The 61,878-nt window shown below is 31.8% G+C and overlaps 1 protein-coding gene across 1 annotated transcript; it reads left to right on the top strand.

The window, feature by feature from the left end:
* Nucleotides 1-1,571: 1,571 nt before the first annotated feature.
* On the top strand, nt 1,572-29,257 carry LOC111623522 (histone-lysine N-methyltransferase EZH2-like). Its single transcript, XM_023366123.1, has 10 exons — nt 1,572-1,705; nt 9,282-9,414; nt 11,219-11,347; nt 15,693-15,752; nt 17,166-17,279; nt 25,346-25,643; nt 26,918-27,020; nt 28,564-28,727; nt 28,819-28,919; nt 29,045-29,257. Exons 1-10 carry the CDS (start codon nt 1,698-1,700, stop codon nt 29,240-29,242), a joined length of 1,308 nt encoding a protein of 435 aa, XP_023221891.1. The 5' UTR covers nt 1,572-1,697; the 3' UTR covers nt 29,243-29,257.
* The last annotated feature ends 32,621 nt before the right edge of the window (nt 29,258-61,878 follow it).

Here is a 61,878-nt window from a genome sequence, read left to right as displayed (position 1 = left end):
TATTGGCAGGAAATAGTAGTTCTTCAAACCATGTTGCAGAAAGTTGGTATCTTGTATGCAAATGGCTCCTTGGACTTCTTGTATAAAATTTGGACCAAAGTTGGCTTTTTGAAGATTAGCTATTTTAAGAATAAATGTTAAATTTTTATTTTAGTAAAATTATTTTATAAAGTTGAAGATAATGTTTTATCCATAATAATTGTTAAAAAACAGATTATCCAATGCTGAAAATATCTGATGATATAAAGCTACCTTAGCATCACTAACTTGCTTACTCGTTGATACACTGGCTTGAAGTATTTGAGTAAAAATAAATGTCATATTAAAAAAAAAAAAAACAAAGTAGTTGTTTGAAAATGGATATCAAGTATATTACCAGAAAAATTTGAAATTAAAAATATTTTATACCATATACCATCCTTAATGTCTTATAGAATGCCAAAATGTTTATGCATTTAATTAAAACCATTTGTAAAAAGATACTTTACTCCAAATAATTTTTTAAATATTTGTTTTATTATTTTTTTGGATTCTATCATTGTTTTTTCAGTTTGGTTTTACTGCATATTGTTTTTTTAACTAATTGGGATTGTTGTAATGGGGGTGGCAAATATTGGCCATGAGACATCGCCAAATTTAATGTAATAAATAAATTAATTAATTAAACAAAGTGCCATATCTTATTTTTAAAGTTGTTTATTATGAATTTGGTTCACATTATTAAAAAAATTACACTGTTTTGTTTTGTGTTATCATTGATTAGTCTTTATTAAAATTTTTCTTATTATTTATAATCATTTAATGAATAGGTAATTATATTAGAAAATTATTATAAATTGAAACAACAATATAGAAAGTGATGCAAAATATGGGAACACCTGAAGGTGGTCAGGACAGAATCCCAGTAATTTTTTGTGAATTTAATTTATAAATTTTGATTGTTAATTTTAAAAAGTTTTATTGAAACTTTCTTAAATTAGCAATAATTATTTGAATACATTATAAAATTTGTGTTTAACCTTAGTTTTTTAATTTTATTAATTTTATATTTTTATAGGTATATTGCTGTTACAAAGGAAAATATTGTATTTGTATATAAAATTCCAACTTCCAACACAAAAGAATATAATCCATTTATTTTAGATAGAGTATTTTCTGCATCTTGTGATGATACAATGTGTTTAGATTGGTCATCAGATTCACAGTAAGCAAAATATGTTTTGAATATATCTTTACAATATTGATAAATTTTTTTTCTAATATTAAAGTTTTGAAAATAATGATTTTGTGCATGCTTATTTCTAATAAATAAAATATATATATATTTTTTTTATTTAAAACAGAACACCTAAGCATACCAGAAATTAAAAAATTGAATTTATTGTTTGTAACAGATTGCTCAAAGGAGAAGTGGAACCCCACTTTGTTTTTGAGCAATCTGTTACAAACTATAAATTCATTTTTTTAATTTCTGGTATGCTTAGGTGTTCTGTTTTAAATAAAAAAAATATATATATATTCCTCCAAATTATTTAAAATTTCCGAAGTGGTAAGCTGGCAACATTGACTTTGTAATTTTTACTTTTAAGATGTGTTGTTTGACAACAAGGAGAGTAGCGCGGATTAATCAAAATTTATAATTTTTTTTAAAAAATAATTTTTCATCTAATCATTTAAAAACCAAAGATACTGGAAAGATGAATAGGTATTTGATTTTCTAAACGTTTAATTAATTATATTATTGACATTTCTTATATGTATTAATCTTGAAACACTGGGTATGTGTATGCAGTGTAAACACAATACAAGTCGACCCCCCTATAACACTGTTGATTTTTCCGTTTTATATAAATTCCATGTTGTACGAGTCACTTATATTTTACAAATACGTGTGCCGGACTGTGAATGGCTCACGTATTTGTAAAATCTAAGTGACTCGTACAACATGGAATTCATATAAAACGGAAAAATCAACAGTGTCATGTACAATATCTCAGGACTGTTATTGGTCCTATAGATGATTCTTTGACAGAAACAGTTTTGCTATACATATAACTCACTTTTACATTTGTCATACAGTGTTGTGACTCATTTATATTTGCACAATAAGATTGCACTTTATTTCAGCTGTTTATATTTTATGGTGTTGATTTTATATAGGTTTTGTGTTTGTTGCTTTAATTTTGGACACCCATGTGTACTTCTGCTTGTGAATGTGAATTATATCAACTGGAATTCAAAATAATTTATAGTTATAAACAACAACATTACAACCCAATACATTATAAACTACGAGCTTATCTAGCCCGATAAGATACGGCATTGGTCAGCTCGTAGAATAAAAGTTATATTTACTGTTTTAGTTTATTTACTTAGGTGAAATTTTTTGTTGAATTAGCAAGACAATTTATTTATTATTGAAAATTTTATAGGCTTATTTTATTCTTTGTGGTTTTCTTATTTATTATTTGATTAAATAATTGCTGACACAAATTTCAATGTCGTAATGATACTATATTTCAATAAGTAAAAGAGAAAAACAGAAATGCTACAAATTTTTAGGAGTTAAAGCTTTATGGGTAAGACATTTTTTCGGGACTTCTCTGTTTTATCATCAGACCCAAATATTAAAAAAAAAATGGAAATTTGAATGAGAATATCTAGTACTTTGTTTAGTGTTTTAAGAAGTTTGAATGTATAGACAATTTTTTCAGAATTAGAACCAAAACAGCTATGTGTAAAGTTAATGGATTTTTAACACATAAATGTAACAATACAACAAAATAAACGTAAAAAATGCTTTTTATTTTCATATTTATTAAAATTTATTTTGTTGTATTTTAAAACTATTTTATTTTTATGTATGTATTTTTTGTTGTTGTTATCATCATTGTGTTTATCCTTGAGTTTACAAAGTTATGTTTACATTTTAAAACTTAGCTTAAAATGTAGTTGTTTTGATTCAAAAAAAAGTTCTGTTTTATTTTTAAAAAAGTGTCCTTGCATTCAAATTTTCTAAAACACTCAATAAAAAAAAAAATACTAGATATTCTCATTTGAATTTTCATTTTTAAAATATTTGGGTCCAATGATGGAATGGAGAAGTTTTGAAAAATGTTTTTTTCCAATAAAGCTTTGACTTCTAAAATTTGTAACATTTGTTNAGAAGAATCAAGAGATTTTTTTAAAATTAAATTTTTACAGTTTCTTAATATAAAAATTAATTTTAATTTTAACGAGTAATTTTCAAATTGCGTGTAGAAATGTATTCAAAACACTAAAAAAAATATGATTCATTTAATCTAAGTATAAAATTGATATGGATAAAACAATTAATTCACTCGAAAGTATTTTCTGTAACATATCATTATATGACGATTAATCGATTCACGATGGGTGTAATCTCATAAATGTAAGTTATTCGACAATTAATAAAAATACAAAGCATGTAGAAAATTAATACACAATAATTAAGATAAAGATCAATTTTCATTTATAACATTTTACAAATGATATCAAAGAGATGAATTTATTATTAACTTGATTAAATTTCTGATGGAGATTGTGGTTAAAAAAAAACATTTGTACCAACAATCCTCGCAACATTTTAAAACATTATTTAATTAAAAATACAGGTAGTTCTCATACAACATGGTTTTGCTCTAACACAGTTTGAGAATTTGGGAAACCCTCCGTATAAAATTTCACAACTTTTAAGTGCTGCAAATTTGTTAAATTTTTTTTTATTCAAATAATCGTGCATGTCATCTCAAATTTGCCCATGGATTTAGATTATTGAAATTTTTAATTTCTTTTATGGCTTTCGTCAGGTTTTCTTTAATGAAAACTGATGGTGCAATTTTTTTTCTCCTTGTCCTAGCTTTCCTATTAACTAAGTGTCGTCGTCGCTTTCAGACTTTAGCCTTTAAGACTGTTACTGTGTTTTGTTTTTATAGATTAATCTTCGTATTTAGTAATATTTATTTGAACAATTTTAGGTAAGTGTTATTAAGCTTTTTTTAAAATAGGTAAGTAATCATTCATAAAAATGATAAACAAAATATATTGGTACTCAAACTGTTCCTAACTCCAACATTTCGGTATTCAATCACAAATTCTACTGAAAATTGCTTGTACTCAACTGAACAAACACTACTTGCTATAACAAATTTTTGATTAATAAATTTTTATTTTTTATGATAAAAATAAAAAAAAATGAATATGTTGCTGATATGTCTGATCAAGATCAACAAAGAAAAGTTCAGAAGATGACAATATTTTGTAAAGAAAACATTTTCATTTAAGTAAAATTAATATTAACGTGTAATACAATACTTTTAATTGTGATTGTTAGTTAATTATTGATTGGAAATAAATTATTGATTACCTGAATAAACATAGTTTTCTTAGTAACGAAAAACAATAGTATACTTTTGCGAACTTTTGGAACCTAACTTCATGTTTTTGCATTAATCCTTTGTTTCATGTAGCATGAATTTGTATAACATGGTACTTTTTTGGAACATAACTACATACCTTTATTATATTTTTTTGACGAAGGTCTTCCTGAATAGACTAATACAATTGTGTAAAATTTATTGTTTTATTTTAATAAAAATAAATTATTTTTATTAGAAAATAACAGAGTTGCAGAATTTATCTGATAGCACAAATGAGGTTTGGGAGCATATTAAGCAGAAAATTAATATTATGGCAATAACAGCATAAATGTTACAAAAAAAAACGAACTAGAGTCTTGGCTAAGCCTATAGACATTAATTGGAAACACAGGGAAATCATGTGTTTTAAAAGTGAATTTGAAACACTGTTATTTTAATTCTGATAGTTCAGTCACTTGTTATATTGCAAATTGCTGTAAGGACAAGTCTGTCTTCCTCATTGCCTTATCAAACCATAGTTTAGATTTTTATGAAAAATCAAACTAAAACAGAGCTTTAAAAAGAACTGAAAAAGAAAATCTGTTTTTATTTTAAAACACTTTTTGAAACTAATGGATGAAATTTTGTATCAGCTTGAATTAAAATGAATAATTCATTCATTTTCCACATAGAAAATTTGCTAGTTAATGTTAAACTACATTTAAAAACTTTGTCTGAATTGTTTTGATTAAATAACTAAATATTAATAGAAGTTTTATCATTATTTTGTAAACATTTTTTTTTTCATATTTTCAGATTATTATAAAATAAATTTTAAAATACTGGGTGATCGTAAGTAAAGTAGATGTGTTTCAATCTTGATTGTACAAAATCTGTTTGGCCAAACTCAACTAAAATTGGTGAACATTCTATTCAGACCATGGGATTTTGATTTCTGTAATAAAAGTTTTTACTTCAGATTTTTGTCATCAGGGGAATGGATATAATATGCATTGTAAGGAACCAAGTCCAAGCATTATTTTTATTTACTTTTATTTTTGCTTTTTATTATATTTTTGTTTGGAGCTTATGTTTTGTTAGGACGAAGGTTTCCTCACCATTCACCTTAGAAACTTAAAAATAGAAGAGAAACCAACTCACCAACAAGAGAAAAGTGCCGTAGAAAAAAACTCACGCACACTTGTGCTCCCGAGCGGAAAAAAGTAAGTCCGCACCGAGAAAAGGGGGGAGACCCCATCAGCACAACTTAGGGACTCACTAAACCTTAAAGAATAAAAACATCCCGAAAATTGTCAAAAAGGATAATGTAAAAGGTTAGCGAGTATTGTCGGAAAATAGGCTGCCAGACAAACAGCAAAAAGTTTGTTAGCAAATAAGTATGTAAATGAGGGAAGTGATCGCATTCAGAATTGTGACATCACCTCACAGTATAAAGACTGAACCTCAAGTGAAGACGAACGAGGTGAGCTTCTGATAGCAACGAGCTTGGTGATCTTCATAGCAGTGAATGAGAGAGGTATCCGATAGGATCAAATAGTTCCAAGGCGATTTTGAAGTTATCTGATTTGTGGATTGACGAATAGAGAAAGTCTTGAGAGTTGAGGAAATAGGTTCCTAGTATATTGAGGTGACGATTAGGATCTTTAATTCATAAGAATTATTATTGTATATAAGTTAAGTCTTTGAATTTTGTCGAATTCCAAAGGGGAATAGATTTAAGTTAGAAACTAGATTGATTTGAGTTTTGTCGGGTTGATTCTTATTGATTTTTCATTGAATAAATTGTTATTTGATTTTTACTAAATTTTGTAAATAGTTTATTACTGGAAATTAATTAAATATTTGATTTATTATTGACAAACTTGGTCATTATTTAATTCGGTGCACGCTTAAAGTCCAGGCCTGGCATGTTAATGCGAATCTGCGTAAAGTACCCGTTAGGTAACGGCTATTTCCGGCACACAGTCGTGTTGATAATCGTTGTAGAGGGCGGAAAAATAATATAGTACTTTACAGCATATTCACACTCACAAACATGAAATTATGCAAATTCCAGTCAACTGACATCATCAGATTTGCATATAAGTGCAACTGGTTTGACATTTATGTTATGGTTACTTAATGCAATGCTCTATTTATGTGATTGTGCTTCATTTGTAAAGCTTTATTACCAAAATAATAGTAATGTTTCTGTTGTACTTTGGTTATTCCAGATAGCAAAGGGTTTATGGAAAGGTTCTCTGACTCTTACTGGTTTGTGGAAAATGATCTCACACCATGAAATTTGAAAAATTTACAAATGCAACCAAGACAAAGGTGTAGATTAATATCAAATGAGGAACATGTTGCAATGCTGTAGTTGAAGGTAATTCTTCACATAGATCTCATGGTGTTTGGACAATATCCAGTTACCTGGATATTGTCCAAACATCATGAGATCTATGGTAACTGGATATGGACAAAGTGGTGAAGTGTTTCTCCCTACAAGATTTGCCACATTCAATAACTGCTTCCAGAAACATGCCTGCATTTTTCCCATGGAGTGATGAAGCATATTTTTATCTAAATGGTATTGTCAATAAACACAATTGTTATGTTTGGGTTACTGAGACCCCTCATGTTTGACCAGATTTCCTTGCATGGAAAGTCACAGTATGGTTTGGCTTTGCTCTCTCAATCATAATTGGTCCATACTTTTTCGAAGAATCCAAACCAACTGGATCAGCGAGTGACTTGTTCTGACACTGCAGTGAGATACCGAGAAATGCTGCTTAACTTCATTATTCTACAAATCCAGCAGCATGGATGTCTCAACTCAAGTTTATGCAGGATGGAGCAGCCCCTTACATTGAATGTGCAGCAACTCCTATGATAGCATTTTGCTGAAGACCAAATAATTAGTCAAGTATTCTCTATGAAATGGCCAGCCCATTCATCTGACCTCACTCCATGTGACTTTTGGTTATGGAGGTATTTAAAAAGCTTGGTTTACCAAAGACATGTGGATAGTTTAGCAACTGTAAAGGACTAAATAATGCTTCACATGTCACAAATTAGTGGAAATATGCTGCTTTTTGCAGTGGTAAATGCATTTCATAGAATCCAGTTTATGGAACATATGCAAGGGCAACATATTGAACCATATTTGTAATTGAGTCAGAATAAAACTATTGTAAACCATTACCTTTGTTTTCTTTACTATGTCTTATTTATTCCAATACAGCACCATTTTCCTCTGATAGCAAAAGACTGTAAAAACTTTTATTACAGAAATTGAAATCACATTGTCTGAATAGTACTGTACATTAATTTTGGTTGAGTTTGGCTGAACAGATTTTTGTACTGTTGAGCTTGAAGCATCTTTACTCTAATTATGACCACTGATATAAATTCATGGGTGGTCATAATTAAAGTAAATGTGTTTCAAGTTCAATAGTACAAAAATCTGTTCAGCCAAACTCAACCAAAATTAATGTACCGTACCTACTATTCAGACCATGAGATTTAAATTTCTGTAATAAAAGTTTTTACATATTATTATTTTGTATTATTGCAAAATGTTTGTGCATTTCTTAAATAATTTTTCAGAAAAAAAAATTGCAAGGCCATTGTCATAAAGAAATTTTGCATTTTTGGACATTAAAAAGTCCATTAATTAGTTTTCAGTGCTAAAAATAGTCATTGTAGTAACGGTGACAACTTCAGTGTTATTTCTATTAATCAATGTATTACATCAAGTTTATAATTGTATAAGCTATCTTATGATGATGACATGTGCTTAAATTAAAGTGTTGTTTTAGGTTAAAAAACTTTTATTGGGCTACAATTTGAAAAAATTGTAGACCAATAAATTTTCACTGTTATACGTCCATCTGTCTGTCTTTCCATAATCTCAAGAATGGAGTTAGACAGATGAAAGCCAAGACCAGATATGGAAAGTTTAGGGCAGGGGGCCCCAATTAATTAATTAATTAATTAATACAAATTTCTGGTTTGGACCGAAAGTCACATTATTTCAATTAAAAAATTTTTCCCTGAAAGGAGTTAAATAGATGACCTGACACTAAACTGCTGCTAGCAGGAAAGTATGATGTACAGGGGCAAGACACTACTAATTTGAGGTGAAGAACAAATATTTTGAATTAACTAAAATAAAAATATGATTAAAAATTGTAACCCAGCATTGACGATCTCACAATAAAATAATTGTTCATTTTAATTTATATTTAGTGTTGAACAGCAAATCCGTATGATTTAATTTCAATTTTTCAAACTACATAGTAGTAATTATTAATTTGTTTGTAAATTATTGTTTTATTTTGTGTGATAATGATTATGGGAGAAATTTTGATCCTAAAAATATTTTGCACCTTTGGAAAGTAATACCATCATATTTTCTATTTAAATATTTGGTTTTAAGCTTTATTTCCATTTTAATTTTTGTATCATCTAATATGCTATATATTTCATTTATTTAAAAATTACATATAGTTGTTATAACATTTATTCAAAATGACTTGATATTTTCACTCAATGAATGAATATTTTTACAGTCTAAATAAGAATAAATTACATATTTGCACGAACGTACTTATGTATCATTTAAATATTGAAACAAACTGCCAAATTTGATAGTTTATAAAAATTCATTAGAGCAGAGGTTGGCAAACTGTGACTAATTGAAAATGTATATGTAACTTTTGCTATAAAAAATATGGAACTATTCCACTCCACAATGTTCTATTAAGCAAATATGGTTTGTTTTTTCATTTTGTTTCATTTTCTTAAATTTTTATTTAATTTATTTAATAAATATTGTTTTGTTCTCGGCAATAATTGTCCTTTTTCATTCACAAATTGAAATCTCTTGTTTTATATTAGATCAAATACTGGTAAAAGTGAGAAAACTTCATCTGAAGTAGTAAAGGTATCTGCAGAATGGAAGAAGCGTGTCAAGTCAGAATACATGAGACTTAGACAATTAAAACGTTTTAGAAGAAATGATGAAGTAAAAGTGAGCACAAAATATTTTAATTATTAATTAGATTATAATTGTCTTAATATCTAATTTATTTAATATAATTTAACTCCAATTATTTTTTGAAGTTTTATTATATGTGAAATTATGACTGCATTGCTAGAAATTTTTTTTTTTTTTTTGACAAATGACAATATTTTTCTGTAAAAGAAATGACTTAATCCTTTAAAAAATTTTTTGAAGATTATGTTGAATGTATTAGAATACATTCAAACATAATACACAGTACAGTAGAGCCTCGAAAACTCGGCAGTCGATAACCCGGCACTCCGGATAACTCGGCCACACCCTGGCAGGGCAAAAAAATCCTTAGTTAATTAATTTTCATGATAAAGACAGCTTTATGCCTCATAAAGTATCAGAAAAATACTTTATGAGGCATAAAGCTGTCTTTATGAGGTCTGTCTTATCAGGTAAATTACTGTACAGTGTATTCATTAATTTTCATTTTCATGTAGTAAAGGCTCTATGCCTTCATAAAAGACGTACTTTTCCGTTGTTTAAGGGTATTTGGGCAGTTTATTCTCTGTTGTATTCTCAAGTAAACAATACATACAAGTACAGTACAGTATTTTCTGAGTAAACACTCGTACTTATTTTTTTAACCCCATTCCCGATAACCCAGCATTTTCACAAACTCGGCCACCCTTCCTTCGGTCCACATTAGGCCGAGTTTTCGAGGCTCTACTGTACTAAGAATTCTGAATTTAATCAAATAATTTTATTTTTCAGGGAGTTATAAATTAATGAAACTTTGCAGATATATATTGATAGATTGAACATTGTTCTTTCGAAGAGTGTTTTTTCAGCTTGTAACAGGCTTCACCAGGGAGAGTAAAACTTCAAACATTTCTTGTTTTGGTTGTTTCACATAGTAAACATGCATGTAAAAATAATGATATAGCTCTTATATAAATTATCACATAGTTTTTATTTGATCACAGATGGCAAGGCTTTTTTGAGATATCCAGGAAAAATCACAGAAATTTTTTGAATTTTTATGCCACAACATATGTGAGTTTAAAGCTTTAATTTGGTGTGCAGTGGTTTGGGGTTAGGGTTGACTCACCAAAAAAATTTTGGCTCTATTAGGGTTTAGGTGGAAACACCATAGACCATAGTAATGCCCTTTTTCTGAATTGTCTTGATTAAATAACTAAATAGAAATTTTATTATCCTTTTATAAACATTCAGTATTTTTCTTTATTTTTCATATTTTTTCACAGATATATTTTGATTTTAATATTTTTTATTTTATAGTAAATTTTAAAACATTTTGAAAATATGACAGCATTTTTGAAAGTAAATAATAATGAAAAGCCAGTTGAAAAGTTAGAAATAGATTTTGCCTATAAAGATATATATATAGATAGATTATTTTGAACAGATTATTAACTGTGATCTCATGTGATTATGTGATCTCATATCATTAAATTATAATATTTCATAACTAAAGTTGTCAAAATAATATTTTTATTAAAAGTTTAATATAACAATTGATGTATACAATTATTAAATCTAAGAGATTTTATGATATGCATTCAGTAGTCATCAGTAATAACAAACTGTTAATTATTTAAGGCACTTATAAGGCATTTAAATTCTATTATATATATCATAGTTTTTTATTTTATTCTTGAGATATGCTATTAATGGGCTTCTTTCTAAGATTTCTTCTTCCATTTGAAAATACAGTTTTTATATGTTATAGATATTATTTTGAAATATTTGTCATTTGAGTTATAAAAATTTTTATAATAAAGTTTTAAATTGTTTTCAGGCTGCTTTTATTAATAACAGACGTCACATAACAGAAACTGCTATAATTTTAGATAAAATTCATCAGGAGAGTAAAGCAATTGCTCTTTTTCCTGCAGAAGTTCCATCTCATTCACCTTTACTGAAAAAGGTATCATTAACTCTATAAAAACTTTAATTGCCGTACTTCCTCAATTAAATCCCTAGGGAGTTTATTTTTAAGAAGTGTTTCTTATATTTTTATCTGAGGCCAGGTTTTATTACCTTGCAATAGGAGACAAGTGGGTAAAAATTGAAAGAACGATTTAAGTACTTGTACATTTTTGGAACTATCAAAACTGTTTATTGACTGGACTTATGGTTACAGCTGCAACACTTGAAATAATTAGTTAACCCAATTTAGTTGTTACATTGGATTAACAATGTAACAACTGAATTGATGTCATTTGTCCTGTTTTTGATGTCATTTTCAAATCTTGACTATCATCTTTTGGTTCAAACTCATCATCTCCAATTTGAGTTTTCATAATTGTTCTTTGGTTGGTAAGCTTTTGATTTATGAGTTTGATCACGACTTTCCTAGGCTCAATATTTGACAGCATTTCAAAAAACGTTTCAGTGAATCTTGGACTAAAAACTGCTGTCCAATTGTAGGCAATTTAAAGAAATAAAATTTTAGTTAAACTCTTTACTTGTCACTAAACTACATTACCCTATACTTTGCAGTATTTCAACATGTTTCTCATGCTTTTCAACTCAGGCTTTGTTTTTAACAGCATCTTGATTTTCCAGGATTTATTTGAATCTTAGATTTAATCAAGGAAATACGGTAATTAAGTTATAATTGAGAACAATTTTTGGTGAAAAATAATTCTAATTAATATTAATTATTTATTCATTTATTTTATTAGTACAAGGTAAATACTTATTTTTACAGGCAAAACAACAACAATAAAAAACAACATATCATACACAACACAAATTGGCAGTGAACTATTGGCATAACATACAACTAAAAATAAAAATAAAACTAAGTCACATTACCTGTAACAGAAAACAAAAATTTGTAATTACTTAAATCGCACCAAAATCACTGACTAAATTCACTGCCAACATTGCCAACAGTGACTGCCACTTTTATAACATTTTAAATTTCCTGGTGGCTAAACAAACAAGAAAAAAAATATATTAGACATTAGCAGTAAAATTATATATACTAATATAATTCTTATTATTACATAACAAGCTTATAAAATCATAATTTGACTAAAATTATTTTTTAAAATGTAAAATCCTTTTGTTTATAAAAGCTTTACACTCAACTATCCATGATAAGCATCAAAGTAACTTCAAAACCACAAAATTCACTATTTTCCATTCTGAGAGAAGTCATATTTTTTAACATATTATACTGTATATGCTATATCACTAAAACTACACTAAACTGTCACAGTTTACACAGAATTTAAGTATGTTGGCATGCCCCAATCAATTATTAAATTAAAATACTACTAATTAAATTTGTACTCTAAAGCTTTGTTTTTAAAACAAGTTAAATAATTAATTGTTAATTGTCTAATCCAATAATTGATTAGACAATTAACAAATCTATAACTTAGACCATAAATGGTGCCATAAAATATCTCTATTCAGAGAATCAAATGCTGATTGTAAATCTACAAAAAAGACAAAACTTTCCCACGTTTTCTCTTCAAACTATAACTGTCTTCAAACTCCTCAAACTGTTGAATATAAATGTACAATACAAAAATATTATTTCCATAGAGAAAACAGAGTGAAAACTAATCTGAAATCTAAAAAACCTCATAATTATTTAGTCACACAACTAATTGCCTTTATAGAATCTTACAGAATATTTTAAAAATAGTAGGTAGTAATGAAATACCTCTGGATGATTTCTAGAACCTTTTTTATATATTGAGATAATTTTACTTTCATGCCAATATGGTGGCATATCTCTCAATTTGTAGATATTAAATGAAGCTAAATAATTAAATAGTGTAGGACAATTTTTATAGAATTCTAAAGAAATGCCATCAATTCTTGGAGCAGTACTGTCTTTTATTGATGACACAGCTGACTACTTCCAAAGAGATACTTTCTACATTCAAAACATCATCTTGCCAATTATAACACAAATCATACAACAAAAGATCTGGCTTGTAACATTCTGAGCCAAATACTTTCACAAAACATTTTACTCAATCCAGATCTGGCTTTTTGCAGAGATTGAATAAAGATATCCAGAAGCCAAGTCTTTATTCGATCTCTGCAAAAATAATTTCTTCTTTGCTCTACATCACGAGTGATATTTTGCTCCTTGACGAAGTTAGATACTGCAATCTGATCTCCAAATTTTGCCCATCTTATTGCATTCAATGCTTGATTTCTTCTTAAAATACTCATTCTACAGTTCAGGTCAAACCAAGAAAATTTAACATTAGGTTTTTTTATTTCAATCAACAAAAATATCTCTTACAACTAGATTAAAAAATCAGCAGTAAACTCTGAATAGCCCTAAATTCTTGACATTAACTCATTATATTTTTGATTTATTACCAGACTGCAATTATATTTTCAAAATAACTTGGAATCTACTGATCTTGGCTTCACTACTTTCTTAGTTAATTTCTCTTCCAAATTACAGTTTAAATTAGCCTAATCAGAAAATGACTATTAGATACTTTATCCAAAACTGCAAAACTTGAATCCAGTGACATAAGACCTAATCTAATTAGAGCCAAATCAATAACTGAACTATCTAATGAAGTTGCATAAGAATAACACCCTTTAGAGGTAAATGGATCTCTTATTCATAATCGGATAGCCAAAATTGTCACAAAACAAAATTGATTTACCTTGTAGATTTACTATCATATTTTGTGATATTTTCTATAACTAACACCAGTCCAACTCACCCAAAATTTCCAGGACCCAATCTTGTGAGTCCTGTATGTGTGTTAAAGTTGCCCATTAGAATGTCAACGTTATAACTTTGAACAACCATAATAATCTCATTCTGAATATCTTCCCAAATAACAGGCCATAGATACAAAAAACAAAAAATAACCAATCTATTACCTAATTTAATTTTGATCATCAAATAAGACCTGGTCTGTACCAAAACTCTTATAAGTTAACAATTTGCTTAACAAAAGCATCCAACCTCCTATATAATGTCCTCTGTCTGTCTCATGAAAACCAGCTTCCTGAATGATCACAAAATTTTGACAATTGCGAAACTCCATAACAGCAGATTTACCATACCAACAAGTTTCCAAGAGAAAGACAACCTGAAAAGATGAAAAAAATTGCCAAAATAAATAAGATTTATTCAGAATTCTCTCACAGTTCCACGACATTATTAAAACATCAGAACAAGATCATGATCCACCTTGCATTTCCATCCTTTTTGAGGAAGTGAAAACCTTGTCTACATTACCATCGTTTATATTAATCTCTGCCCTTTTTCTTTTTTAGCAAGACTCTTACTATTTTCCTAACTTCTCTAGTCAAAGGAGGTAGGTAGTTCATCCATTATATAAATATCAGAACTTTTCAGTTTAAATGACAAACTTTTGATCTTACATTTATCACTATAATCCAAAAATTTACATAAAAATTAATCTCTTCCTTCCAGTTTTATGATATCCTAATCTGTAACATTTTTCTAAGGAAGCTTTATCAACATTCAACTTATTGCAAGAAAAGTTTAACATAGTATCCTTAATTTGGATCTTATCTTCTTGATCTGACTCGGGGAACCCGAAATAACCTTGTTACTGTATCTTATAAAACATTCATAGCACTCCATACGTAAACTAATTTCTGAGATTTGCCATTGCAAATTCACTTGTTCTGCAGTTGAAGCCAAAACCTTCTCTTGCATCAGCTTCTTCTCCAGTAATGCCAATCTAGATTTGAATCTTAAAATTGTCTCATCCAAATTCTCTAGCAACAAGAATATATTCTCTTTGACATATTAAATCAAAATGATTATCTTACCTTAACAGAAAACAAAAATTCAAAATTAGTTAAATTGCACAAAAATTGCCAACAAAATTCACTGCCAAACTGATGCCACCAAGATTCAAAACACCAATCTCAATTAATGTTAGTTATCATTTAATCATTAAATAGTTTTATGATTTTACTTATCTGTTCTATGAATATATAAAATGAAAATAAAATGTTATATGTATACATTTATTTAATGTACTAATTAATTAATAATATGTAATTTATGAAGAATTTACTAATTTTTATTATAAATTATATCTTAAATTTAATAGAATTGTTATTGAAATTCTAAAAATTCCATATAACCTTAATTTATTTATTTATACCTGGATAGTGTGTTGACTAAACTTTTTCTAGTTGAAATTTTAATTTATTAGAAATTATTTTATCAGGAATTTTTATTATTATGAAATTACTTTGTTAGAATATTTTCAAATCAGGATTTATCTTGCCAGGATTGTATCAAGCTTTCAAGAAGAATCAACAGTTTTCAAATTACATTTGAAAAGCAGAATGTAGTATTATTTTGTTTCTTATATAAATTATATTTTTTTCAATTAAATATTAGAAATGTAAGCATTATTAATACAGATTAGGTTGATTTAATTACATTGTAATAACAGATACATTAGTAAATAAATGATTTTTGATTAATAAGAAACTCAATTAACATTGAGCTTCTTATTAAATAAAGGTAATTTATTTATTAGGTTATTTACTTTTAATAGATTATTTAGTATTTATTTTAGGGAGAATTGATAAAAAGCAAAATAAACTTATTATGATTCATATCTGTCATTTTAATTTATTACATAATTCTTGACAATAAATTATTGACAAAAAGAGAATTATAGTAATGTTGGATTTGTATAATTTTTAAAACTAGATAGGTCACATTGAGAAACTTGAGATGATGTATATCGATGTAGTTAGCCTGAGCGAGCAGTTTGAGTACTAATATGTAACAAAATGAAAGATTATAAGTGATTTATTGTTGAGATGAGAAAAAAGATATGATGAAAAGTACAGATTTTTTATCTGTACTTTTCATCAGAATTTATTTCTTTATACACTTTTCCTTGAAAACTGTATAAAGAAATTGAATTAAAGGAAAGTAAATAAAGTAAACTAAAAAATAAGAAATAAAGAATAATAAAATAAAATTAGTTTGCATTTAAGCGAGAAAAGTCTTGGATAAATTGGAGTCACTCATTAAAAGCAACTGCGTTAGAGATTTTGTCCAATCTCAACTGAGGGACTCTGAAACATAACATCGGTGAATTGATTGACATGCCCTAAAAAACATATATTTGAAATAGTTACATAAAAGTTGAAAATTTTTGATGGGATGACAGGAAGAAGTTGAGTGTAACTGCTGACATGTTGATGAAAGGAAATGACATTTCCTTTAAATAGGTACAGGCCTGGGTATTCAGTTACAGTAGAGGCAAAGAGCTAGGTAACATGGCGTCATCTAGTGGGGATGAGAGACATAAATCCAGTTCCTTTTTCTTTGAACTCGGATAACTTTTCCATAATTTAATTGAAATTTACCAAACTCTGCAAAAATATGAAGTAACTGTCTGGCATTATATTCTAAAAAACAGCACCCAAAAATGTCAAAATACTTTTTTGTTATTTAGAGGTGAAAGTCGACACTTTTGTTTTTTGAATATATCTTTTCTCAGAGTTAATTATATTTTCCGAAAAGTAATTTAAGCACATGCCAGGGTTCTAATGAGCATTTTGACACCAAAATCATCAAAATCTAACGTGGGAATTTTTTTTAAATCGGACAGGAAAGTGCAAAAGTTACCCTAGAAGCCTTGGCATAGCCCAGGCAATTATTTTTATATTAATTGAATAAAATTTTATGAATTTTATATATTTTTTCATGTTATAGTTTGAATTTTTCATTTATTTTTCAGAGTGAAATGAAAATGTCTGATGGTACTTGCCATTCTAAACCAATTTCTATAATATATGCTGTTTCACCTATACCAACAATGTATACCTGGGCTCCTATTCAGCAGAATTTCATGGTATGCTTGCATAGAATTTTTAAGTTATCAAAATTACTCAATTGTAATTAATTAACATAAATTTAGTGACAGAAGAAAAATATTCAGTGCATAGTAATCATTTTACTTGTTATAATTCAATATAATAAACTATTTTAAATTTTATCTTCATCCTTCAGTCAATATGCTCATAAAAGCATTGCAAACAAATAAATATTACAAGATTACAAGAAAACTATTGCAAGTGAATGTTGAGTTATGACTTGAAACTTCACCCTTACCTAATTTGAAGTTGGGAAAGATGATTCCATAAGCTACTAACTTTGCAATTGTTTGTGTAACCTGCTAGGTTAAGGACAAAGGTTGAAAATTTAACAGGTAATACTTCACTTTTTGAATATAGAAGGCTTTACCACTATTTTACTCAATGCTTTGTCAGAACATAATGACTGACAAAGTGTAGCAGTATCTGTTATACCACCCAAAGCCATCAAATATGTTTAGTTTCTTGATGTATACTTCTTTTGCCAATACAACTCTTATTATATCAAGGATTAAACAGGAGGTTAGATCAAAACCTGACAACAGTGAGCTACTAAAGGTTGAATGGTCATGCAAATGCATTTGTGTGTCTATAATAAATTCTGTTCACTCCATTTTAAGAATATGATTTGGTATGCATGATCTGGTTATGACAAAGATAACTTGGATAAAAATTAACTAAAGGTAACTTGGATAACTCATTTGACTTTGAAAATATGCTGGATCTCACTTTTAATACACAAACAGCTGACTGCTTGGTCAAAAATTGTGATGAACCTGCTTTTTTCAAATGTTTTCAACTTGTCTCAAACATTTTATTGATGAAAATAATCTTTATTATCATGATATTTAATTATCTCTTGATCTGGCCTAGCAGGTCCTGCAAACAATTGTGAAGTTAGTGGCTTACAGAATTGTCTTTCCCAATTCCAATTTAGGTAAGGAAAAAGTTTCAAGTTCCAGCTCAACATTCATCTGAAAGGGTTCACTTGTTAATATTTCTACAAAAATTTACAAGTGTAATTTAAAAACTTATTTGTATTTATTATTTATTTATTTACAAGATAAACAAGATATGGAAGCAAAAAAAAAAAAAATAGTTAAGAGAAATTTAAAAAATTATATTAATTTCAGGATTTTATATTTATTCCTTACGGCAAATAATTTTGATGCTAAAAAGGATCAGTTTTTTTCGTGCAGTGAGTATATGTGCTCTAGTCTATTTTTAATCTGCAGAACTGACAAGCCAAAATTATAAAATGATACAGCATTCAGTAGAATAATCTCTCATTTTCAAAAGATAAATGAAAAGGACATCATATCAGGTTCCAAAGGTAAAATTTAGACATTTAAATTTTTTTCTAGAAATTACTGGAAAAAAATGTTCTAGAACATTTGATGTGGGTTTCCCTACACTCCAAAAATTGACAAAGTTCAATATCACCATGACAATGTGCCAGCGCATAAAGCAAAGATGGCCTTAGAGAAGCTGGCCAGCCTGGACTGGGAGGTTCTGCCTCATCCATTGTACAGCCCAGACTTGATGCCAACTGACTACCATCTATTTCATGCTCTACAGAATTACATTGACAATATAATTTTGTTTCAGTCATTCTATGTTCATGGAATTGAAAGTTTGCAGCAAAGGTGGTGAGATGTGATATTGATGATGATTACCTACATGACTTGTAAAACTGTAATTGTTATTGTGGAGTTAATTGATCAATAAAAATTTTTTCAAAATATCTAAATTTCACCTTTACAACCTGATAGATATTATTTAAATTTTTATTGTACTATCAGAAAGGTCAATGTTTACTATTTTGTTTCTTTGATCAAGTACAGTCTTATCACTATGCTGAGGCATTAGTGGCAGGTGAGGGTAGGAGTTATATCTTTGAATAACACCAGCCATATTGTTTCAGTCATTATTATGGCATTGTATATTTGTTATGTAAACCCTTTTCAAAAATGGGGATTTTGTCATTTCAATACATCAATTATTTTGTACTTATTTCTTGATAGGAAAAGCATATCATTATGTTGGAAATTTAAGAGCCACAAGTTCAGCCTTAAAAAAAAAGAAGTGACCAGAGACTCAGTGTTTGAACATCACAGATTACACTGGACAACAAAAAAAATGTTTTTGAATGTTTCCTCTATTTCATGAGTGAAATCTTACTAATTTTGGGGTGAGAAAATTGAATATGACAAAGAAAAATTTTTATTAGTTCTAGTTTCTGTGGTATACAATAGGTGATTTTAACAGCATAAGAGAAAATGATACATTTTAATTACATATGCTAACAACATTGAAAGTGATTTTGAATTTTTTTAAATTACAGTAACATTCTAAGAGTTCTAAATTAATAGAAGAATACCTGGCAGGTGGTTCAGTGTAAAGAGAATCATGTGGTGACTTCATGAGATTGTTTTCTTTTGGCTTGCCTCTTGTAAGTGAGTTCTGCTGCATCCCTACACACAGACCAGCAGTAATCCGCAAGCATTGCTTCATTGCAATGGCCCTGATATCTTTGTTCCAATACAGAAATATCCTGCTGGAATCTTTCCCCATGTTCATCACTGACAGCTCCACAACTAGGAGGGAAAAAGTCTAGGTGGGAATGGAGAAAATGTATTTTGAGGGACATGTTGCATCCGAATTGATGATATTTTTCCAGAAGTATTGTCACCAAGTGTAGTTATTCTCTCTTTTGTTGCCTAAGAATCCACAAATAACTACCTTTAAGGTTTCCCAAGCTTCCTTTTTTTCCCCTCCAAAACTTGGTCAAATGCAGGATCCTTTACAAGTTTTTGAATTTATGGCCCAACAAAAATATCTTCCTTAACCTTTGCATCACTCAATCTAGGAAATTTGTCTCTTAAGTACTTACATGCCTGTCCTTTCTGGTTTAATCTTTTGACAAAACCCAGCTTGATATGAAGAGGTGGAAGAAGAACATCTTTTGGGTCCACGAGAGGCTAGGCAACGATATTTTTCTTGGTAGAGTCAAGATTTCTTGCAGGCCAGTCTGCTTGAATGTAATGTGATTTCATATCCTTACTGTCCCACATACATAAAAAGCAACAGTATTTAGTGTACCCCAGTTGCATTCCTAAGAGTACAGCTATGACATTTAGATCGCCACATATTTTTCACTTGTGCTCAGCATAATTGATTGAGTCAAGGAGGGCTGTCATGTTTGCATAAATATATATTCCATAATAAAGTGTAGTTTCGTTATATGCTGATCTGAGGAGTTTTACAGGAAAAACACCAACAAAAATTTGAAATAATTGAAGATGCACTATTTTGTAATGGAATATTTTTTTACAAATTTTACTATAAAACCTTTTTCATATATTTTTATTATTTAGATTATGTCAATAATTTTAAATTATAATTTAAAACGAATAAAAGTTTTAAATCTTTTGCGGACCATATTTTATCTCAGTGTTTCTCAACGGGGCGATATCGCCCCCATGTGGGCGTTTTTTCATGTTGAGGGGGCGATTAGTAACAATTTATATTTTGGGGGGCGAAAAACAATTTTCTGGGCGATATAGTAAAACATTATACAGTAGAGCCTTGATTATCCGACTCAATTGGGGACTGGGGTTGGTCGGATAATTGAAAAGTCGGATAACCGAAAAGTATGAAAAAATCCATTATTAGTGTAGTATATTATTATATCCCATGTAATTAGTATATTAGTATATCGCTATTAACCTATTTTGCGTTGAATTTTCATCGATGTTAAGCCTAACAAAAATTTTTTAAAATAATAATCGTCGCTATTGTATCGTTAAAAATTAGAAAATTAAGCTTCGTTTAAATACTGGCTCCCTTTCATGGTCGAATGAGTGTTGCCAGCTAAAACACGTAAAAATAATATTAAAGTAGCCAAGACATAGCCAAATATTGTAGCGCCACATCACTAGCGGACATTTGAAATTTGCCAACTAGGATGGTCGGTTAACCGAGGTATTGGTTAATCGAGGCTCTACTGTATTAAGAATAATTAGATATTTTATTCGTTATATCATACAATAATTAAACAAATAACATTATACTAGTCACTAGTCTATTCAATGCATTATGAATTTGGCATTAGTCTTGGTCCTCAGCATTGGAATTTTGAAGTGAAGTGGGACGATAATAGGTAACTGTGTTATTGAAGGGGGCAATACTAGGTTGAAGGGGGCGACAATTCGTTAGAGGTTGAGAAACACTGTTTTAGCTCTTGTGGACCACTGGTTGGGAATTGCTGCTCTAAAGCAAGAGCTAATCGGTCATTTTTATAGTGATTTTTGAATTTAGCAGATGAAAATACATAAGAATATGCTAATTTTGAGCCCGAAACAAAATCATTGTTGTCCAATGTTATTGAACTGGTGAGCAGGCCATTACCAATTCTCCATGATGTTCAGCCACTAAGTATGCTCATGCTAGGGAAATGTCTGATTGGAATTTGAGGAGAATATTACTTAAAAACCTTATATATATTTATTTCTCATCTCATGAACACAGACATCTGGCTGTTCTGATACCATAAAAGTATTGATACCAGTATCATGAGTAGTTTAAAGTATCAATATTAATCAGTATTAGCTTTTGGTATTGAAAATGGAAATCTTGCCAGCCATCACTGCTTATTCTGTAGCTTGATTTTGAAACATTTTGTATAATTGAAACTTTTAATTTTAACAACTAACTAGAATAAAGTATGTCATTTATTATTCACAAATTACTAAAACTGATTTCTAAAATAAACTAAATGCTACCAGTACTGTGTCAGTTGATTTGAAATTTTAATATATTTTCAAGTTTATCAAATAATTGGCAAGTTATTTATAAATAGTAATCTGAATTCAAAGCATACTGTAAAGGATAAAACGGGTGAGATGCCTAGTCAGGAGAGATACTTAGAGGTTGTTTATTCAATTAATACTCAGTAGAAGTCACCATTAAAGTCACTAGTCACTTTAATGGTGTCTGTGCTTAATGTTCTTATGTTTCATTATTCTTCAAATGATTGTTTTGTCGATTTTTTTGTTAAAAATAAGTTTCTGTTTATCATCGTGTGAGATTTGGGTCTATCAGACCCTGCTCATTTTGTCTAGGATGGCAAAATTTAATTGAAATTAAAGTCGACCAGGAAATCATAAGATCTCCAGTCCAAGTCAGGATCCGTCAGTTAGAGTCAGGATGACATCAGTTAGAATAAAAGAATTATTGTGTCTTAACCTGCAATTTATATGATTTATATTTTATCTTTAACCCAAATCTGAGTGGCTAATTTGAGTGGCTAGAAGAGGCTTCTGACAATGGAGTTGGAGATACACACTAGGACTTAAAGTAATAAACTAAATAATAAACTAAAATTAATAGTTTATTACTTTAAGTCCTAGTGTCACTTGACTTGTCTCCTATTACTCAGTTTTTGGACTTTGTGGACAGACAAATTTAACAGACCAGACACATCACGATGTCCGACAACAACTCTTGACATCTATACAAGCTACATGGGATATCATCCTTTCTACTGGATAAACTGTTGGAGCTTTGCTTTTGCTACAGGTTTGTGCAGCCACGATTAAAGCTTGTTGCAGATACCTTGATGAAAACAAGATGTAATTATTATTATGTTAAATTCTTGTGTCTGGTTGCTGTTGACAACTGTAAAAACCTGAACAAGTCATAATAAATGTAATTAAGTTACCACATATTTTGTTGTTGGTCTTAAACTTTTTGTCAGTAGTGTAACTTTTTTGAAATAAAGTGTTAAGACTGTATTGTTTACCAAGCTTGGTTGAAGAAACAAAATGGTAAACTGATTATACAATAAAAGTTTAAAGTATTGAGGGATCTCACTGCATACTGCCAAAATTGTCACTAGGTGATATTTTTATTAAAGTGGCAATAAGAATATAATACCGGTGATAAAAACTGAAGTTCTCTTGTTTCAATGTTTAGCATGAAATTGATTCACAAAGTACACTTCAGGAAAAATAGCAGAATGTTGAGCTCCTGTGCCCCACATATCTAATGATGTCATGACATGTGGCAAATTTGGACAGGAAAGCAGAAAGTGACATTGAGAACCAAAGGCAGTTTTTGTGTAATGCAACCCAACATTTCCAGACTTCTAAGCGATTGACAAAAAATTTGGAGAAATTTTGGGGACATTTTTTTTTACTTTGCTGTTTTTCAGTAAACTAAAGCATAAAAATTTTGATATGACAGAACATGCAAAATACCGTTTAAGCATTGTGATCAAATGTGTTATTTGGAATTGTTCATTAAAAAATTATTCAGAAATGATTCCTATTTCTAAGTGACAGCATAACACACTAAATTTGCTTTTCAGATAAGACTACCAGCACCTGCATTAATTAGTAAGTAAAACTGGTGGCAATAAAATAATTTGAAGTGGCAAAAAAATTTTTAACTAGAAAAACAGTTGGTGATTTTTTCAATTTCCCAGAGCAACTCGAATAACTACCATGTTTTTTCATTTACTTTTGAAACTAGGTGATTATTTTGCTGGACTCTATATCTCAAAGAGTCAAATACAATTGGACTAACGGTATTAAGTTGTACGTGGTATGATCCAAAAGTTCGGGGACTACAGTATGACAACAAAAACATATATTTGAAGTTACAGCATATGAAATTGATTCTATCAAACCTTTCCTACGTATTCAGGTTGATTTCACCCATGTCACGTGATTAAACTGTGAATGCTGTTGTTTTCTTTTGGAGATAGTTACTTTGTTTTGCGACATAATAAAAATGAAGTTTTAAGAACAGCGCTGCAACATTAAGTTTTGTCAGCATTTAGGTAAAACACCTATGGAGACTTTAAAATTGCTAAGAAAGGTGTACGGTGATTTTATCATGGCAAAATCAAAGGTGTACAAATGACATCGGCGTTTTAAAAAGGGCCGAGAATCCATCGCAGACAATGAATGCTCTGGCCGACCTTCGACTTCACGGAATGAGAAAAATGTTGAGTTGGTCTCTCAATATGTTCGCAAAGATCGTCGCCAAACCCTTGAAAAAATTGCTGCGGCTACTCACTTATCAAAGACTAGTTACCAGCATATTTTAACGGAAAATCTTAACATGCACCGAGCAAAGGAAAAGTCATAATGGAGGTGTTTTTTGATTCTCAAAGAATTGTTCATTCAGAATTTATTCCCGAAGGCAGCATTATCTAGACATTTTATGTTGTTTGAGGGAATTCATTCGTCATAAATGGCCACAGATCTGGCAAAGTGGAGACTGGTACCTTCTGCATGACAACTCAAATTAATGTGCTTCCACGTCCCGCCTATTTACCGGACTTAGCCCCGTATGAATTTTATTTGTTTCCATCAATGAAAAAGCATTTGCAGGGATGCTGTTTTGTGTCATCAGATGAGGTGAGAGCAGCATTACAGGATGCCTTATGGGAGGTTTCAAAAAATGGTTTCCAGCAGTGCTTTCAGAAGTTATACGAGCACTGGCAAAAGTGTATCATTGCCCAAGGTGATTGCTTTAAAGGTGGTTATGCATCGGCAATATAAACTTTTTAAGGTAAGGAATTTTAAGCCAAGTCCCTGAACTTTTGGATCGTACTATGTATATTAGAAATTTCTTTTTTTAATGAAATTTTCCATGAAATGTTGAAAGTATATCATTTTGCATTTAAAAAATTGTAATCTTTATATAATAAACTTTTCTAAGCCAGATGAATAAAGTTTTATTTTTTATATTTGTAAATGTTAAAATCAGTTAATATGCCAACTCATTATGGCAAATATCAGTGGCTGGATGACCAGTTTGATACAGTACAATACCTGTACTGTACATCTGTACTGTACTGTACTTGTTAGTTTTAACTTTTTTTGATATGTTCAAAACTGAGAAATGACTTCTGTCAACAAGAAAAGGTTGAAAGGTTCTGGATGAAAGTTTTGATTATTTATGAACTTAGATTGCTTATTTTTATTATTGTATTAGAATTTATGGAAATAATTTCTTTTATTATTATTATTAGGTTGAAGATGAGACTGTTTTGCATAATATCCCATATATGGGAGATGAAGTGTTAGATCAAGACGGTTCATTCATAGAAGAATTATTAAAAAACTATGATGGAAAAGTACATGGAGATAGAGAATGTGGTTTTATTAATGATGAAATCTTTGTTGAACTTGTGCAAGCTTTAAAAGTATATCAAGATTTAGAAAGTAAAGATAATGGAGAGAAAGAAGAAGAAAAATCGGAGAAATTATCATCAGTTAAACGAAGATCACAAAAAACCACTCAGAATAACACGGAAAATTTGGATTCAGGTAGAGAAAATAAATTTATTACATAAAATTATTTAGTTTAGAAATTATAATCTAAATTTTAAATTCTATTTATTTCAAATTTTTATTAGTTAATGATGATAATTTTAAAATTATATTAAAATATTAAATATTTATTATAATGTATATATTATTATGAATAAAATAATTTAGTATCAATATAATATTGATGAAATAATTATGCATTACCATTTCTTGTACTTTTAGTTGTAAATATCTTAACTTCAACATGTTGATTTTTTGAGCTTATTTTTTACATGTATGTTCATCTTGTATTTTTATTTAATATTTCACTAGTGAGTCTGGCGTAACATTTTATTTTAATAAATATTTCATAGAATATAAATCTGTAAGCTTTTGTAAAAACAACAGAATTGAATTGAATTATTCATTGAAAAATTATGCATTACCATTTCTTGTACTTTTAGTTGTAAATATCTTAACTTCAACATGTTGATTTTTTGAGCTTATTTTTTACATGTATGTTCATCTTGTATTTTTATTTAATATTTCACTAGTGAGTCTGGCGTAACATTTTATTTTAATAAATATTTCATAGAATATAAATCTGTAAGCTTTTGTAAAAACAACAGAATTGAATTGAATTATTCATTGAAAACATTTTAAACATTTTTTTCATGTTAGTTTTCTCATTTTAATATTTTTATTTCTAGATTAATTTTTTGATGTAGTATATTATTTACCACAAATTAATTTTTTATATAAATATACTGATAGATGTAATCATAATCCAGCATGATATGATTGGGCTATATGATGAATTATTTTGATGCTTGTTAACACTATTTATTTTCTATCCACAATTTAATACATGATATTTGTAAATATCTGCTTGAAAAATTTTTGAATTTGTAATGAATATTTTTTATTTTTATTTTCTAAAATATTATTTTTCTAAATTAGAAACAAAACTGTAATTGAAATAATTCAGGTAATTTATGAAATCTTATACTACTAACATCTTAAGTCCTTATATAACACTAATCATTCCAAATTCTTCAAACACTTCTCCCCAATAAAGTTAAAAATCTTAATTTCTCAATGATTATTTTTAAGATAATCATATTTAATTTTATAAATTTGAATAAAAAACATAATGAAAAATTTTTGTGTCTAGTTTAAATTGTCAAAAATGCAAATGTATTGAAATGACGAAGAATTAATATAGCAATACTTATAATATAATACTAAATATATGTAAATTATATGTTTTAAATATGAATTTTTATTAATAGGGAGAAAGCAGAAGTTGAGATCCTCATTTCCTTCAGAATGTATTTTTGCTGCAATATCAGCTGTATTTCCTGATAAAGGTTCTCCGGCAGAACTAAAGGAAAAGTAAATACTACTTAAAATTTATTATTATTAATTCAATTTTAAATTAATATATTTTAATAATTGTTGTGATAATTAACAATGAAAACAAATCTGATACAAGTTTGTAATAAAATAATGCAAATAAGAAAGGTTATTATGGAATATTTGAATGTAAATGGAATGCTCGATTTTCAGTTAAAATGATAGAATTCAGTTGATATTAATATGATAGGAATTTGGAATAAATATAATTTTAGATCACTGAAAGTGGGATCATAATTCTGAATGCATTTCGAAATCAATATTTTTAGGCTCCTTAATGAAAGTTTATTATTGATAATTTAGATCAAGAGTTACAGCAGTGATTCCACACCAAGTAAAAATGTCACTGACTGACTATATATACAGGAATCATAGTAGCCAATTTTTTCGTCCTCCAAATGCCTATAGTACTGCCTATAGTTATCTAGTACTTCATCCACTCCTAGAGAAAGAACAATAGGGTTGGTTAGAATGCTCAAATTTTAAACTTGAGTCTTTTTTATTATCAGTGAAGTGCTTGGTGAAACTTCTAGGTCTACAGGTCAAAGTTCATGGGGGTTCACCATAAAGTTATTTTACTTTTATCACTTAATTTTATGCTTGTAAGGATAAAATTGCATGGAAACATATGATTTTTATTCAAAATGTTATCCAGAATAACAAAAAAAGAAAAAGCTCAAATTTATACAAATTAAGACTTATAACGATTTTACTAAATGGGGTATTGAAAACATTTGGTCAGTGGTTTCTCATCACAGAGCACTGACCAAACTGTACAGTATGTCATCATCTTATGTCTTGATGTAATTACCGTCATTAACCAAAAAACAATTGATATCCAAACAAATATAAAAAATTGCACCAAGTAAAAAATTATGACAATTTGGTTGACAGTCAAAGTTTTTTTTTTAAAGTGTTTCTTTGGTAAAGGTAAGCTTGATGCTTGGAAGTGGTACCCACAAGATTTTTATTACGATTTTCTACATTTTGCTTTGAAGTGCCAAGCTTACCTTTACTAAAGAAAAACTTCCATGAAAAGAATTTAACTGTCATCTAAGTTGAATTTTTGTTTGGATTCATTTATTGAACATTTATTCATATGTTGTATTTATAGGTAAAATTTGAAAGCTTGTTAATTTTTTTTTAGTTTAGTGTTTCATGCACTGTTCATCAAAGAATCCCAGAGTGTTGCAACAAACTCATAGTGCCAAGATATTTTAGATTATGCTAATTTGCAAATACATAATTATTTTGAATGAAACAAAGAAACTAATAACATATTTTGATTACTAGCAATTATTATAGTTGTGATTATACATTTATTCACTTATTTATTTTATCATAAAATTGCCATTTTGATAAGATCAGTTTATTGATTATTTAATTTAATAAATAAAATTAATGTGTTTTAAAAGTTTAATATCTAATAGAAAATGTAACATATTGACTAATAATTTGTATTAAAATATTATTATTATTAGTTTTTGGTAATTTTTATAATTAAATTACATATTAAATATAGATACAGGGAATTAGTAGAAAGATTAGATCCAAATGCTATGCCTCCTGAGTGTACTCCAAATATTGATGGACCTAATGCTCAATCTGTAATGAGTGAGCAGAGTATGCATTCATTTCACACACTATTTTGCCGAAGATGTTTCAAGTATGACTGTTTTCTTCATCGTAAGTATTAATGGTTATTAATTATCAGTTAATTATAATATGCTCTTTATCTATTTATTCTTAATATGCTCTCATAATTCATAGAACATAGTATTAACATCATTATATAAATCAAACTTTTTAAACCTGGGATCGACAATTAATAGTTTAAAAAGTGCTACTTATTTTTTAAGTAATCAGATTCTTGCTTTAGTAGTTTAATTTGCTTCAGTGATCCAGTCCTAGCATTTTGCATCACTTTATAACACTGCATTTTTCTTTTTGTAATTTAAAACAATTATAAACAATTTTAGATAATTTTTATATAATTAAAATAGGAATCAGTGAAAGAAAAGATAAAATTGCAAGAAAAATCTCAAGGAGATCAAGACATGAATGAAAGATTAAAACTTTGTAAGCAGTCATCTGTCGATAGTGGAAATGAAGCAAGCAGCGAAGATAGTAATGACAGCATAAGATCTACTGTTAAAAAATCAACTTCTGAGAAGCTTGAGAATCATGGTTTGTTTAATTGAAATTTATAATTCATTTATATTTGAAATTTAATTAGATACATATTGTGACCGAAGGGTCGGCACCTCTTTGGTGCCCTGTCAGGATAACACCACCGCGTCTCGGCGGACACGGAAGCCGTGTTATTTAGGTCACGCGAGCGGTCGCGTAACGGAGCGATCAGAGTCGAGATAGAAGGAGAGACAGCGCACCGGAAGTGATTTACTCAGACGCTTTTTTAACGTAACAACTGTTTAATGGTTAACGATAGGATATACATTAGGGCTGCTATTAGATACATCGCTCGCTTTAGTATATAATAGTATTAAGATATTAAGANACTGTACTTGTATGTGTTGTTTGCTTGAGAATACAACAGAGAATAACCTGCCCAAATACCCTTAAACAAAGGAAAAGTACATACTTTATGAAGACATAGAGCCTTTACTACATGAAAATGAAAATTAATGAATACACTGTGTACAGTAATTTACCAGATAAGACAGACCTCAGAAAAATACTTTATGAGGCATAAAGCTGTCTATGATAAAAATTAATTATCTAAGGATATTTTTGCCCTGCCAGGGTGTGGCCGAGTTATCTGGAGTGCCGGGTTATCGAGTGCCAAGTTTTCGAGGCTCCACTGTATACCTTTGATAAAATTGACAGGACAAATAAACCAATAAAAAGTTTTCCTAAAAGGAGGATTTTTTTATTGAATAGTTTTTTATATTATATATTTGTGAATTTTTATAAGTATCTGGCAATTTTATCAAATAATAAACATTTTTGAAAATAGACAGACACACACTGGAAATCAATTGTCAGACAGTTTTCTCATACATCTGGGAAGGATTAAACTTTGATGTTACTTACTACATAAATGATTGATATTTTGCTTTATTTGTGTTAAGTGGTCATCAATGGTTTTGGTTTATACATTCCATTTGTTTTTGAAGATCCAGTGTCATATAAGCTCTTGTCTCTTAGAGCCTTTATAAGAAATGCTCATATGCATTGCTCGAGTATAATAAACACTTTTAATGAATTGGGAAAAAATGAAGATTACTGTATCACTGCAGTCCATGACTTCCTTTTTGATCTGTCAAGAGGGGTTTATTTCTGAATATAAATGTATAGAACTTGGTAAACTGTATAGCCACTTTAGATCAGCTCAATGTAACAAATTTATAATAATGATTGTAAATAATACTTTTGCTGCTATGTATAAAAGAATTACCAAATGTGGTCATTTCAAGATTGCTTTTGAATAGAACCAACTGTTAACCAACTGTACAGAAATGACAAGAATAATTGATAAAATATCCAGGATAATAAATATATAATTAACATTTACAAGAATAAAAGAAACAATTAAAAAAAAAAGGTCTCTTCATAATTTGTTTTTTTCATATATCTAGGAATGCAACAAAGTTACATGGTGGAGTTGACCTTTATTTTGAGACTCTTCTCTGCTTCATTATGTAAAACTTGTTTAAAAATGTCTCTTTGATGGTAGTACTGTGTAAATGAGAAGGAAAAAATGCTGTTCTGACATCTAAATGAGGACAGCCAAAATTACTTTCTCCTAATGTCTCATGACAAGTAGTCTAATACCAGTTACATCCATATTAGGAAAAAGGTTTCGACTGTATCTGTGCCAGCAAATATACTAAAAAAAGAGATAGGGGGAAAACTTATCATGTGAACAGCAATTAATTGAGGCAAATTCATATAAATTAAAAAATTGAAACTTATGCTTTCTAATGAAAATGTGACAATGCCGAAGGGCCTCCCTATGCTTTGGCACCACGGGACTGAAGGGTCGACAGTGAGTTGGCGAAGACTGCAATGACTAATTCATTAGGACTGACACCACTGTGTCTTTGTGGACAGACACAGAAACCATTTTATTCTCATGCATATTGTGAGATCAGCCAGGACGTATGTCTTACTCTACGCCTCTTACGGGCACTAGTCGGTAAGACCAGTTCTCTAACTTTAATAGGAGAGCGTTATCAAAATTGATCTGAACGGCGAAGTTCAGATGCTCGTCAGGATTCCTTGACACCAGTTAATCAATCTTATTATACGCGGATTAACACACGTTTGCGATCGGATTCGGAATAAATGGAAGAGACATTTTAGTAAAATAAACAAGAGTAAATTTAATAATCCAAAAACAAAACGGATACAAAAATCGATGAACGACAATTAAGCGACAAACTATAGGCTAAGACTTATTCTATGCCAGTGCGCGATCGAGAGAGAGAGCTCACAAAAGTCGTCATAAAAACATACAACCTGATTCAGTTGACGTCGTCTTCTTTTCTGTAGGTAGGAGACACCTTGTAGATAGAGTTCATATTACTTTCGTACGGGAGATCAACACGTGCACAAAATATAAAAGTATCACTTCTACGTGTAGACTCGGGACTTAGTCTATGGGACTCCGTTAAGGGCGTTGGCCATCAGGAGGAGAACTGCGTGGAGTTTTGACGCTACGGATCTGTCGAAGAACTCCCCGAATTCGGACTAAATTCCCTTATATCTCCTGAATTTCGACCAATCATCGGCCAGTAACTCTTTCGTGAGAACGGACGAAAGGGGGATGAATGAGGGGTAACCATTTCCCATCTGAGCGAGATTTTTAACCAGATAAGGGAAAGTCAGAGGATGTTCTCTTCTGTGAAAGGAAGTAGCATCTGTTATCTGGTTTTTCCCACGTCAAAAACACTAGTTTTTCACAAAAATGAAGTAATATTTTGTGTCAATATTTTACCATTATTAATAAAATTCATAAATTAGACCCAGGGCCTTTCGGGTCTCACATTATGTAGCTTAGATTCGGAATGGGGACAGAAGGAGGATTCCGGAGGAAGTGCTCACCATAGGGTTATTCATTTATCAAATACATTTATTCAGGAAGGCTATATATAGGGTTATCAGATATTTATTAATAAGGAGTTCAACGGAATCTTAGCAGCTCAAGAGAGAGAGTTTACAAAACATTCGCACGACGACAAATACCTGTAGTCCAAATAGGTCTTTGATAGAAATCTTCGTTGAGATTAGATTGCAGGAGCTGGTTTGGGTTAAATTCAGGTGGTTGAGATGTAGATCCAGGTCAAGTTTCGATGTTAATCCAGGTGGAGTTCAGGTGCTAATCCAGATTTGGGTTAAGGAACGGTGGTGGTGGGATGCACACACACACACACACACACACACACACACACACAAACAAACAAGAAGATTCACGGCCGATGATGAAAAAGCCTTGAGTGTCATCGTTTCCTCCTTTTTATTCGGGATCCTGGGTTTTTCCTATTACTTCACTCAAAGTTTAGTATTTAGGGCCCAATCAACGAGTTTCACCCATTGAGTCAAAGTGACACATTTGATGTGTCACTCCCAACAAGGAACTAAGTCCTTGGGAAACAGTGTAATCATTGGATTAAGCAGTAATTTTTCGAAGTAACAATTATCTTGGTTTAAACAACAAGAATTTTATAATAATAAATTTTTTCTTCAATGTTTTCCTAATAACAAATTTTTTTTGTTAAATTCGGCTCTCACAAAAATATAAAAATTTTATTTAACCTTTTTAAGAAAATATAAAAATTGGACATTTAATCAATGGAAAAATGTGTAGTTTGATAAAACTAAACTAAATACATATTTGTCAGATGGTTGTGGTGCTGAAAGTTGAAAAAAAGGTTTTTGCGACAGAAAAATGCTAAAATGACTAAAAAAAATAGTAGGAAAGATCAATCTTGAATTTAGGCTGCAATGACTGCTTATGGGCCAGCTTCACTGCATAAATTTATAGGAAATATGACCCAGTACATTTATAAAACTATTCTAGAAGAGCAATGAAAAAAAAATAATTGAAAATATGCTCATTCTTCAAAATGATATTATATTTCAGCAAAGTGGAATCTGAAATATATTGCAAAAATGATGCTGTAAAATTGGCTTAAATTCCAGCCTTTCTGTTTCCTTGATTGACTAGTTTGGAGCTCAGGTCTCAGTTCCATAGCAAATTTGAGCTCATTTAAAAAATTGTTTACATATGAATTAATCATTATCAACATTTGAGTCGTTCACAGGCCAAATTGATTAACTCCATTTGTAAATCCTTAATATAATTGCCATTATTTTTACATTTTATTTCATAACTAAATACATATATTGTTATATTAAAGCAGTGATTCTCAAAAATTAAAAAAAAAAGGTCTCTTCATAATTTGTTTTTTTCATATATCTAGGAATGCAACAAAGTTACATGGTGGAGTTGACCTTTATTTTGAGACTCTTCTCTGCTTCATTATGTAAAACTTGTTTAAAAATGTCTCTTTGATGGTAGTACTGTGTAAATGAGAAGGAAAAAATGCTGTTCTGACATCTAAATGAGGACAGCCAAAATTACTTTCTCCTAATGTCTCATGACAAGTAGTCTAATACCAGTTACATCCATATTAGGAAAAAGGTTTCGACTGTATCTGTGCCAGCAAATATACTAAAAAAAGAGATAGGGGGAAAACTTATCATGTGAACAGCAATTAATTGAGGCAAATTCATATAAATTAAAAAATTGAAACTTATGCTTTCTAATGAAAATGTGACAATGCCGAAGGGCCTCCCTATGCTTTGGCACCACGGGACTGAAGGGTCGACANAAATATATTGAAAAATATAAAAACAATAAAAAATTATACTTCAGATGTTAATTTAGTATCAAAAACGTAAAATATTTGAGTAACCCAAGAAATAGCCGAAGATTGCAGCGCCACAGCACCAGCGAAAATTTAAATTTGCCGACTGGAATGCTTTCGGATAACAGACGTTTCGGATAATCAGCTTTCAGATAAACGACGCTCTACTGTATTTTCTTAACGCCCCCAATTCTCTTTGAGCCTTCTATTGCCCCCCTGAAAGCCTCCAGCGCCCACAAGGGGGCGTTATCGCCCACTTTGAGAAATGCTGTATTAAAGCATAGTTTAATGTAATGATATATAACAATACATTCTACAATATTTATTTAAATTTAAAGTTTAAAAGCAATTTTTAAAAATAATTTATTTTGTCAATTTTTATACTTTTTGTTTTGTGAAGTTAATTGATTTGGCAAGTGAACGGCTCATTTAATGATCTATGGAGTAGAATTCAAGATGAATGGGAGAAAATCAACTACTGAAAAAGGCTAGTAGAGCCTGTGTCAAGAAGAAATGAAATAGTTTGTTAATTTTTGTCCAAAGTATTAATTTAATTAAAAAAAGATTATTAGTTATAATGGAGAAAAACTTACGAAAAAAAGTTTTTTATTTAAACTAAGATTTGCTTTTTTTTAAGTTTTTTTTTGAATTGATTATGGGTCAGCTTCACTGCACTGATCTAGTAGTTGAAAACAATAATTGCCAATTTATATGATTCAATAATAATAATAATAGTAATAATGTTTATTATATACTGTGTGTTCAGTTTTGTTTATCAGGATGTATACACATCCATATATACATTCTGTATTAATATTAGTCTTTTTATAATTATAAAATGTGCATTTGTTATTTACAATTTTATGCATTTTCTGCATGATGACTTAGTTAAGTGTTAATTTTGAATAACACATGATTCAAAATTTCTTTGGTTCAGCATGTAAGATTTTCTAAAATTTAACTTAACTGCTTTCAAATTAGTTAATTTAAACTTAAAGATGGGTGCTGAAGTTAGTCAAAAATGTAAGCTCTAATTTAAAGTTTTTGTTTTAACTACAATGCAGAATATAAATGAATAACTCTAAAAAAATATAAATGAAATTAAAATACAGTCGANGGTCGAAAGGTGATGAGAAAGCGTCGTTATTACGCCTGAGAACTTAGCAGATGTTTAGCTCCAAGGTGTAAAAGTTGACAGTTATTGAACAAAAGTATAGCTGTACTGTGATCTTATGACACCGTGGAATGAAAGTAGGACTACGATGTGATATTATGATGAGATGATATAAACACATCCGAATTCGGATCCTCACATAACTAATCAATACATATTACTATATTAATATCACTTATATCGCTTAATTCACTTACTTCAAAAATATGATAAGAATCATCTCCAGCGAAAGTCCCGCAGTTGATAATCAGAAGGACGAAATATCTCTGCGGTGTTTTCTCCCTTCATTTACTTCAATTTCAATGGTCTACGGCTGGGAATTTTTTACTCTTTGCTCACGTATCTTAAACACTGACAGTCGCTTCCGCACGCCTTTCAAATTTTACATCTCGTTTATTGAATGCTTTTATTGGATGCATTCCTTTCTTGTTCTATGTATGAAAATTCCTTACGTATCGGACGTAACTCCTTGCTTTTCCTGGTTTTCGATATTCGAATATGACATATTCGTCAGAGTAACATCTGCGAGTATTAACTTGGCCGTGGCTGCAATATTCAGTATTGTCAAAAGAGTCATACTGAATCCTAAAATACAATTTTAGGATTCAGTATGACAGTAAGAAAGACATATTGTTTTCCTCAACATCAGATGTGAATTTTTTACAACTTTTCGCATTAATTATAACTGTTACTTTTACGATATTTTTTAAATGTATAACCGCTTTTTTAGTTTATCCTGCTTTAGAAAAAGGAAAGACTTTTAAATACGAACCATTTATCTGCTCAATTGAAATCGGTATCTGCGGCACTTTAGTCGTTGGTGCTTTAGTACAAATCGTTACGTTTCTCGTTCTGTTTCACTTTAGTATAATGAAGACATTCGAAAAACTCTCAGAAAATTTGTATCTGCTGAGAAAGAACATTCCAAATTTGAAATCTCAACTGAATGAAATTATAACACAACACGATGTCCTTTGGAATTTTACCAATCAACTCAACGGACCGTTCAATTACGTATTCACAATATTGTACGGTATTTTGTTAATGGAAACGAGTCTAATTTACTTCATTTTCAATTTTTCTGAACTGAAATTTGCGTTCAAAGTTGTCTTTTCTTTGCTTTGTGCTATTGTTACTTTTGTCTGTATTTTAATCGGATTTCTGTTGTCTGCCTTTACATCTGCTGTAATGTGTTTTTGTCGAAAATTTCAGTATTTACAACATTTGCAGATTTTTTAAAATTCCTTATATTTCTTATTTCAAATGCAAACGTCTTTTCAAGATTTCCGAAGATTTGCTGACTGCCATCTCGGATTGGAACAGAAATTAAAGGTTTGCTATATTTAAAACATATTTTTATGTAATAAATAGTTTATTACGTTTACGTGTAATTATAATATAATAATAGAAATTAATAACATTTTAGATTTTGAATTTTACGAAAAGATTCGGTAAAGAATCCCTTTGCCTGTCATGCAGAAATTACTTTAAGATTACAAAGAAGTTTCCAATAAAGGTAATAATTTCTAAGAAAATAAAGTAATGTTCTCGTGATTTCAATATTGATGCCTTAATTGAATTCCTCATTGAAACATTTCAGATGGGAAGTTCTCTTTATTCGATATTTTCTGGTTTTTTAAATATAAAGAAAGCTTTGAAACGTAAAACTTAATAACTCGAAGGAAGATTCTCATTTTGAAAGACAACCGTAAATGACGATTATTCGTTAATTTTACACGTCGCAGTGACTAAAATTTATTAGAAGTCACAAGTAATTTGCTTTAATTGTTCGATATTTAATTTTACTCTTGTGGTCAATTGTCATTTAACAAAGATTCGCGTGTTGTAGTAAATTAGGAAATTTCGCGCCGCGAAGAGTAATAAATTAATTTTAAGATCAGCGTCCGAAAATTGAGCGAGAAACTCATAAAACTACACATTAATATATGCACGTAAATTGACGGATGAATAATACTCGACGGTAAAGACACGTAACGATTGTACGATTTAATAATCTGTGATGAAAATCTGAAATAGACTGAAATAATTTAATTTTAACATAAAACGTCGTGAATTATAATTTATCAAAAGACTATATAAAATGTTGATCGTAAAAGTCTGTAATACCGTATTTACAAGGACAAATGTCAACAGAATTTTCCGTTGTAAATAGAAATGCATTGGCAAAAAGGGTCGAAATTAATGTACCGAACAGTAATGTATTGAATATCGTTTAAGATGAAAGACAACATCGATTGTTTTCTGTTATTACGTATTTTATATTTAAAATAATTGTTTTCATTTATGTGATTATTTGTTGAGTTATAATTGCAAAACACAAAATTTAACCGTTTATAAGCGATAATAAAATGAATGGTGTTAAATCTGTTTTTTCAGAGTCTTCTGCTTTGAGTAATTTGCATTTTTGATGGAGATATGTTTTAATTAAAAAATTGTTTAAAATAGAATAAGAAACAATAGATGCCGTTTTCATATTTTTACTTTTTACACAAGATAATTACAATTTGAAAAAAGAAAATTATAATGTATAATTTTCTTTATGAAGAGATTCAGCAAGTTCCTCCGTTAATTTATAATTCGGAACATTCGTACAATACTTAATGTCACTACGAAAAATTTATCTATCGTGTTTTCCTTTTGCACAGGTTTCATTTGTATCAAATAAATTGGGGTATATATTATTTGAAACGTTTTATTTCAATACTGACAAATGTGACAGTATTTATTTATATTATTACGTTAGAACGCAGTTTAACATTAAACTAAATATTTTACAGATAAAATTTTACTATTACGCGACGTTACTAACATTTTGAATAGGATTTAATCCTATGAAACTTATTGAACATTATATCTTATACATTTTCATGTTTTATTTTTATCTTGGCTTGTTTATAATATATTCCTAATTACAACGATTCGCTTTAATTAATACAAAATCACGTAATTGTATTCTAAAAAATACACGAAAATTAAATTATCGTTTCGTTCCGTCTTATGAAGGATAAACAACTTTTAAACTTTAAATCGTAAAACATATAAATTTGCATTACAGAGTGTAAGCTCGACATCTGTCGCAAAACTAAAGATACTTGCGCAAAGCGGGAACAACACAAAAAAAAATTGAGAATTATGTAAAGTGCTAGCAGCCGACGCTCTTTACAGTACTTAAACACCGAAACCGTGTTTAAGTTTTAACTAAGAAACACCAGAAATGTGGACCTAAACGAGCAACGACTGTGAGGGATGAGAGAAACTTGATAAGGATCGTCGTCCGAAACCGCTTTTAATTAATATGTCGAAGTTGTTTGCTTGTAAACACGAATCTCAAAGTTGAGAAACCTACCACACGCGGTCCGCGAAGAAGGGTTTCGTTTCCTTAAACCAATGATAAACGCAATCCTTCGAGGAGTTAGCACGAAGCAGTTCCTCGACTCGTCGTCTAATTTCCGGAACTGCTCCATCTTCCACGAAGAAGATGGTATGTAAATATTTCTGTTACTGTTAAGCAGGAATGACTAGTTGTTGAAGAAGTTCGCACAGTAAGGCGCACTCGAGACAGAGCGTATTTTAGAGCCTTCGGGATTGACATTTTCAACGAAAAACGCTCGAGAATAAAATCGGCAGTCAATTTACACTATGCGGTCACGTAATCAAAAGGTAGCACACAATATTGGGCTATGTTGGCACACAATATTTGGCTATGAGGAACCCCCATATTCAATAACTGTGATTATTCACCGCTTCATCTAAGGAAAAGTGCGAATCGTCTGATCAAAGAATTTTCTAAAGCAACACTCATCAATAGCCATTTTCGCCAAAATCTGTAAAACAAACAGTGCGCTTTTGCGGGTCTTCGGGTCGCAGCTTTTGCCCAATGTGAATCTTTTATAGCCGGACTCGGTAATAAATAATTAAAAATGTTAATGGTTGAAGAGAGTAGTGGTAGGGGCAGGTGGGTTAAGTAGTTTTAGCGTTAGGAGGAAGGTCGCGCCATCGTATAGAAACGGATTAAAAGTTGATAGCGAGTAATATTATTGGCGAAGTTGAGCGTGTTTCGATATGTTATCCGGGATACTAGGAATAAATATAAACAACCCGCTGTTTGATTAGATCACGTTTCGACAAGCTAAATAAGTTCAGTATCTCGCTGGCCATCTAATGCCACACTCAGTTTATATCCAGCATTCGAACGTTACTGTGGTTGTAGTTTTATTTCTGAAATATGGCTGGCAGATGTTGCGTAATTTCTCTCGACAGCTTCCGTTATATTTGGGGTGAATACGCGGTGAAAAGTCAACAAAGAAACAAGTGAGTTTGTGAAGAAAGTTTAATTTGCGTATTTCAAATCAGTGGCGTGCCGTCGTTAGAAGCGGTGGAATCGCCGCTTTCCTCGTATTTTCTAAAAAGAAATACATATTAATTTTAATTATATGAAAATAATCGCACAATATTTTAATGAATGAGAGAGATGCAGCAGGTACAGAAAAAGCTCTAGAACTTATTTTCCTTAAATTTACGATTTATGTATCCGTTTGTCATAAAGATTTGTCTTTCCACTTTTTCCCGAGACTACAAATATTCGAGTACAAAGTAACCGGTTTCGACTTATTTCTACTTATTTCTACTAAAAAGTAGTTATATAATTAAGCGATTAGGGAATCGGGGACGTAGACAAAACCCCCACGAAAGAGCCGAAATTTTACTTAAACAAAAGCTTAACCGAGTACAGTGTGGACTGATTTCTTCGTAATATTAGATGTAATAAAGACAGAAATTTTTCCAGTTCGACCAGAATGACCGAAAAGTCGTAAATGTTGGAAAATTCCGTGGACGACACCCGGTCCTAAAACGAATTACTGTAGTTAGNAGTTGTAAATTTTGGAAATTTCCGTGGACAACACCCGGTCCTAAAACGAATTAGTTAGAAAACAAAAGACGGACATCTATTAAGTTTAACGTATTTAGATTTTTACAGCTATGATGAACGTTTAAAATTTACAACAACCCTGTCGCGTCCTTTGAGATATACTAGTGATGAGACAAACGAGACATTAACCGGTATCGGCACCCTCGGGATTTGGCATGAATGCACCTACCAAGATCGTCTCTGATTCCATCCACGAGTCACTGATAGGAAGCACTTTTAACTAAGCGGATTGTTTTAATATTTAAAAAGTAAAGAATATCTTAAGCTATTTTTATGTACGTTTCTTCACAAAATTAAATTCATACAATCGAATATTTTGTACCAGGTATGTATCATTGTATATTCATCACACATTTTATTTTAACGAGTAAGTTTTTATAATTTAATTTTTAATTTTAACCCTTATATTATAGCTAGCAATTTAGAATGTAATTGCGATATTGAAAATTTATTATATAATAGTTTTGGCTGGAGACCGTATAACGAAAAACAAAACATTATTAAAAGATAAAGACCGATGCCTAAATTAATTATAAATACGTCGACCAAAAAATTTGTTCGACATTTTCCTGATAAAATTTATGAAGACGTAAAGGCTTTGCGGAGGCATAAAAATGCAAAAATTGTTGCTATAATTGTGGATGAAACAACGGACATTAGCCACAGAGCTCGGATGTCGACTGTATTTCGTTACGCGAAAGAAAACGGTAAGGCCGAAGAAAAATTTGTGGGCTTTACAGATGCGAGTGACAACAGAGAAGCAAATTCGTTATTTAAGAGTTACTTAGACGAATTTCAACGCAATAAAAAATTAGTGTCACAAACATACTACGGTGCTGAAGTAATGGCCGGACAACGCGATGGTGTCCGAACCAAAATTAAAGAAATATCCAAACGTGCTATTTTCGTACACCGTTACGCTCACAGATTAAACCTAGTTTTCTCTCAATCTGTTGGATATATAAAAGAATGTAAAATATTTTTTCAAACTATGACAGGATTTTCTTCATTTTTTTTCTAAATCTTCTAAAAGATATCAGGCCTTAAACCTACAAGTCAAAAAACGTTTTCCTTCGGCCACACCTATTAGATGGAATTACAATAGCGGGATTGTAAACTGCGTTAAGGAGTGTAAACAAGAATTAAAACTTTTGTTGTCGAATATGGTTTGAACGTCCAGAACAATGGGATTCTGATACTACAATTTCTGCGAGAGGATTATACCATTATTTAATAGATTTTAATTTTCACTTTTTATTACTAGGTTTTCATCAAATATTTGCGCAGTCAGATATCCTTTTTGATATATTGTATGATTTAATATCATTAATTTTTACCATACCATCTACGAGTGCGTATGTCGAGCGCAGTTTTTCAACCACCGAGCGAATTCATACATTGGCCAGGAACACTCGATTCCGAGGAAAGATCGTCGTCACTAGTCTTGCTTTGGAGAGAAAAAGAACTTTTAAATACGTTGAATAAATCGAGAACGAGTGACTTTTATGATAAAGTAATTAACGACTTTGCGGAAAAAAATCGCCGAATAGAGTTAATTTATAGAAAAATCGCTTAGGGAAGTCGTCCTATGATCGGTGGAAGATCGAATGCATTCTCGATTCTGACTTTTCTCGTGCTCCGGGTAGGAGTTCCGTTACGTTTAAAAACGAGGAACCGGCAACTCGGAAAGCGTGATCGAGGCGACTTGTCGCCTCGACAAGTCGCCTCGATTATTAACTATATTAAAAGTTGTGTGATTATTACTTCTAGGGAGAGGAGGATCTGCTAGTCGAGGGTGATACAAAGCGAGGTATCTGGCTACGACCACGATAAGTAACTGGTATGACCCAAGGTAATTCTTCGACCGGTCCGTGACTTCGGAGAGCATAGGGAGGAGAAGGTTCTTCCTCAGGGGCATCTTCGTCTTCGGTCAGTTCTGCTTCCTCTTCTCTCTCTTCTCTTTCCTCTGGTTCAGGGGATATGTGAGGAAGTAGGAATGCATTTAAGACAAGTTCATCCCATCGATCAGCAATTATATGTGTCTCTTCTTCGGAGGTGGCTGATATAGTCTCCTTTGGTAGATTAAGGTTTGACGAATCTATAGGCAATTGGACCTCCTCTCTAGCTACTGGGGGTTTTATTCGATTTGCATGTACCTTAAATTTTCGTTTGGATTTTATATTTTCTATCTCAAAATTTACAGGACTTTAAATGGCAATAATTCGATAAGGTCCTGACCATCGAGTAGCTAATTTCTTTTTTATTCCTCTTGAAACTACTACTTCCTTTAGTAATACTCTGTCCCCTACTTGATAACGACGTAGTTTGTTCTGCTTCCTTTGTCGTTCCTGTCTCGCCCTTTCAGCTATTTCAGAATATTCCTATGCTCTTTGATGTGTTTCCTTCATTCTCGCGAAACGAGCGACTTGTCGACGCCACTTCCCCGAGGCCGTCTTCCATAGACGATCGGAGAACCTGATCGAGCCCGGGACGTCCGAACGGCTGATTGTCGTAAAACGTACTATTTTGTACACAGTGTAAGTTTATTTTATGTTAAAATAAACGGTTTTTGTTAGATACTTGTCATCTTTGTCTCGTCCGCCACCACTGGCGTACGAATGGACCCTAGACCATCACCGACAAACAATTAATCGATTGCCCCTGGAAGTCGGCTCGTTACAAAAACACAGCTTCCCTATCGTCAAATGTCACAGCACGCCCCCGGTGACCCGGTATAGAATCTGAACGGGTTGAAAAACACCGCCAATTTATCAGATGTGGTGGAAGAGATACGTCGGTCGCCATCCCTTAGCACTCCACAGCTTTGTTTCGGGCACGTGGAACCCACAATAAACGTTTGACAGGAATTGATGTGAAAATAAAATTTTTAGAAGAATCTATATTGTAATTTAAATAAATAAATACGCGTTTTTCTTTTATTTCTTTACAGCACGCTCTCGCCTTAAAACTACCTGATAAAATTTACTTGTCTCCGAACTATATAAGATTTACTATATTTTTTATGAATATAACATTGTAATAAATTAAATCTCTAGCTTAAATCATTTCATTTTTTCGACTGTTTAGGGCACGTAAAACCCATAATGAACGTTTGACAGGAATTAATGTAAAAATAAAATTTTTAGAAGAATCTATATTGTAATTTAAATAAATAAATACGCGTTTTTCTTTTATTTCTTTACAGCACGCTGTCGCTCTAAAATTCGCTGATAAAATTCACTTGTTTCAGAAGTTTAAGATTTACTATATTTTTTGTGAATATGCAGTTCTAACATACCTAACACACTACCACAGATGTACTTCTAACATATGTATTAAAATATCTTCTAAGACAGAAGACAAATGAATTAATAAACCCTGAAATAGAAGTGTTATTTGTTTCAATTCGAAATTTGCCCGAACAGCTGTTAATTAATTTAACAAAAATGTACTTAATGTTACATTTCACATGTAGCAATAATGAATAATGCATGATTTTATTTCCTTATATAATACAGTAACTTCAGTTTATCAGGATTTTTTTTTTAAATTTATATTATAAGCATTTGAATAGCTTTATCATAACATACAAATATATTGGGTCTCGTGGGCAAAAAGTTTCAGAAACGCTGATGTAGATAATGGGAAATAAATTTCCTAAATAAAAATTTCATCGCCAGATTGCATTTTTCATGAAATTTTATACAATGTAGACAAACTTTTTAAAAAGAATTGCATTGAAATGCCGGAAAATTATTCCGCGTGCCTTTGTTATCGTTAATAAAGCCCTTACAGATGAAAGAGTTTTGATGATAAAAGGGTTTTTTCAGAACAGCGGCAGCAGCTTAGCTGCACCGCGAGAATATTTACGATAAAAACCAAAAACTGTCAAGTTTTTACTTCAATTATTTCAATAGATGGCACCACCAAATGTTGCCGGAATAGCCAAATAACTCGACGCTGGTTTTTTTCTATAAGATACATTATTTATCGGTGGGCACTCGCGTATAATGGACGGTGATTCATCGAATGCGAGCGGTTTTATAATTCAGGAGAACCTCCCCCCTTCGCTTGCCTTCACTTTACTTCCGCGTTTAAAATAAACATCACGTTAAGTGCCTATCTGCATAGAAAGTACAGAAAAACACATGTGCATTATGCACTTTATAGAATAAATTAATAAAAAAGTTTCTATAAACATTACCTGTTGTGTTTGTTCAAAAATTAAAATTCCAAAGACTTTCTGGAAATATCGCATTAAAATTCCATTTCACTTAAAGAACAATAAAAATCTCATTTATATAACTAATCGATGCATATTTTTATATTAATATCACGTATATTATATAAGTAACTAGGCAGTAAAATTTTAATTCAAAGCTAGAATTCAGTCTGCTTTCTACGCAGAAGTATTTGATTTACTTTTACGTGAGAAGAGAACAACTGCGAGTGATTGTTTTCAATTAAATTATATTTTATTGTACCATCTTTTAATTGAGTTACTTAAAAAAATATGATAAGAATCATCTCGAGCGAAAGTCTCGCAGTTGATAATAAGAAGAAGGAAATATGTCTGCAGTGTTTTCTCTCTTCGTTTACTTCAATTTCGAGAGTGTACGGTTTGGAATTTTCTACTCCTTGCTACTGTAACTTAAACACTGACGGTCGCTTTCGCATACCTTTCAACTTTTAAATCTCGTTTATTGAATGCCTTTATTGGATCCATTCCTTTCTTCTTATATGTATAACAATTCCTTATGTATCGGACGTAACTCCTTGCTTTTCCTGGTTCTCGGTATTCGAGTATGACATATTCGTCGGAATAACTTCTGCGACTATTATTTTGGCTGTGGCTGCAATATTCAGTATTGTCAGAAAAATCGAACTGAATCCGAAAATACAATTACAAATGTCGTATCGCTTCCCTAAACATCAGTTATATACTACTATCAATACTCTACAACTTCTCGCAATAATTATAACTGTCAGTTTTACGATATTCTCTGAATGTTTAATCCTTTTTTTATTTTATCCTGCTTTAGAAAAACGAAAGACCTTTAAATACGAACCATTTATCTGCTGCATCGAATTTGGTATCTGTACTCGCTGGTGCTGTAGTATACATCATGATGTTCTTCGTTCTGTTTTATTTTATTGTAATGAAAGCATTCGAAAAACTCTCAGAGAATTTGTATCTGACGAGAAAGAACATTCCAAATTTGAAATCTCAACTAAATAAAATTATAACACAACACGACGAACTTTGGAATTTTACCAATCAACTCAACGGACCGTTTAATTACGTGTTCACAATAATGTACGGTACTTTGTTGATGGAAACGAGTCTAATGTACTTTATTTTCAACTTTTCTGAAGTAAAGTTCGAGTTGAAAGTTTTCTTTTGTTTGCTCTGCGCTGCTCTTACTTTTGTCTGTATTTTAGTTGGATTCCTCTTATCCGCCTTCACATCTGCTGTAATGTATTTTTGTCGAAAATTTCAGTATTTACTACATTTGCAGATCTTTTAAATGCGTTTTATTTGTTTTTTCAGATGCAAACGTCTTTTCAAGATATTAGAAGATTCGCTGACTGCGATCTCGAATTGGAACAGAAATTAATGGTTTGATATTTTTAAAATATAGTTTTATGTAGAAAATCGTTTGTTAATTTATCGTGTAATTATAATACAATAATAGAAATAAATAACTTTTTAGATTTTGAATTTTATGAGAAGATTCGGTAAAGAATCCCTGTGTTTGTCATGCAGAAATTACTTTAAGATTACAAAAAAGTTTCCAATAAAGGTAATAATTTCTAAGAAAATAAAGTATTGTTTTTTGCATTAATTGAATTCCCCATTTAAACATTTCAGATGGCAAGTTCTTTACATTCCACGTTTTCTGGTCTTTTAAATATAAAGAAGGCTTCAAAACATAAAACTTAATAACTCGAAAAAGATTTTGAAAGACGACTCTAAATGACAATTACTTGTTAATTAAACTGCCACGTCGCAATCGCAATCACGAAAATTTATTAGAATTCACAAATAATTTGCTTTAAATGTCCGATATTTAGATTGAGCGAGAAGCTCATAAATCTACACATCAGTATATGCACGTAGATTGATAGATGTATAATACTCTACGATAAAGACACGTAATGATTGTATGACATTTCACTATATAAAGTATTGATCGTGAAAGTCTTCGCCGCCGCATTTATTTCAACCGAATTCTCTCTTCTAAATAGAAATGCATTGGCGAAAAGGGTCGAAATTAATGTACCGAACAGTAATGTGCTGAATATCGCTTAAGATGAAAAACACGATCGATTGTTTTCTGTTATTCCGTATTTTAAATTTAAAAAGATGTAAAATGCTGGCAGCCAACGGTCTTTAGAGTACTAAAATACCGAAATCGTGTTTAAGTTTTAACTAAGAAACACCAGAAATGTAGACGTAAACGAGCAACGACTTCCAGGGACGAGAGAAACTTGAGAAGGATTGTCGTCCGAAACCGCTTTTAAAGCGTTAAACACTCGCACGCGCAATGGAGAGCGACCGGAGTAAACGTTATTAGCCGAACCGCGTACCGAAGGTTGTACCATTCGCGCTTCTGTGGCCGTCGGCCATATGTATATTTGTGTATATCGAAATTTGTATATTTATATAGTCGTAATTCTATTTTATTTCGGTGATTTCCTCTATTTTTTTCTTTTATCCGTTCCCGGAACTTTCTGGGAGGACCGTTTTTGCTTTTCGGTAGGATTAGCGATTCCACGAACGGAAGCGGAACAATAGGAGGTAGGGTGACTGGGTGAAAAAGACCGACGAGTGAGTCAGTTTTTAGACTGGAGACGGAAGAGGTTAAATGTATTTTTAACAGATTATTTATCTGACGTAATTAATAAATAGTTATTAATAAAGTTCGATATAATTACCTCTGTTATTAGATTCAATAGATTCCGTACGCCCTCTAAATTCCGATTCTCGCTTTGATAAAAACATATAACATCTATTAACCACTTAGTCAAATAGCTCTGTACCAGTAGAATCGGAGACTGTCCCGCTAAGTGTGCGGTGTGTCAAGGCACGCGGGCTGCCAAATCCCCGGAGTGACCATACCGGTCAATGTCAAATACCTCTTTCGTCGCTTAGCGAACTTATAATTAACAATAGCGATCTTATCGTTTTTTTCACGTGTAGTATAGAAATTTGTAATGGAATACGTAATGCGGTTATAATAAAATATTGCGCGATTATTTTCGTATAATTAAAATTAATATGTATTTATTTATTTGAAAATACTAGGGAAGCGGCGCATCCACCCAAGTTATATATTATCCGAAAAGTCAGAAGAGAAAGAAAAATTTAACCAGGGTTCGAAGCTTGGGAACAAAAATTTCCAGGAATTTGCAAGTATGGAATTCCATAACTGCAAAAAAATGTGAGGTATACCGGAACCGACATCTTCGCTCGCCACATTGTCACCTTTTAATCAGCGCTCCGTTCGCAATTTAGCACGTTTCTTACGCAGATTCAAAGAGAAATCGTTTCTGTCAAAGGCTGGGCGGCCTACTCGCTTGTCATCGTATAATTCGGCGCGACCACGAACACGAAAGTAAGCTTTGAATAAGGTCCAGTCTGCAGAAATATTTTCAGTCTTGTAAGCAATTTAGTACAACGTCGATCTTTTTAATAGAGTAATTTGCATTAGTTGATCATTAATACCGATTCTGTAGTCCACGCGAAATCGAACTCTTCCGTCGCTCTTAAGGCGGCTATACACAATGGGTTAATCCTCAAAGGAGTAACCATGCATGCCTGATTTTGAGTCATTCCTGGAAGTGTGTGGGGGACAATTTAACACCTTCGGCGACCTGTACCGACCACCTGAGTAGAATTGAAAAACCATTTGATTTTCCTGGCGCAGTGTCAGACTGCGCAGGCCGACCTAAACGTGTGTGAGAACAATGTCTCGTGAATGTTTGGAAGAATTATTTTCTATAACTTTATTAACTTTTACTATTTATAACCTAAAACATTAATTTTTCAGGTTATAAATTATTTTCGGATCAAAAATCTCTGGGGTAAATTAAAATTATAAATAATTTTAATATTTAAAAAACTTCTCAATTCATTTCTTCAGTTTCATAAAACATCTTTGTACTCTATATCATTTTCTTTTACATTTTAAAAAATTTATTGTTTTAATATCCAAGTAAATTAAAACACGACAACTTAAAATAAGACAAAGTTTAATAAATTCTTTTTAATTATTAAATTATAAAATTAATTTGCGATAATAATGTTTACAATTTGTACTAATATCGGATGTGGTTGAGAATTATTAATATATATTCGTCTATAAAATTTAATCCATAAATTTTTTTGATAGTAAAATCGGCTTGCCATTGATCTTTCGCTGATAATTGATGCTTTTTAACATAATCTATAGCCCAAGACTTCTCTTGAAAAATTAATTTTGTGATCAGTGCTACCCACACCACTACTACTACTATTTACACCATAGATTTCTATGCATACTTTTTTCCCGCGAGTTTTAATAGAATTTGTTGCCAATAAACATAAGTGGCGTAATAATAAACAAATGGCGTAGCGAACATAACTGCACCCGAACCGCGACACTATATTGGCGGCCCCTCCCCCTCCAGAAACAAATTTTGTTTTTCTTGGAAACCATTTGGCTCCCCTCTGCCAGTGCGCGCCCGGGGCAAGCTGCCCCCACCCTCTGCTGAGAGGTTTTCTTCGTTTGTGAGCGATGGGAAATTTTGAAATTTTTCAAGGTCAGGCAGCCTCAAAGGATTAACCCATCGTGTATAGCCGCCTTCACTCGTCGGTCATTTCTCACCCGATCACCCTACCTCCTATTGTTCTGTTCCTGTTCGTGGAACCGCTAATCCTACCCAAAGGCAATAACGGTTGTCCCAGAAAGTTCCAAGAACGGATAGAAGAAAGAAATAGAGGAAATCACCAAAATAAAATAGAATTATGGCTATATAAATATACAGGTTTCAATATATACAGTTACAGTTACAGTAGTGACGGCCTCGCTTTTCAGCATAGCCCGGAAAGTAGAAGGAGAGAAGGGAGGAGAGGGGAGGGGAAGGGAAAGAAACGAAGGAAGGAAGAAAAGTGGTTGGGGAATCACATGGGGCTGATGGGACCGTAAATACGAACCCCAAACAACAATCTTAAGCAGTGCTGCTAATCAGATAACTAGCAATACGTCCAACGTGTATATACAAAATATTCAGGAGTACATCACAACTTACAGAACCGTACAAATGGCTTAATACACATGGAGTTAAGCCCATAAAATGTGTAAAGTGAAGAACAGTATGCAACAGAACGATCCCGAGAATTAGTGAATCCTACCGTAATTGATGCCACAGAAACCGCTGAACAAAGTTACCAGTTAACCAAACAGCAGCAATACCATTGACTACAACACTGGGGAGACCTCCGGGCGAACTGTTAGCTGAGAATATTAATCTTATATACAAAGTCCACAAGGGCATCATAAATGTCTTTATTTTTGAGGAACAAGTCTCGAGAACGTGGCCACACTTCGAGTTGAGCTGAGACCACTGTGATGAGGCTTTGTCGTTCCAAGTTGTAGCGAGGGCACCTATAAAGGAGATGGGCACTATGCTCCAATTTCCCGAGAGGACAGGGGCAGTACCCGTTACCTTTATTTAGGAAGCGTGCCAGATATGCACGCAAGTTGCCGTGGTTGGTCAATAGTTGAGTAAGCACGTAGGAAGGGGTGAAGTAGGAGAACTTTGCCCTTTCCTTCAGCGACAGAATGAAACAGTGGGTGGTCCTGCCAGTGGTACTATTATCCCACTGATGTTGCCAGCAGCTAAGAAAGTAGCTATGCAGTTGCGTTAAAACCCAGTTGACTGGGACCCTTGAGTAAGCACTTGAGTTTATGTTGGAAATCGCTTTTCTTGCAAGGAAATCTGCGCGATCGTTCCCCTTGTTGCCAGAATGGCCTTTTATCTATACCATTGTGATGTCCTACGCTCGATCCAAGGATGCCAACGTACTGATGATGTCGTTAACTATTGGGAGGTTCACGATTTACACTTATTAATTTGATGTAACGCCATCTTGCTATCCGTTATGATCTCTATCTTAGCATTATTATTACTGAATTGTCCGGGCGTTTTCTGGATGTAGGCAGCTTGGTTATTACTACAGTGATTGTCTAACCTAAAGTACTGTTGGTGGAGAACCCTACCACCCTGGTTATAAACCACAAACGAGCCCCCGGTACCACTATCAGTCCGGGACCCGTCAGTGTAGATATTGATCCATGCAGAGTGCAGGACACCACCCTCCAAGAGAATCCCACAGCTTGGACCTATGGCTGGATGTGGATGCTTGCTTCTATCAGTCTTATCAATACCCTTTTCTATTAGAAAGTCCGTCAGTTTTGCAATGCTGTCCTCTTTATCAATCCATGTTGTCCTGGCATTGAAGCTCTCTCTAGTCAACTCTTTGCAACACACGTTTCAGAGTATGGAGGAAGTATATACGCTTTATATGTAAATCAATCTGCAGGAGGTTGGCTATGGCAAGAATACCGTCTGTTGGGGCTGTCTTGTAGGCCCGTACAATGGATATTGCTGGGAGTCGCTGTAGGGAGATGAGCTTGTACAGATTGAGAGTGATTCATATAAGACAGAAGTCTTATATGAATCACTCTGTACCCCCAGACCTCGCAACCGTAGGTGGCGATTTGCTGAGTGACCGCAAGATATATGGTTTTCCTTGACTTGTAGTTCAGGCCCCATTTGTTCCTACAAATCAAACTCCTACAAGTCAAACTCAAGCCAGAGCCCATGCAGCTTTCATTGCCTTCTCATATGCATAATACACATGCTCTTTCCAAAGCAGATTATGGTCTAATAGGAGTCCCAGGTATTTTATTGAGTTGGAATGCTTGATGCGATGATCATTAATTTTAATCGATGGAGCTTTTTTTAGGGGGTTTCCTTTTGGGAACACTATGCTGTTACACTTATTGTAGTTTATTTAGAGATTTATGCACATGCTCCAGTCATAAATTTGGGTTAGAAGATTGTTCATGGTTGTTCTGAAGAAGAAGATAAAGATTGTTCTGTAGTTTTTCCTGGTTTCGGTGGGACATTACTACTATCGTGCCGTCCGCATATCCTTGTATTCTGGTGTTATTAGGCTTTCCATCCTGCATGTTAAGGAGGCTGTAATAAATGATGTTCCATAACAAGAGTTCTGACTTTGAGCCTTGTGGGCAGCCCCTATTTATTGGGTGAATATGCACCAGCCTATTTTCACTATAAATGGTCGCACTGCGGTCTTTTAAATAGCTTTGGATAATCCTATAAAGGTTACCTGGGCAGTTGGCGTTGCCAAGCTGGTGCAAAATCTCTGGCCACCAGGCGTGGTCAAAGGCTACCTTAAAGTCAATTGCTACTGGGAGAGTATGATTACCTGCCTTCTTGGCGGTATTTATGTATTCAATTAAGTTGTCCAGGGCATTCACTGTGCTTTTTCCTTTCCAGAAGCCAAACTGAAGTGGGTGGAGAAAATTCAATTGTTCTAGGTAGAATTTGACCCTATTTATAACTAGGGAGTCCAGGACCTTACCAAAGAAGAACAGAAGGAAGATTGGACAGTAGTCAGATGGCACTGAGGGCACCTTATCCGGGTTTTTTGGAATTAACTTTACTGAGGCCTTTTTCCAGGAAAGCGGGAAATTACCAATCTCTAAACACTTGTTGAAAATCACCTGGAATGTTGTGGAGAGGGCCTCATAGACCTCTTTCGCCATCCGCCAAGTGATATTATCTGGCCCCGGCGCCTTGTGTGGTTTGATATTCTTCAATTCCTTCTGTATTTCCCTAGCGCTAAATGCCTTGTCATCTATGAGACCTTTATAGGTATTTGACTTTTGTCTAATATTTCTTTGGCCCTCCGAATCCTGGCATGTGGTGTCCTGCGGGAAGAGCTCTTCCATTATAAGCTCACAAGATTTTTTCGATATATACGAATATACAAGGTCTGCTCAAAAAGTATCGGACCTTTTTTTCCGCGTAAACCAATGATGCGCGAGAGGCCTCCTTCGGTGCAGTTGTGGAAGGGACAGTCATGCACAGCCCTGAATTTTTTCCCGCCTGCAAGAAGCGTCAGTCGTTGGCAATCGGCCTATGAGTGAGGTCATGTAGTGCGCTCTCGTCGGATTCCACTAAGCTGGAAAATGACTGAACAACGTGAGCAGCGATATTACATCAAATTTTGCCAAAAACCTTGGCGATACCCGAGCGTAAACCATTCGCAAGATTCAGCAGGCTTTCGGGGACGATCCTCGGGGCCAAAAAAAGCGCGGCAGGTCCGCAGCAATGTCAAAGGTCATGTTGACAGTTTTTTCGACTCGTGTGGGGTAATGTGTCGTGAGTACGCACCACAAGGCCAAACCATTGCAAAGGAGTACTACCAGGAGGTCCTTCGTCGTCTTTCCGATGCTGTGCGACGCAAACGACCGGATCTGTGGTCGATCAAAACTTGGCAGCTCCATCGTGATAACGCATCCGCCCATTCTGCGCATCTGATTCGGGCTTTCGTCGCCAAACACAATACTCCTGTGGTTCGTCACGCTCCGTACTCTCCCCACATGGATCCGTGTGAATTTTGGCTATTTTCCAAGCTGAAAATGCCGCTAAAAGGAACCCGAATTTAGTCGAGAGAAGACATCGTGCGGAATCCGACGGACCGGCTGATGGCCATTCCAAAAGATGCGTTCCAGCAGTGTTTCCAGCAATGGCAGGAACGCTGGGAGAAGTGTATACATTACCAAGGAGACTACTTTGAAGGGGATTTTAGTACAGCACAGTACAGCATTGGGTGTAACCAATGCTGTACTGTTACACCTCTCTGTCCAGCAATATGTAAATATGCATTACAATTTAGTTTTTTACGGCTGTTTGTCTGGCTGTTTTTGTTAATATTCTAATTTTTTCTCTAGGAGTTGCAGAGGAATTATTGGTATAATTAAAACATTTTCTGCATTTTGGGTTTGCCTTTCTTTCTTATCTTTTACTTTTATTGCGTTATTTATTTGATGATTGAAAGAGTAAAAGTTGTTTATCTTCCATAAGTCCGAACGGAACGAAAATTTAATTTTCGTGTATTTTTTAGAATTTAATTATGTGATTTTGTATTAAAGAGAATCGTTATAATTACGAAGATATTATAAACGAGCCAAGATAAATATAAAACATGAAAATGTATAAGATGTACTGTTCAATATTCCTCATAGGATTAAAACCTATTCAAAATGTTAGTAACGTTGCATAATAGTAAAATTTTACTTGTAAAATACTTAGTATAATGGTAAAGTGCCTTGTAACGTAATAATATAAATAAATACCATCACATTTGTCAGTAGTGAAAAGAAACGGTTGAAATAATATATACCCCAATTTGTCAGAAGCATATTCGATACAAAATGAAACCTGTGTAAAAGAACACACGAAAGATGAATTTTTCGTAGTGACATTAAGTATTGTAGGAATGTTCCGAATTATAAAAACGGAGGAACTTGCTGGAACTCGGTGAATCTCTTCATAAAAAAAATTATACATTATAATTTCTTTTTTCAAACTGTAATTATATTGTCTGAAAAGTAAAAATATGCAAACAGCATTTATTGTTACTTATTCTGTATTAAAAAGTTGTTTAAATTAATTAATCAAAACATATCTCTATCAAAAATGCAAATGATTCAAAACAGAAAACTCTGAAAAAAACAGATTTAACACCATTTATTTTGATGATATGAAACCGTGTTTTACAATTTGTTTATGCTTCTAACACAATAAAGTGCTATAAATTAAGACCCGCCAAGTGTCTTAATTTATAGCACTTTATTGTGTTAGAAGAATAAACCATTTATTTTATTATCGATTATAAACGTTAATTTTTTTGTTTTGTAATTATAATTCAACAAACCATTACATAAATGAAAACAATTATTCTAAATTTAAAATACGCAATGACAGAAAACAATCGAATGTGTTTTGCATCTTAAACGATATTCTGCGTATTACTGTACGATACATTAATTTCAACCATTTTTGCCAATACATTTCCATGACAACAGAGAATTCTGTTAAAATTTATGATTATGAATGCGATACTAGTGTCTTTATCGTCGAGTATTATTCATCTATGAATCTATATGCATATTAAAGTGAATCTTTATTAAACGACGAGTAATAAGAAGAGTAAAACTCAATATCGGACATTTAAAGCAAATTACTTGTCAATTGTAATAAATTTTAGTGATTGCGACATGGCAGTTTAACAAATAATTGTCATCTACGGTTGTCTTTCAAAATGAGAATCTTCTTTCGAGTTATTAAGTTTTACGTTTCAAAGCATTCTTTATATTTAAAAGACCAGAAAATATGGAATGCAGAGAACTTCCCATCTGAAATGTTTAAATGAGGAATTCAACTAAGGCATAAATATTAAAATCACAAAAACAATACTTTATTTTCTTAGAAACATTACCTTTATTGGAAACTTCTTTGTAATCTTAAAGTAATTTCTGCATGACAGACAGAAGGATTCTTTACCGAATCTTTTCATAAAATTCAATATCTAAAAAGATATTAATTTCTATTATTATATTAAATTTACACGAAAACGTAATTAATAATTTACTACATAAAGATACGTTTCAAATATATCAAACCATTAATTTCTGTTTCAATTCGAGATGGCAGTCAGCAAATCTTCCGATGTCTTGAAAAGACGTTTGCATCTGAAAAAAGAAATATAACGAATTTTAAAAAATCTGCAAACGTTGTAAATACTGAAATTTTCGATAAAAATACATTACAGAAGATGTGAAGGCGGATAACAGGAATCCGATTAAAATACAGACAAAAGTAAGAGTAGCACAAAGCAAAGAAAAGACAATTTTGAACGCAAATTTCAGTTCAGAAAAGTTCAAAATAAAGTACATTAGACTCGTTTCCATCAACAAAGTACCGTACATTATTGTAAATACGTAATTAAACGGTCCGTTGAGTTGATTGGTAAAATTCCAAAGTGCATCGTGTTGCGCTATAATTTCATTCAGTCGAGATTTCAAATTTCGAATGTTCTTTCTCGTCAGATACAAATTCTCTGAGAGTTTTTTGAATGCCTTCATTACAATAAAGTGAAATAGAACGAAGAACATCATGATGTATACTACAGCACCAGCGATTAAAGTGCCGCAGATACCGATTTCAATTGAGCAGATAAATGGTTCGTATTTAAAAGACTTTTCTTTTTCTAAAGCAGGATAAAGTGAAAAAACCATTATACAATCAAAGAATATCGTAAAAGTAACACTTATAATTATTACAAACAGTTGTAGAAAATTTACAGTAGCGTATAACTGACGTTCAGGAAAACGATACGACTTTTTTAATTGTATTTTCGGATTCAATTTGACTTTTTTGACAATACTGAATACTACAGCCACGGCCAAGTTAATACTCGCAGAAGTTACTCTGACGAATATGTCATACTCGAATACCGAGAACAAGGAAAAGCAAGGAGTTACATCCGATACGTAAGGAAGTGTCATACATATAAGAAGAAAGGATTGTATCCAATAAAGGCATTCAATAAATGAGATGTAAAAGTTGAAAGGTATGCGGAAGCGACCGTCAGTGTTTAAGTTACGGGAGCAAGGAGTAAAAAATTCCAAGCCGTAGACCCTCGAAATTGAAGTAAATGAAGAGAGAAAACACTTCAGACATATTTCGTCCTTCTGATTATCAACTGCAGGATTTCCGCTAAAGCTTATTCTTAACATAATTTATAATAACTGAATTAAGCGATGGTAAAATAAAATATATAATTCAATTTAAAACAATCACTCGCAGTTGTTCTCCTCTTACGTAAAAGTAAATCCAACATCTCTGTGTAGAAAGAAGACTGAATAGGTTTCAATTCAAATTTTACTGCATAGTCACTTATATAAATGTTATATCTATATAAGTGACTTATATAAATGTTATATTTATATAAGTCACTTATATAAATGTAACATTTATATAACTGACTACGTTATATATAAGTGATATTTATGTAACTTTATATTTATATGATGTAATATTAATATCAGTTTTATATGTATCGATTAGTTATATAAATCAAATATTTATTTTACTTTAAGTGAAATGAAATTTGATGCGATATGTCTTTCTGTACTTTCTAGGCAGATAAGCACTTAACATGATGTTTATTTTAAACATGAAAGTAAAGTGACGGCGAGCGAAGGGGGGAGGTTTCCAGCCAGACACGTGTGTGACCGAGATATTGTATCTCTCATTCGAACCTGTTTTTTTTTATTTATTTTAACATCGTAGTTCCGAGTACACCGCATTGCTTCGCAGCTATCAGATAATTCAGTTTTTCTCTAAAATTTACTTCGCCATTTTTAAGGGATTAAGTTGAGGGAATAATGCCAGGGGCGGATTTACATAGGGAGTAATAGGGCTTAAGCCCCGGTGTCCCAAGCGTCAAGGGCCCGCGAAATTGAATAATTCTCATAAATTTTTAATACTTTTTCATTAACAATGAGCACTTATCGTATAGTAAAAACTAGTTAATAGGTTGAGTTAGATTTGGTAAAATGTAGCTCCAATGGACTAAAATAAGCTCTAGGCCCGAAAAACCTACGATATTGTAAAAAGTTTCGTAACCACTAAGTGCTCTCGTTCTCGTATGTCTAGGTAGGTACATATAAATAGTAATTACTTACTTTTAGATTAATTATCCATTTTAATTCTAAACAAATACAATACTATCTTTCCTCAGCCAGCGATTAAATATCGAGTGCTGCGAGAAAAATCTAAAAGAAGGATTTTTGTATTAGCTGTATTAAAACGAAAGCTGTCACTAGTGATGTCATAAGACACACTCGTTATTAATTTCAGGTAGCCAACTGTTTACTTGAGACAATAGTACGAAGCCAGAAATGCCAGTTTTCATGTCTTGTAATTTTTAGAAAACCTCATAAAAACTGAAAAAAAAACATACATATTTAAATATGAACATTTTCTTTACTCAATAAACTTTTTAAAAAAGGATTAAAATGTTAAACAGGAAAAATTCCCGTTTACCTTGTTAATAATTAATTTTAATTAGATACAGATTGCTCCATAAATGGAGTTACAATATCTTCGTTTGAAGATCGGTGACAACGACATCGAGAACCTGGCATTACAACGGGACGATTAAAACATTTAATTACACGTGTCTCGCTGAGGTTTTTGTTAGATAAGAAATAAAAATACAAATTTTATATCCCCAAAGCCATAGTTTATAACTAAAAGCATTTATTTTTAATTATTTTTTATTTTTGTAGTAGAATTTTTTTATAAGAACGCAATTTTATAGAAAATTCTTTTATAGAAAGTATATTCTTTTTTTCAGATGCAAACGTCTTTTCAAGACATCAGAAGATTTGCTGACTGCCGTCTCGAATTGGAACAAAAATTAAAGGTTTGATATATTTAAAACATATCTTTATGTAGTAGGCTTCTATCGTTTATTACATTTACGTGTAATTATAATACAATAATAGAAATTAATAACTTTTTAGATTTTGAATTTCATGAAAAGATTCGGTAAAGAATCCCTGTGTCTGTCGTGCAGAAATTACTTTAAAATTACAGATTCCAATAAAAGTAATATTTTTAAGAAAATAAAGTATTGTTTTTGTAATTTCAATATCCATGCCTTAATTGAATTCCTCATTGAAACATTTCAGATGGGAAGTTCTCTGCATTCCATATTTTCTGGTCTTTTAAATATAAAGAAAGCTTCGAAACATAAAACTTAATAACTCGAAAGAAGATTCTCGTTTTGAAAGACGACTCTAAATGACAATTACTTGTTAATTAAACTGCCACGTCGCAATCGCAATGACTAAAATTTATTAGAATTCACAAGTGATTTGCTTTAAATTGAGCGAGATACTCATAAAACTACACATTAATATACACGTAGATTTTTATAGATGAATAATACTCAACGATAAAGACACGTAATGATTGTATAATTTAATAATCTGTGATAAAAATCGGAAATAGACTGAAATAATTTAATTTTAACATTAACTGTCGTAAATTATAATTCGTCGAAAGACATTTCATTATATAAAGTATTGATCGTAAAAGTCCTTTCTACTGCATTTATTTGAACAGAATTCTCTCTTGTAAATAGAAATGTATTGGCAAAAATGGTCGAAATCAATACATCGAGCAGTAATGTACTGAATAGGGTTTAAGATGAAAGACACGATCGATAGTTTTCTGTTATTACGTATTTTATATTTAAAATAATTGTTTTAATTTATGTAATGATTTGTCGAATTATAATTACAAAAGACAAAATTTAAACGTTTATAAGCGATAATAAAATAAATGGTGTTAAATCTGTTTTTTCCGAGTTTTCTGTTTTAAATCATTTGCATTTTTCATAGTAATTAAACAAATTTTTAAAATAGAATAAGAAACAGTAGATGCTGTTTTCAGTACTGACAAATGTGACGGTATTTATTTATATTATTATGCTAACACGCGCTTTAGCATTATACTAATTATTTTACAGATAAAATTTTACTATTACGCGACGTTACTAACATTTTGAATAGGTTTTAATCTTATGAGGATTATTGAACATTATATCTTATATATTTTCATGTTTTATTTTTATCTTGGCTCGTTTATAATATATTCGTAATTATAACAATTCGCTTTAATACAAAATCAAGAAGGCTAATTGTATTCTATAAAATACACGAAAATAAAATTTTCGTTCTGTTCCGACTTATGGAGGATAAATAACTTTTAAACTTTAAATCATCAAATAAATAACACAATGACGCAATAAAAATAAGAGATAAAAATGAAAGGCAAACCAATAATGCGGAAAATGTTTTAATTATACCAATAATTCCTCTACAACTCCTAGACAAAAAAATTAGAATATTAACAAAAACAGCCAGACAAACAGCCGTGAAAAACTAAATTGCAACGCATACTTACATATTGCTAAACAGAGCGGTGTAACGGTTCAGCGTGGGGTGTAAGCCTGACATCGGTCACAAAACTAAAGATGCTTGCGCGAAGCGGGAACAACACGAAAAGAAATTGTGAATTATGTAAAATTCTGGCAGCCGACGGTCTTTAGGGTACTTAAACACCAAAATCGTGTTTAAGTTTTAACTAAGAAACATCAGAAATGTGGACGTAAACGAGCAACGACTGCCAGGTATGAGAGAAAGTTGAGAAGGATCGTCGTCCGAAACCGCTTTTAAAGCGTTACACACTCGCATGCACAATGGAGAGCAACCGGAATAAACGTTAGTAGCCGAACCGCGTGCCGAAGGTTGTACCACTCGCGCTTCTGTGACCGTCGGCCATATACCGTGTTTCCCCGAAAATAAGACAGTGTCTTATATTAATGTTTGCTCTGAAAAATGCGCTAGGTCTTATTTTCAGGGAATGTCTTATTTTTTCCAGGAAGAAGAATTCACATTTATTATTGAACAAGAAACTTCCCAAGTCGAACTTAGACGAGAGTGACGTATATACGGTGTGTCGAACTGTCGCCTTTTTATAGCGTCAACATCGGACTCGATGACCAATTAGTGCTTACTGAACAGTAGCACTATGCAAATGTCATGTGGCGTGATTCTCGGCCGACCAATTAGCCATCACCAGCCGTAACGTTATGCAAATCTGTGATTCCCAAGCCATAGTCTTATGCAAATCATGCCGTGTGGCGTAATTGTCTGCTGACCAATCAGTGGCTGTACTTTCAAAAAGCCAACGGCCACTTTCAACCATCTGTCGATGACCGTTACGACTAAGGAAAAACTTTGCTAGGTCTTACTTTCAGGGGGAGGTCTTATATTTCGCAATTCAGCAAAATCTGTGCTAGGTCTTATGTTCTGCGGATGTCTTATTTTCGGGGAAACACGGTATATTTGTATATATCGAAACCTGTATATTTACATAGTCATAATTCTATTTTATTTCGGCGATTTTCTCTAGTTGGATTCGGCAACACGGGACCGAATCCAACTAGATTTCTTCCAAGAATCTGTTTAGAGTGACGGAGAGGAACCGACGGCTTCGGCAATTCCTACAAGGGAAAGTGATTTATCAAATGTAAATGCATTATAATTGTTGAATTTATCAGTTACGACAGAAAATATATCAACTTTATCTTAATTCGCGACTTAGACTCACAGTTTTTTTCATTTCATCCATTTTCGCTTTGTTTGCGACTTGTTAATTTGCTGAAGACTTTTGTTAAAGTTGAAACAATGCTAATCGGTTGTTGCACAATAATGCATTGATAATACATCCTGTATTTTTGACTATACAGTAGACCCCTCTATAACGCGGTAGATACCTTCCACTTTATAAGAATTTAACTTTGTAGGAATCCTTTAATACATGAGCCAATTGCAGCTGACACGTGTGAAGTTTACGGTCTACGGCTGTTTGCAAGGTTTTCTTCCATAAAATTAATCGATTCTACACTAATTCGACTTAACATTTCCAAAACACGTATATTTTTTGGGAATAATTTGTATAAACTCCGCTATAAACAAAAAATTGTAGGATTACTTTCCGAGTGTGCACCATTCGACATCGCCGTTGCTTAAGCTTGTTTTCGTCGCGGAGCAGCGCACCATTCATTCATTCATTCAATTTATTTACGGAGGCATAAATGCATACCTTGGCTCCGCTATGAGCACTACCAAGGAAATAAAATACAGGAAATGTAAACGAACAACAGTATGTACATTGTAGATTCCATGCAGAACTTTAAGTTAATGGATAGAATACATGAAATTATAATAAAATAAAATAAAATAAAATTATACTATAGTAAAACAAAGTATTCGCGCGACATTAAATCCACAAAATTACTAGTAGAAGAAAATGAATACAGAAAAACATAAGCGAACAGCAGTGAGTACATTGTAGATTCCATGCAGAACTGCATATAAAAGACAAAGTCCATAAATTACATACAGGATAAGATAATACATGTTGATATATGCAAACAGCAGATACATTATATTTACTGTTTATTGTATTTATGGAATCTACATTCCATACAGAACCTCGTAATTGTGGATAAAATGCATAAAACTTATAATTAAATAAAATTAATAACACTAATAATTACAAAGCTAACACGATAAGTAGACAGTCTTTAAGTCAAAGTCAGTGTTAGCAGTAGATTAGTTGGCTTGTGATCTGATTGATCTTTTTTGCAAGTCTTTTAAAGGCAGAGAATATCTCTTGGTTNACTTTGGAGACATCATTAATATAAATAATTTTAATCGCCGTTGAATAAGAAATGTTTCTTTCACAAGAAATGTATAAAATTACAGTACTGTATTAGACTTACGGTACCTAATTTACATACTGTACAAACGATAGTAAACTCAACTTACTCGCCTAAACTCTTCGTAGCGTGGCGCTGGACGGCATAAAGTACAGTAGAGCATCGATTATCTGACTCAATTGGGGACTGGGGTTGGTCGGACAACTGAGAAAACGGATAACCGAAAAATATGAAAAAATACGTTATTAGTATATTAGTATATCGCTATTAATTATCCTACTTCGCGTTGAATTTTCATCGATGTTAAGCCTAACAAGTTTTCAAAATAATAATCGTCGCTATTGTATCGTTTAAAATTAGAAAATTAAGCCTCG

Source organism: Centruroides sculpturatus, unplaced genomic scaffold, assembly GCF_000671375.1.
Source record: "Centruroides sculpturatus isolate CEXI.00-Female unplaced genomic scaffold, Cexi_2.0 scaffold278, whole genome shotgun sequence".
Lineage (NCBI taxonomy): Eukaryota > Metazoa > Arthropoda > Arachnida > Scorpiones > Buthidae > Centruroides > Centruroides sculpturatus.
This window is presented reverse-complemented; position numbering and strand designations above follow the sequence as displayed.

What these genes read in the sequence shown, in the direction of transcription:
- LOC111623522 (XM_023366123.1), top strand. An exon ending in CCGGCAGAACTAAAGGAAAA is followed by an intron (nt 27,021 to 28,563) that starts GTAAATACTACT and finishes TATTAAATATAG; the next exon opens with ATACAGGGAATTAGTAGAAA. An exon ending in GTATGACTGTTTTCTTCATC is followed by an intron (nt 28,728 to 28,818) that starts GTAAGTATTAAT and finishes CATAGAACATAG; the next exon opens with TATTAACATCATTATATAAA.